We start from the raw sequence: 72,089 nt of genomic DNA, 5'->3' as shown, positions 1-72,089 counted from the left end.
GGGATTTTCCTAAGAATGTTAATAAAACGGGATGAGGCTGATACACTTGGCTGTAGCCGGATTTGTGGCTGTAATTTGGTCGAATTCAGTGCGTGCTGAAATTGATGAACCGCTGGATGAAAACAGGCGGACAGAGAACCCAGCTCGGCCTCCCCCAACCCCACCCCCACCCCCACATTCCAGTCTAAATGTCAACTGGATGGTGGGTAGTTACAGCAGCTTAGTCTAAAAAAAAAAGGCCAAAGCAGGGCTGTCGTATTGTTCCTAGTCTGAAAGACAGCAAATTGAAAAACAAAAATAATACTCCACAGTCAACATTCTGATGTATAATCACAACATGGCAGCATTACAGGCTTAATGCCAGGCTCGTCCATTTCTTAAATCTAGGTTAAGGATTGTCATTATATCGGTGTAATGGCACGAGAAACAAAGCAGGTCGTTCAAACTCTTTTGCTCAAAATTTGTTATTGATTGCTTCAGTGGGAAACTTACTATTACATCACACAAAATCTCCTGCAAAGGGAGTCCTTATTTCGCCGTGTTACATAACCCTGCTGATCCAGTGGTGCAAATCACTGGTCAGATTGCAGATTAGACTCATAAAACCATTCAGACTGTTTATTTAGAGAAACGAGGAAACCTACACACCGAGTTCAGAACAACGAGCTTTGTTTCTTCGCAGGGGAGAACAGACGACTACAACACGAGGCCCTGGCTGAATACGGTTTATGTTTGTCAAACAGAATGTACCTGCACATTTGACTCCCTGGGCCATTAATCCCCACATGAAGTTGGCGCAGTGTTCACACCAGTGGGGTCCCCGAAAGGTGTGGACCTGGAAACGGAGAAAGTGTCAAAGAGAGATATCAGCCGAAACAAAGAGAAAGAAAAATAACCCCGTGCTTATTCCCACCTTCCCTCCGAGCTGAAGATGCTCGCGTCTTCAAATGAGGCTGATTTGGGGCTCAATGTGAGATTATCTCTCGCATTGAGGAGGATTACGGACTAAACAACCTCTCAAGACGGATAATAATTGGGCCGGGGGCATCGATAGCGCAGCGTCTCTGTGGCGGTGGCACCTTTAGCATCACACCAGTTGTCATGGAAATGAGCTATAGAGATGGTGCAGGGCCGCCTTGCTCACACAGGAAGGGAAATAAACATCGGCAGGTAACAACAGCGCAGCCAATCAGGAGGGCCCAAACTAGACATATGGGGACGGGAATGAGCCTTCCCCCTAATATGTGTTTCCCCACCACACAGCCGTGGCAGGCGTTATAAATTGGTTTAGGATTACTGGGGGAATATTTTATTATTTTGGCGCCACCGTTGATGTGTACACACATAATGGATTTCTCATACAATCTCACCAGCTGTCTTTTGTTTTTGTTGATCTAACGATTGTACTTCTGTCTTATATCCAAGCTAATATGATGTGACCGAGTTCACGGTATCTCTTGAAATCTGTTTTTGTTGTTAGAGATTAGTATCTCTTTAGTTAGTTCCTTCGTTTCTTAATATCTCTATATGTCTCTATATATTGATATATAATCTCTTACTCATGATCAATTAAGGAGGCTGAGAAATGCCAAGATGGCATTCTTTTTTAGAGATTCCAGCAGTACTCTAATTTCTAAATGTCAACGATAAAAAGTCATATTCATATCACTGGGCTACAAAATGAAATATTAAATACTGAATGAAATAATTTCATCAGTTGTGTAGTCTTAGCATGGGTATAGGCAAAGGAAAGGAAATAAAGCAAAGGAAATAAATATAAACCTTCCCTCAACTCATCATGGAACGATGACATCAGTCACACTGTTTATACACTGCATTTATACTAATTATAATGCTTATACATCGTAACATACATAGTTTGCGATCAAATGAGAGAAGCTTTCCATAAAAGAAGAAAATACTTTAAACCTCATCAAGATGCTCTATGCTGCTCTGTGCTGGAGGCTACTGCTGTGCCGTATTGTGGTCACTGGGGATTTAGCATCTTCCATACCCTTAGATTTCACATGCTTTAGTTATAATTTGACTTGACATGACGGTTGTAGGAACTTGACATGGAAAACCAGGAGCTACCGTAGATGCAAATCACAATCTAACAAACGCAGCATTCAGCAGTTTGGCAGAACAAGGAAGCAGGAAGATACTGATCAGCGGTTTTGAAGGGATTCAAGGGAATGATTCTGTCCCTGATCTCCATTCTATGAACGAACCAAACAGGAGAGCTCGGGGGTAAGTGTGCTGACAAGAGTGAGATACACTCCTCCACTGCTTTCCCTTCCATCGGCTTAATCTGCCCATCTGCTGCATTGGAAACAACAGCAGTGCTCCACAGACCATCCAACAGATTTTCTTTGGATAAAAACAGACCAAAAACAGCTTTGCAGCTTATCCTTTCACCCACTCAGCGCCACCCCACAAAAAAGGCTGGTGAAAGCCCTCTGGTTACAGTATGGTGAAGATATGGCAGCCGCTGACAGATTGTAAGCTGAGGAAGATCTTTGGAGTCTCACCTTGAAGTTGTGGACTTTCTCGGACTTGGGCGCCCGGTCGCCCTCTTTCAGCGTCGCTCTGCGGACCAGCGAGGTGAGCTGCGAATAGGCAAACAGCTTGAGCGGCTGCCAAATAGTGGCTGGGGGTTTCTGTGGCCCCATCCTCATCCCCAGTGCCGCCGCTAAAATATCCTCCTGGTTGGCCTCTCTCTTGGCCTTTTGCACCAGAGACTTCTCTCCTTTGAGAACTTCGTAGGGCTCCCTGGATGGCATTCTGGTGCCACAGGCCAACGGACGGAACAAACTGCCCAAGAAGTTTAGAGGGTCCCCGCTACTAAGATGAAGATTCCTTGAGATCCCTGGGTCTCTAAAATGCTTAGAGCTGGCCTCCACCAATGTTACTTACATCTTCTCCAGTTAAAATATATATCTCAGAGCCCACAAAAAATGATTTACAGTATGAACTCAATGGAAAGAATTATCCAAAAGTCGAAAAAAAACTGTCCTTGGTTAAATCCTCTCAGATCAGTGACATCAGTGAATGTTCCTTCACTGATAGCAGTGTCAGGTCTGATGTGTAGATGCTACAGCACAGCCCTGGGTGTTGATACACTTCCCTGGGAACATATATGCAGATGAGCTGCGTGAAGGATGCTCTAATCCTATCTTCCCTGAGCAAAGCAGATATTCTCTCTGGAGCAGAGGCAGCACACTGTGTCTGGATGCTGGCAGGCTGCTGGGCTGAGGGGGAGGAGAACCGGGGCGGGCTCTGTAGTATTCACCAGCGGATTAAATGGGAGCACACCGGCCAATCACAACACTGCCACACACACACACACACACACGCTCTATAGCTGCCGTCACCCCGCCCCCGCCCACCCTACCACCTCCTTCATCAGATAGCAAGGAAGGGATGGCAACGGACCCTCGGTTGGATGGAAGGGGAGTGGGCTAGTAATGAGCAATGAATGAGTCATGCACCGAGAGTGGGCTGCTGTCTACAGGACTCACAACACCAGTAGGCCGTTACAGAAGGGGGCGACTTTCAAATTCCCGTTGCCACAGAAACAGCTTGCGTCTGGAACTAAACAAATAAAAAAAGCTAAATCCTCTGAGGACTACCTATAAAATAACAGATCGCTGTGCTAATGTTCAAACACAGATTTAAATTTACATTATATTTCATATTTATATTGATTGGAGGAGACGTAAAGAAAATAATGAATACATTAATGAATAAATGAATAAATAGATGAATAAAATGTTTTTGGGTAAAATTATTTAGTTTGTGTTTCTTAAGAATGAGAATATAGACATAGACCTCTTAAGGTCAATCAAATATTATAGCGATAACAGATTAATAACAAAAAGACTAAAGTTGGACATAGTTGTCAAAACTGGTCTAATTTTAACAACCCAAAATATTTCTATCGTATGTGATCTAAACAAAGAACTGAAAAGGAGATGGAGGAGTACAATGTGTATAATTCTGAAATCAAAATCAACCGGATATAACTTTTGTTACAGTTGTATTCATTTATACACTAAGTATTTTGTGTAATAGCTGTATCGTTTCTACTGATATAATATAATGTTATTTCTTCTAATTTGCGTGTGCTTCTTGGGTGTAAGCCTCTTCATTTTTGGGTGGCAGTGGAGTCTTTGTTTGAACCTTTTTAATTGCTTCAGGCATACTGATGCAAGTGTTGTGAAAATGCAAATTAAGCATCAAATATAGCACGGTGGTAGCACAGTGGGAAATGGAAGATGCAAACCGCCTTCATTTACACCCCGAGTCAAATGCAATCATCCTCCACCATCTCCCAGACTAATTCAGTCTTCAGCGAAAGCCTAAAAAAAGCTGTATCTTCGCAGCTCTGAGAGCAGATAAAAGGCAGAATGGAGGAGGAGGATGGGTGAATGAACAGATATCAGGGCTCCCCCGTCCAAAATCAATGAGGACTGTCCTCCTATTGACAACTGCCATTCCCCTGCTAAGAGAGAGGAAAGCAAAAAGTGAGGGTCTGGACTGCAGCGGGGAACAAACGGCGGCTTTGAAGATCAATGTCGGCGCTTACAATGGAACCCCAAACTGTGGCGTGTGGAACTGACAGCAACTCAAGCTCCATATGAAAGATTTGGAAACCAGGGGCTGACTCTTCCCTCCCATGCTCAGGGAAGCCCTCTCCTTGGGAGAGGTACCTGAGAGTGGTAGATAAAAAAAACATGAAAGGTGCCTTTATATCCACCACTTCAATGCTCCCAAAAGCCGAGCACTTTCGAAGGCTTTGCAGCGTAATTGCATTGCCTGCTGTTAAGTGTAGGATGAGCATCTGACTACCAGGATGTGGCTCGCTTTGAACGCCGCTCTAATTGACACTGATTGATTTCCTTGTTTTCACCAACGTGTCCCAAGTCGGTGCTCCTGAGAAAGGGATGCGGGGAGAGTAGATAGAGTGATTCCTCCAGCTTCTCTGTCACCCAAAACGACCGCTTGCAACCGGCTTAGACGGTCCAATGGTTCCAATTGAACCATTGGATTACAAATAAAGATTACAAAACTTTTCAAATAGGCTACAAATAATGACTCTTTGGGTTCTTTTTGGGTTTGGACACTCTTCCATTTTCTACCCACAGAACGACTGCGGCCCATTAGAGCTGCAGTAGAAGTTATGGTGCTGGTTTGTACTGGGGGAAGAGAAGTTGTTACGTAAGGAAATGTTCTTTTAATGCGTTGCTGACCCAGCATCCGTTTAACATCCCATTAAGTTGAAAGGAACATCCACTCTGATGATCCGGTGTTAAACTCTGAATGTGAACTGTATAAAAGATTAGGTAGATAGATAGATAGATAGATAGACAGACAGACAGACAGACAGACAGACAGACAGACAGACAGACAGACAGACAGACAGACAGACAGACAGACAGATATATAGATAGATAGATAGATAGATAGATAGATAGATAGATAGATAGATAGATTCCAGCGTGCGTCATCAAGAGTTAAGTGCAGACCCTTTCAGAAGCATTGAGAGAAAACTGATTGAGTGCCTTGGCCGAGCGCAGAATCGAGGATTAGAAGTTACATAATATTATATAACCTGCAGTACACAACCATCTATCACATGAATAGGAACTAGAATTTTATAATGAAAGACTGGGAAGACGGAGCGCTGACCCCAGAACTGGGGCACCGTGCACTGCCAAGGACACTGCGGGCTCTGAACGCAGCTCAATGGCCTCCCACCATTTGAAGGAACCAGAACGGATTTTAAATCTGCCCTGAATGCGAGGTCTTCACGGAGACCGCGAGGAGTGGGCTTAGCTACACTCTGAGATGCACTTGAATAAATCTGAACAGAGTAGCTACGTTGAGTGACATAACAGCCCTGAAATAAATATATAATGGTAAAAAAATAATGAAAATAAAAATAACAGTAATATAAATCTGCAAAATACAGAATATGTAAGGACAATATGTACTGTGTACAGTATGTGTGTGTGATCATAATTTGATTTTGGGGAAGGCAGTAATTCAACCTCATTTACACACAGTAAGGTTATGTTCACAGCAGTAAAGTTAGGGTAAAACCTTGCCTGGCAAAACCTCATAAACCATAACCGCGGAAAACAGTTAATAAACTGCATTTTTTTTTTGCTGGTCTTGCAAGAAACCAGAGCAAATTACACCATGTTTTACAGGGACAAATAGATTACCTGGCTGCGGCAGCCACTGTCTGCGCAGTGACAGTGATGTATGGCGCAGCCGCTATCACGCTTTGCGATCCAGCGAGCAAGGTAGCAACACACACTGCTTAGAATGCTGGGCTACACACTCTAGTGAATAGTGTGTGTGTGAATAATGTTTTGGGGTTTATTGTGTCAGCAACCAGAGAAATGTATCTGTTCACAAGATCATTTGTAGAAACGTTCTAGCACCCTATTATTATTTCTTTGTGTGTTTTCAATTTTCTTTTAAATTATTATATATTTTTTTTAATAATTAGAATTAGGCTTCCTCACTGACATTGAATAAAGAGGAAAAAAAAAAACAGATACACAAGGAGGCAGCGTGCTCGAAGAGGACTGATTGGTTTCAGCCTGAGTGAATTGAAAAGCACTTTACATACTTACATAAAAGACTTACATGTTTATATATATATATAGATATATATATATTCCCCCCTTCTCACAACTAAACCTATAAAGTCTTGAGTGTGTGGCTCGGTGATGCTGCTCATGTGATGACATCACAATGGTCAGGGCCACCGCGTTCGCGGCTCCTTCCCAGAGGACTGTTATGCAACGGCACCATCCACTCCCACGCTTCACAGGGAAGACGAGGGAGAAAGGTTTCCTGAAGTGGCTCCAAGGCAGAGAAGTTTCATAACTGATAAACAATCACATTTTCACCCCCTCCCTCCATCAATCTCTCGCTCTCCTGCTCAAATCCCCTGCCAAACACAACACAACGCAACACACACACACACACACACACGCACGCACACACACTTGCATATCCATGTGCGTCCATAATCAACTCATTTTGATAATATTAGAGCAAAGTTGGTGCCAAAAGTACAACAAAATAGGGAAACAAATCGTTGTAATTACAGGGTTTGTGCTTGTCCTGAATAAGATTGTGGTCCATCGACTCACATTAAAGACCTTTCCTTTACTCTTGTCAAACAGCAGTCATAAAATAAGTTTTTAAAATACGCACACGGAGCAGTAATATCTAATATTATCAGCAATCAGCAGTTTTTGAATTGTTTGGACATCATGGAATCAGAAGACCCGGATGTTGAGATACACCAGTGAGAATTGAAGTACACAGAACTGTGTTGTAAACTGTCACACTATTCTGGAGAACTACCCAGACATGTTGATATCATTTAGATTTCACTAATGGCAGGGTTGATTTTGATAGAGCCATCGTTTTTCAGGCTCTGGCTTAAAGAAAGACAAACCTGTGGCTTATCATCAGCCATATTATTTTATCACATGTTGTTGAGTTGTACTTAGACAGCATCTGTCACAGGGTGCTGGGCTCCCAGGGGACCAGAGCTGGTGTTTCTAATAAGTGGCTCTCCTTCCCACTCCACATCGGTAGCTATCCTAATTGCCAAATAAGCTGATAAGTCCCCCAAGGAGGAGACATTAACAGGCATTCCATAGCCGCTGATGTATGAAACATTCAATTAGTTTGTGATAAATGTTACGCTGAACAGACCATGTTTAAGTCCATCTAAAGCGGAATACCACCGTTATGCTCTCCTGTGACCAGAGACACATACAATGTTCCATGTTCTATTGTTTTCAAAGGGGCAAAAGGGGAGGATGTATGGAAACTCAAGCCCCCTGTGACTCCGTTAAGTAAAGATCTTCATAACTGTGTAAACTCAACAAACCAACGTACGCTTCATGTTTTGACATCACAGCCCAGTTGTTCAGAGCTTTATTGGAGACCGATCTGGGCTCACATTATTCCATGATTACAAGGGTCCTATGCCATAAATTAGAACGTGTGAAGCCATATGTTCAGCTGTATTCATTTACTTGTATGTTATTTGTATTTCATGGAAACGTAACTTATTGAAAATGTAATCCAAGGAAAGATGTAAACAAATTACCTCAATTCAACTGCTATCGTAAATTTATGTGAATACGTCATAATTGACGTATACAAGATACAACGTCACCTACCGTCACTGAGACTCCAGATTGACCTACATACAAAAACGTTAAATTATTACAATGATAATATTTTGTTTAAAGTAAAAAATAAACAACTTTTCTTTAATAAACTTCATGTGTAAACATTTTCCTGCACCTCAACTTAACAAACTTTGATGAAAAGGCAGTAAGTGTTTGTAGTACTGATAAATTCTTCCATAATAATGCTAATGAGAAATTAATGTTAAAGTTTCTATGAATCTTGTCTGCATTACAATATAGACAAGTAATCTATTAAACAGAATTTTCCAATTGTAGATTATTAACAGAAAAAATACAATAAAGTAGTAATTACAACTGACATGTATTTACATATTTCTAAAATGTTTTTTTCTTATTGTTATGAAAAGTAATTATCATAACAATACTCAGCTACTGAGAACTGTTATTTAGAACTTACCTATCTCATACAACGCTTATGTCACATTACAACTTCAAATCAGTGGTTGACGTCTGGTTGAAATGGAAATGCTACATACATAATGCCATGAAATAACTACATGATGTTCAGTAGACTGGTTGCATTACACAAAAAAAACAGAAATTGAAACACGTGCCTAAAACAAAGAACTGTGAATAACCATGCATTGCTACCTGCAGCTGTATTTATTATTATTTTGGTATATTATATATTGGTATATGGTATATTATATATTAGTATATATTGGTATATTTCGGGCTAAAAGTGTCTGGAACGTGACAATCGCCGAACCCACGGACATGGTTGTGGTCTCACTGGAACTGGGACATTTCAGACATCTTGTGGTGCAAGTTTTATCCACATCGATCTATATTTGTAGCAGGAATTAGTGAAAAACCGTTGCAAATATACAGGAAGTTGAAGAATGTTGGCACACCTTGATTAGTTTGTGGAGCGGGGCACTTTGTGACATCCTCATCCGATGTTATAGAAGTCCAGGCTTCACCTCTGGGTGCTCGTTCGTATTCGGGGGGCAGGACAGGGCTGAATCCCTATTGTTGTTATACAAGCAAACTCCATGTGTGAGGCCACACACACTGAATATGTTTGACTGTTTTCGAGACTCCTAAAGTTTGTGTGGACTTTAGTCTGGACCAATCAACGTGCACTTACGACACTGCATGTTGCCCCTCTAGCGTTCAGTTTAAATATCCCTGAAGAACGGTCTTTTAAGAATTACAATCGTTCCTGGATGACGCAGTGCGGACATAAAAGAAAAGGTTGGCTCCTCCATTGGTTCTTAGAACTTCCTGCGGAGTGAAAACATCTTCTTTGAACGATTATAGTCTCCGGGGGGTTTTGTAAAACGCAGCACGTGTCATGGCTAGAGGGGAATGAGTTCCGAAAGACGAAGCTTGGATTTACATAACTTCAGATGATGATATGACAAAGCGGCCTGCTCCTGAAACTAATGAAATTACAACAGTTTTTCCACTTATTTACGCTCCAAATGCAGATCGATGTTGATCAAACTCGAATGACAAGACGTCTGTAACGTCCCCGTTCTAACGAGACCGTAGCACCGCGTACTGCCGTTGTCGTGTTTAAGGTACTTTGAGCTTGAAAAACGCAGAGAATAAATAAATAAATAAACAAATAAATAAATGCAGAGCAATAACAATAGGCCTGCTGGCTGGACCCCTAATAACAACAACAACAACAACAACAACAACAACAACAACAACAACACCACACCCAGTCCATGCAGTCCAGCTTATAAAATCATTAAGATATAACCATTCCAAAACAAAGTGGTAAAACAAGCCACATGTACAGCCTTGAATTGGTCTGTGAGCTGCTGCATTTTACTGCAGCGTGGGTTCTAAAATAATTAGATTTACAAATCAGGGATATTTATATCAGGAGGAAAGCACTCCAAGACAACCACCAACCAAAAGTCACTGGTTTAAACTGCAGATTGAACTCTAACTGGATCGAAAAATGACTTTGATCATGTTCATCTTCTAAAATCATGTAAATGAACCAAGCCAAGCCAAGGTAAGTTTATTGAGAAGCACATTTTATACTCCAGGGCAATTCAAAGTTATTTATATGAGACATAAAAGGCATCATATAAAAACAAAGGGGAAGAATAAAATCTTAGAAACAGAAGGTCAAAGTACAATTTAAAGCAGGCTGGTTATTCACTGAGAAGCAGTGGAAAATACAAACATTTCGAGCCTGGATTTAAAAGTAGTAAGTGTTGGAGCAATAACATCGTCACTTCTTCAAAGTTCATTCCAACAACGTGTAACATAATAATTTGACCCTGCTGTTAATAGACCGATCCCAGATGACCGGGAAAAAAAATCTCATACCATGAGAGCAAATCAGAGATGCATTTTGGCCCTCGGCTATTGAGAGATTTATAAAAGAGCAGAAGCATCTTGAAAACAATCCTGTGACTCTGGAAGCCAGTGCAGAGACCTGAGAATAGTTGCGATGCGTTCAGTTCATCGCTTTTGTTTCTAATTCAAGCAGCGGCGTTCTGATTGGGCAGCTGTCTAAATGCAATGTTGGAGTTAAAAGACCATTACAGTAGTCCAACCTACTGGAAATAAAGGCCTCATTAAAGAAGCACTGTGTGAGACACTCTAGTGTTGAGCCTCTAGCTGTTGGTGAACAAATTGACGGTGATTTAAGAACCGCAAATTGCAATAAATTGATCAATGTACCCTCCCCTGCATGAGGCTAACCCTCTAACGTGGTTGCCTAGAAGATCTGTGGGGCCATATCGCTCATGGAGGGAGAGATGAGTGTCATCGGCATAACATAAGGACATTATGGACATTACGTAGGACATTTTCTTATTTTGCGTTTAACGGGTGCATGCAAAGGATGAACACCAGAGGCCCAAGGATTGAACCTTGGGGGACTCCACACGTGATGTTAGTTTGCTTAGATACAGCACATAAATGCCAAGAGTGACCGTGCCTGAAATTCAAACTAAATTTTTCAGCCCGTCTAGTAGAATTGTTTGTCTGATTTTGTCAAATGCAGCACAAATATCCAGTAACACTAGGATTTAAGAAGTCAGTGTTTCGACGAATGTCATCAAGACCCTTAATGTGAGCTGTCTCAGTGCTGCGATACGGCCTTAATTCAGAATTCTGGTCTCACACTCTGAGGTGCAGACATATCGCGGCAATCTGAGACAGCTGCTCCGGTTATTTGGTTTGGGGCAATGCTCGAATCAGCATCAGGCAACAGGCCATGAATATTAAATCATTCAGATTTACAAATAACAGGGCGGCTGGTGGACATCTGGTGAACCAAAGTCCAGGGATCATTTTCTCTATATGTTGCCTGCTTATTATCACATCAAAGACAAAAAATGCATCTACATTAATTGAAAGAAATGGAAAAATTACTGTCAAAAGACAAATTGAGTCTGAGGTTATTGAATTAATAGTCTGATTTTGGGTGATTCAATTCCATATCAATATCCTCACAGACCCTTAGTTTAGTAATTTTTTGCTTAATCTACTTGGGTCATTAAGTGCACATCAAGCTGAGCATGTTTAGTGATTGAGCTGAACCATGCAAGGCCTAAACACACTGGCTCTTTGTTTTAAACTGCTGCACTAATGTTGCACCCACCCCAAACCCCTGCCCCCGCCAACTCCACTTTTAACATTGTTTATGGGTTCTCTGAAATGCAAGAGAGCACAATACGCTGGGGGGGAAAAAGGAGAGGTTGCTGTAGGAATCGTCCTGATCCAGCCCTCCTTGCGCTTAGAAGCATTGTGTAATTGGTAGTAACGACGTAATCCCTTCTTGCCCTGTTAAACAAAGACAATCTCTCTCTCTCTCTGTGTGGAAACTTTTCCTCTTCTTGCCTCTAGTGGGCGGTCCATTCTCACAGGATTCAGATCGCCGTCCAATTTCGCTCTGGTAGCTCAATTGGAAGCATTTGTGTCCAACAGATAATAAACACGTTGCATTCATGATTGGTCTGGGAATCTTCTGCCCTATTTTCCTGGCCCAAGTTGGATATTCTGAAAAAATAAAAGCCTTAATGGATTTACTAAGTGGACGCAAATAGGCTTTTTTTGTTTTGCCTTCTCACATATTTCAGTATGGTAACTCTTTTACTTAAATAACAGCTTTCTGTACTAAACATTACATTTTTTAGTCTCCCTTCTGTAATGTGTTCCAATACAGAGGCAAAGAAAAAAAATAATACTTTAAATAATTAATGTCCGTTTTTTTTTTTTACAAATGGGTGCAACCAGACAGGAAGCCACAAAGGGCAGCATCATTATCTACATTTATTACCTTATTCCACAGTCTGACACACAGCAACGTGAGTCCTAATGGCCTTTAATATAAGAGATGGCATCAAATCAGTATCACTGGTGAGAATTTCCCACATACACACACACAGCATCCCAAAAAAACACAGACTCAAGCTTTTATATATACTGTAGTTTGTCTCCACCTAGATGAAGTATTACAGCATAAAATCATAATATTATGTTCCAAAAGTGGAAAGGTGTAGAATCAGCACCTTCTCTACTGCCGTGTCTATTGTATTTCATAATTTCCAAGGGAAACTATTGCAATTCTGTCATCAAAATAAATATCCTGCTCGTCAAGTCAAGCACAGGGGGCTCACTGGAAGCTACAATATTTGACACACGTTGTAAAGTGGATAGAACGAATGTCGATGAAATCAACCCAATCCTCTATTATTGCTTTTCTCACCGGGGGATACGAGAGGGTTTAGCGGCTTTGAAAAGGCTGGTTTGTGTGCACACAGACATCCATGTAATAAAAGAGTGACGACAGTATCAACATCGGCCTGGACCAATCAATACAGGTCACGGCTTACCGACAACCACCGAGAGCTGATCCTTCACACGGGGACACTAATGGAAAAATAGATTGCAATAGTTGCTCGGAAATTAAATAAAGCCGTCATGTCAGTCGGCGCCAAATATACTATTACAAGATTAACAATGAAAACAAGAACTGTTATGAGTAGCATAGCAATAGTCAAAAAAAGGTCCAAAAATAGCTGCTGACAAATAGCTGGCTGATAATAACAGCCACTAGTTTCATCTGATTCATTTAGTTTAAGATGATAGATGGCATCATTTGTAGGTTTAGACCAAAAAGAAAAAAGTATCATATAGACCTATTGTTCAAGTGTTTATGGATAAGGTAAATTATATAAGAAACTGGTAATTTTTTTACATAATCACATTAAAAATGGCCATTTTCTAGTACTTTCTAGCATTTTCTATCTCTTACATGAAGATAAAACAATTAAATATAAACCTTTAAACAGTGAATATCTCAAATATTTATTCAAGACAAATGACACTCAAGAATTAAAGATAATATGAGGACTAAAAAAAAAAGTAATAAACGCTTCCACACACTTTTCAATTCTGAATATACTTTTAGAAATACAAAACATTCAAAACAAGCAAACACCAAACAAATCTGAATAAATCTAGAAAGCCCGAGAAATTATCTCACAACACAAACACTAATTATCCGACACTTTATCTAATGGAGGCGTATTAAAACAGTGATTAGTTTGTCTTTGTTGTCCTGATTAATTCATTTGCCGTGTACATCCAGCAGCTGCACGCTTTCTAATCAGCAGCAACAATCAGCTCCACTCTGCAATCTTCTCTAGTGACGGATGTGGAGGAAAAGACGAGCCCAGAGGTCGTCGCCCGGGGCCGAGGGGACAAAAAACATGTCAGGAACATGTCCAATCTTGAAATTTGAGTATTACTTGAAATGAGAAACTTCTGATTCAATATGTTCCTTTTGGTATGCAAATAGTGGCGGCGGTCTCATTGAAGCATATGATTATAATCACTTTAAATGTTGGGATTCTGCCACGGGTTGCAGTGCGCTGATAGATATATATTCCATTTTGCAGCAGGAACATCTGCAGCCAAGTATAACAATCATCTACAACATCTAACTTTTCACTTTTCTACAGTGAAGAAGGGGAGAAAGCTGAATAAAAACAGTAAAGAGACCTCCCCCCCCAGCGTTGTGCTTTGTAAGTTATATCACTGTTTAAACCCCGATCAGTGCTGACTCGGAATCAGCCAAAGGATGTTATCTGTTTGGCGTGGCAAAAAAAAAAAAGGCCTTTCTCATCGTTTTGTTGCCACTGCGAAAGAAAGAATCAAAGACAGACAGACAGACACTCACATTTATCTTGGCTTGTCACATCCCGTCCTGAGTTTTTTCGGAGAGCATGTTAACGTTTCCATGTTTCATTTTTAGCATGCAATATATTCCCTACCCTACTTCCCCACAAAGCAGTGCGTTCCACACTTCCACTGGTTGGAGACAGATTTACCTTCATGAAAACACGCTGGTTCCCCAGTGAAGCTTCATTTCAAAGTCTTGAAAATCGGTTTGTATTGACAAACCGATTTTTAAATTACTGGTTAGGGTTAGGGTTAGGGTTTTTATTACGCTTTTAGAATGTAGAGACAGTTCCTTCAAGGACCAGGTTTATTGTACATTATTACTACAGGGCTGCTATATACTATATAATATGTATACTATGTACCATATGCTATACACCATACACTATATACTTTATACTATACACTTGAAACTATATAGCATATACCATACACTATACACTTTACAGTATACCATATACTATATCCAATATATAGTACTATATACCATACATTTTATACTATATACCATATACTATATACCATACACTATAAATGATATATCATATACTACAGTATATACATACTATATACTGTATACCATATACTTTATAATATATACCATATACTTTATACCATATATACCACAATATACTATGTACTATATACATATACAATATACCAAATACTATATACCATATACCATATAGTATATACACCATATACTATATACTTTATACCATATAGTATATACCATATTCTACATGCCACATACTATACACTATATACTCTACTACCTGTATGTACCCACATTGGGCTAACTAGTTAGCATAGTACTACTCTGATAACGTGTGCATGTGTACAATGGGTACATACTGTATGGTATTATGATAAAAAACATTTTTATTGGATCTTACTTCTCATCCTATTCTTGAATAGTTCTTTTGCTGCTGTGACACCTTCATTTCCCAATTAAAAAGGATTTCATAATTACTAAAATCTTCTCTTACCTTATAAATGCAGCATTGGTCTGAAGTAAAACTTAGGTCTGCTTTGCTCCAAGCCAAAAAAAAGGAGGCAACAAATTATTTTTGTAAAATAAAACATTTAGCTGGTTACATCAATATTTTGTTGATACATATAAATATATGATTATATGAATATATGAATGAATATATGAAGGCAGAGGCAGGAATGCTCCAGTAATGATCAATAACAGTATTGATATATAATTTAAAGTGAATATTATTTGATTCCATTAAATATTCACTCTTTTTTTGAGAATTCTCAACACCGGGTGTAATGTCACCAATAACATGACAGCGAGCTTTGATTGGAGTTACGACCCTGCCTCTCACGGCTCCGGTTGCCACTTCACAGCCACATTACACAACCAGCACCGCGTTGCCGGGCAGTTTATGTCCTTAATGCAGGCCTGTCAGACGGGTTTTATGGATCCACGTTTGACCTCAATAATACGCTTTAAGAGCATGGGATGCATAAACCAGACTTTAATGCAGACAATAAAAAGCCGAGGCCTCGCAGTCCCTGGTGTCACCTTATTGAACACAGGAGTCACGCTCCCCTACAGGGACCCACGGCTGCTCTTAAACATTTGATGCTGAAATTGTGGGTTAGCGCTCTTTTCTTCTAATCCCATTAACTTCACCGGGCTTAATTCAGACTTAATTGTAAAAGAAATTGGGTGTGGGACCGGGGAGCTCACTGAGACAGAACCAAATGTCGGCAAAGTGTTGGCACTGCGCACAAAACTCTCCAAATACACATTTGGATTTCTTCGAACCCAGGGCCGCTTTAAAATCCAATTAGGAGATACGCGAAAATCCCATTAAAATCTGACAGACTTGAGTCAATGGCGTAAAAATTGAAGAATCAGGATTTTAAAGCTGCAAAAATGATCGCGTAATTCCTCAGACAAGGGTGAAAAACACACTGTAGTACAACAATAAGACAATATGAAACGGCAGATCCTCTCATTATTTCCCTGTTTATACACCTCAGATTACTCGTAATAATATTTTCTAAACTTCTATCCATAAAGATCAACATAACCCTTTTATTCATTGACTTTATGGGCCGAGTGCTTTTGAATGCGCAAAATGCACCTTCCTTATAATGTGTCTTATAAGGAAGTGGCTTATTTACATATTTCCTCTGAGCCGAGCGACAAATTAAAGCGTGACGAGTGTGTGAGTGGACTCTTCAAAACCCTGATAACCGGCTTATACAGCGTCCCGGTAACCTCCAGCACCGTCTGTCATTTCGGGTATTTAGAGGTAACGGATCCAAACATCCTTGAAAAGTCAGTCGATTGAAAATATGAACAATAATCCCTAAAAACCAAACCAAGAGTTGATTATCTAGCACAGAGGCCCAGAACTGGAAATAAACGAAGGTCCTTAAAAAAAAGAAATTCAAAAAATGCTTTCATTTGTAAAACCTATCTATGTTTAGGTTCTGGAACTTTAAATTCACACCTCATTTTCTCAAATGTAAATGCGTCCAGGCTTAGACAAGGTTTAACAATTCGAGATTTTTTTTTTTTTTGTTGGAGCTGATCCAATGACTCCAATCCAATATATTATAATGTTTTCATTGCCTTTCAGAATGGGGATCATTGCATTTAACCTTGAATGGGCGCACAGTGTGCGACGGCTGATAATGACTAAACAAATGAATAGAGAGCAGAAGCTGCGACGTTGGGTCATTTGCAGATGCACTGGAAGCTGCTTACTGTGCACATCACATCACGGGACCCGAAAAAGAACACCCCTCCCCCGCCCCGGTCCATACAATGCCTGAATGCAGCGACGGGTGAATATTGAGCAGGATTTGTTGGAAAATTCATAGATGAGGCCGAAGAGCATCCGCAGCGGAATATGTCCCCAACAATGAGGACGAACCCTTCTTAACAAAGGCCTGAAATCCAGCACAGTTACTCCATATTCACAGCGTTCTCGTTAATTAGAACAGATAGAAAAACCTATACATTGAAACACTCAATCAAAAGTGGAATCAGCATATTCATTCACTAGTTAAGTTCCGAAAAAAAGGGGGGAATAAAAATATACAATATGAGGAAAAATATCAAGAAAAAGAAAAATGGTTAAAAAAAAATAATAATAATAAAAAGCCACCTCAATAAAACTCAATGTACAATATGGCACACAGTGGAATGATGGACGGGGTAATGAAGAAGCTAATGAGGGGAATCAAGAGTGCTGCAGAGCCAATAAATCAACACAACTGCGCCCACAATGATATAGGAGCAATCAGCGGCAGCGGTCGGAGCCCAGGGAATGGAGGGATGAGGGAGGGATGGAGGGATAGATGGAGGGAGGGATGGAGGGAGGGATGGAGGGAGTGGGGGAAGGAGGGTCGACCCTGCAACGCAAGTCAATGTCAAGAGCACATTAGCGCTGTTCTTTACGGCATTTCCCAGAGCCTTATTTAACAGGGGAGAATATTCAATCAAGAGTATTTAATAAAATTGATAATAAAATAATGATATAAAGACTGAATAAAAAGGAAGTGAATTGTTTTAACTCAAGCGTAGTCGCAGAAGCAGGAGCAATTCCAGGAGAGACAACCCCAGAGACACAAGATCAGTTCCTCACGCGGGCTCCCGCTAAGGTGGATGTAAATCGAAACGCCATGGCCGCCGTGACCGGCGGGTTATTGATGGTTTCACCCACAGGTGAAGACGAAGAGCAACGTGCACTGTAGATACAACAGAGGCGTCTCAACCACACATTTTTAAATCCCACAGAAAAGAAAATAGGATTAATTGAGGAAGAAGTAGGTCAGATAATCAACAAATAATCAAACATCTGAGAGACACCCAGACGCCCCCCATCACCCAGAGCTTCGACAAAGAGAATGAAGCAGCTTTCCCGCTCAGATCCGGTCCCCTCTTGCCCTCCTCTACCCATTGGGGATCGGCACAAACCAAAACAATAGCTGGTAAACAACCCGTCCCGTCGTCTCTTCCGATGCGGCCGCGCTACGGACGGAATCACATCACGCGACAGACGGGTCAGGGAGAGTCGGCGCCCGGGGGGAGCCATGGTTTCAGACTGTGCCCTCTGAAGGATTACCTCCAACACCACCACCACCACCACCACCACCACCTCCACCAGTCTGAACCGAGGCTGCGCTGCTTCACTCTCGATTATACAATTAGCGCGATTCCCGTCCTGCAGGGCCAGGGAGCCAGATGCCGGGCAAAAATTGCGTTACAATTAAGATTGAAAGCAAACACCGTCAGAGGAGGCGGCGAGGAGCTGCTTATCACACAAAAAAAGAAAAAAAACCCTCTCCCATCATTAATGCATGCACCAATTATGACGGCGGAACCGGATTCTCTCACATTTGAATGACAATGGAGGCCCGTGTTGCGGGGGCGCTGCATTGTGTCCTACATCGCGGACGATTTGGTTTGGGGACCCAACCCGCAAATTTACATAAACTGAATTAAATGTAAATCGGGCCGTTTCATCTCTCTCCCTCTCCCCATAAAAGGTGTTAAAGATGACCCTCACCACCAAAGAAAAAGCCCATTGTGCAAAAAAAAAAAAAGAACACCTCAAGCTTGAGGCCTTGAGCATCTTTTGATGCCCCCTCCAGCAAGGTGGCAGCCAGTTTGTATTTGCAACACAATTCACGTAAATGAGGCCGTTTGGCCTTAATCCTGGCCTAATTAGCCGAGCCAATCTGCTGAGGCAGAGCGCTCCCGGCCAAGGAGAAATACCTGTCAGATGATGTGAACAGCGGGAGGCGGCAGCAGCCTCCAGTCAGCAGATCAGCCTGCCGCCGCCGCCGCCGCCGCCGCCACCCCCACCCCCCCTCTGGTAATGTGCTTCGCCATATTTCTGCCGCCATTTGATTTTAATTATGCTACGCGATGTGCGACGGTTCAACATTCAGGTGTGTTTGAGCGTTTTCCGCCGCCTGGGGGTTGGGGGATCGTGTCTAGAAAATTCTACTCCCTGTGTTTCATTTGATTTTCCTTTATTTGTTTTGTTTTTTAAATCAGCCTCTCCGCCGCCACTGTCTCCTCCGTTGAGCGGTTCCCCACCAAAACACTGGGCATTAGCCAGGGACCATCTGAAATACAGACAATTTTACATTTCACACCTTTTTCCAATTCAATTCAAAAATGTATGTGGCGCATTTTGTCTGTGCTGGCTTACCGCGTCATCCATTTTTTTCCTCAATACGTAGAAATTAACATATGACATATGACAAATAATATTAATTAAAAGTCAAAAGTGTGGCACCGGGGGGGGAGAAGAGACGGTGTGAGTGTTGGATATAAATGTTGTGATTGGAGGAAGTGGCATGAAAGTGTTTGTTCACAGGGGATGCGTGACCTACATTTAAACATTAACAATTCCACCCGCTGTGATCATAAGCTAATAGAGGCTGGCCTAGTTTGGCAACACACACACACACACACACACACACACACACACACACACACACACACACACACACACACACACACACACACACACACACACACACACACACACACACACAGACAGCGCGAGTTTATTCTGATAGTAATGACCATCATATATCCTGCTTACTTTGTGGTACTTCCATCACTGCCTCTGCTGTTGAAATCAGTCACGTTGTGTCGTTTCCTTCTGAAACCGTGAGACCAAGAACGAGAAAATTTAGAAACAATCAGAATTTTTTATTTTTTATTTTTTTTTAAACGAAATCAAACAAAAGCTGTTCGTATGTGTCGTGGGAATTAATAGCAATTCCCTACCACGTGTTTGTTTGTTTTTTTTTGTTTACTCAAGGAAGAAAATGGCCGCAGCGTTCACAATTGGAGGCTGGGTTCGAAGTGTGGATGCAGCGCCCCCCGGTGGACGTGTGGAGGTGGTACGGCAAAGCGGAGGGGCTCCGTGGCGTGGAGCGCTTCGTTTTACGTTTGTTTTGTTTGCGATGGGACAGTAAACAAACAGACGTGACTAATCTTAAGGAAACGCCAGTAAAATCATTTACTACAAACTAGAATAAAACATAGGAAATAATAAAAGAGTGCTGCACGGATGCATGGGGGGAGGCCACGCAAAGCACAGATTTATTTCAAAAACACTACAAACACTCAACTAAAATGTGCTTTAACGACCAAACAAACACGTAATGCCCAGATAAAAGGCACAGATGACACATTGTTGTCCCCGAGGGACGATCGCCCGAGATAATCTTTATAGTGCCTTTATAATCAATGTATTTATACATCAACTAATACTTACGCATGCTTTAACCTATGAGCAATACATAATTAAACAATAAAAGCTGCGCACATAATCCTCCTCCGAAGAAGAGTATACACAGAGAACCTTGTGGGATTTATTGATCCTCGGCCGATCCTCGACCTCGCCAGGGGTCCTCACTGGGCCACACACATAGGCTCCACTACCTCACTGTACTGTATGTAGCGTACTGCACCGCATACTGTGTCACTGTTCTGGGTTGTTCGGTGTGACCGTATTGCTGCGCCGTACTGTTGTATACTGTGCTGTATTATCCCACAAACGCTACCTCACTCTATTCACATGCCACTTTAATGCACACGTCTGTATATACATAATTGCCTATTCCATATACATAAGCATATTCCCTCTATCTACTCCATTTTATTTCATTTTATTTTATTGTATTTTATTCAATAAGTATTCGACTTACTGTATTACGTTTTACGTTTCTATTTACAAGATATTTCCCTTTTCCCGCTGTGTCTGGAGTGTTGGCAAACATTCAGGATTGTACATCGTTTCTGTGTCCTTTTTGTAATGTTTGGATGTTCATTTGTTTTTTGTTTTTTTCTTGAAGGGCTTATGCATATGAGGAAAAAAAAAAAGTATCTATTTCAATCTTTATTTCATTTTTGCTATGATCGAAAATGACGAGGAGAGGGGAGGAAAAAAAAAAACGTGGAAAACAAGGAGTTTATTTTAGTTGGTAAGTTGGTCTATTAGAAATACGTTTTTCCTCGGACATATTGTGTGTTATCACCGGGTGCGTTGCATTACATTTCACTGTATATATGTATAAAAGTATGTGACGAATAAACCCCTGGAATCGGGAACGAGGGACTGCGGCCGGAGGACTCTGAACGGACCCGGGTTTCACAACGGTCACGTCCGAAGAGACCACCAGGTGGCGCGACTCACCGCGGGACGCAAGAGAGACGCTCGCCCGAACAGGGACTTGAACCCTGGACCCTCAGATTAAAAGTCTGATGCTCTACCGACTGAGCTATCCGGGCTCTGAGCGGCGCCGGGACCGTAAAATAATTCGGATTTTTTTTTTTTTTTACGAGAAACCACGTCAGAACAATTGATTTGACTCCACGTGCACTGACGTGTGCGGAGAACGTCATGGTGGTGACTCTGTCTGCACATGATTAGCGTTTTAAAAAGCTTGGCAGTCTGAGAAAAAAAAAGAAAATGAAACAAACAAATAATATAGATAATACAGAACAAAATAGAATAAATAAAGAAATATATAATAGCCGACAAGTGCAAAACAGAAATAGTCAAATATATTTAAATAATTTCAAAAAGGCACGAGGAGAAAAGATGCTCCTTTTCTGATATCCATATTAATTTTATTGTTAAGAATTTGCTGAATGTCGTCTTCCATTGTTTTTTTTGTTTGTTTTTTTTACCCATCGTTTCTTATCAACTGTTTCTTAAATGTCTGAGATAAAAACCAAGCAATCAGTCAAAGCGCTGTTTAAACTGACACAGCGTGTAAGGGATATTGTTGCAATTTCACCCCTTTTTCTTTTTGCGCATCAGGAGCGGTCCATGGAGTCTATGATTCCGGCCATGCCCTCTCTTGACAGCTAATAACGAGGTTCCTGGGCTGCCCCCGGTGGGGCCCGCGCTCCGGTTTCATCCTACTCTCTCTTCACATGGAATGAAGTGGGATTCGAGACTCAGAGGATGGGCAAACCAGGTCTCGAGGAGACGCTGGCCCGTCCCCTTGTCCCGGCCTCGTTGGGTTGTTGTACACCAAGACACCACTGCTGCCGTCGGCGAAGAAGTCCTGGCAACCCAGGCTGCGGTGACATCAAACGTGGCCAAGAGGCAGAGGAAGTGCTTCCACCGCCATTCTCCACCTCTCCCAGGCACAGCCTGCATGCGAGGCCTGTGTCTCTGGCTGTCACAAACCACCATGCGAAAGTCAGAGAGAGTGGCACTGACTTACGCGCGCAACTCGGAGACGGGGATGTTCAGGGGGCACCTCCCTCTGAGACCGCCGGGCGCCTCAGAGGGAGCGAGGAGGACAGGAGACGGCTCTCCCTACACCTGCCAGGAAAGCAGGAAAGAGTATGGCTCCCTGTCCCACGCACCACACCAACCGCCAGAACAAGAGTTACAGCCATAGCTGCTGTCTCGCGTCCACGATGCCCTGGGCGTACAACAGAGTGAGTGGCTACAGCCCTCCCACACACACAGAGTTCTGGGCCTTCCTCGGCTCTATGCCTTTACAATAAGCGTAAATTGAAGCAAGCGGCTTCTCGCCCTCTCACGTAGGACCGTCAAGCCCTTCTTTAATTAAAAGGTTATAAAGATTTATCACCTCCCACATCTCTGCCACGACACTCACTCTGAGCATGCGCGGCGGAGGTTTATAGAGCGGTGCGCTCTGCGCCGCCCGCCGCAAAGCGGGACCTTCAGCCCCCTCCCACATGAGGAGGCAATAGAACTGGAGGCTGTTGGCTGGCATGTGTCGTGTCCAAGCAGGATTCCCACAGCTGTGCCCCTTGTGGGACACTCTGCCTCCAGGCCAAGACCGGGGGCCAGGGGCGTTCACACACTGTATCTCTCGGCTGGGCACGTGCGATTTCTGTGCAAGCATTGACCAGAAGGACGCCTACTTCCACGCTCTGTTAGTGGTGAGACACTTTAGATTCCTCCATTTCGCCTTTCAGGGGGGGAGCCTAGGAGTACACGTAGTATCCAATGATGGTTTGGAGGGCTACAGTTGAACCCGACGCACGTTGTGTTGTGCCACAATCCCTCAACAGGGACCTAGCCTACTGGAAAGATCCTCAGACCCTCGCACAGGGTGTGCCTCCGGTTCCAATCTCCTTTTACGCACAGGTTTTCACAAACACCTCCTTGATGGGATGGGGCGGGACTTGCCGTGGGCAGGCATGTGGCCCCCTTCCACACGCCACATGAACCTCCTGGAACGGGAGACTGTGTTACTGGTCCTGAAGCACTTCGTACCCCTGATACAGGGCCGGGATGTGTAGATCAGGTCGGACAACTGGGTAACAGTGGTTTACATCAACCGTCAGGGGGCTGAGATCACCAGTGCTCCATTACACAGCCAAGAGGCTGTGGAGATGGGTGCTACTACAGCTCCACTCTGTCGACAAGCCACATCCCAGGCCATTCGAACGTGAGGCTGGACTGCTCAGTGTCCACTGTGGTTCTCCCTCCACGCGAAAGACGACCCCCCTCTGTGGGTGGATGCGTGCACCACCCGTGGCCGAGGGGTCTCCTTTAAGCATTGCCCCCGTTAGGGTTAGCCAGATCAACCCCATGCCTCAGTCTCGTTCCTGTTTTGGAATTCCTGCAATCTCTCATGGATGAGCATCGTGCTGCGTCCACCATCACGGTGTACGCGATGGCGATTTCGGCTTGTTGTGAGGATCTCCCGCACCTCTGCAACGCGTGTCAGGGATCTGTGCGCTCTGTCTGCGCAACCTGCCTGCATGGCCATTAATGGGGAGCTCAGCAGCGCAGTATTGTGTGTCACCCTGGCTACCCTCAGGCCCCTTTTTCCTCCACCTCCCCGGAGTGTGCGGGAGGAACGGCTTCACTGTATGTGTCCCGTGCGCGCTTTGGTGTGCTACGTCGACCGCACAGCTACAATTCGGTTGTCACGACAACTGTTTGTGTGCTATGGGGCGACTGCGCCTGGCCATGAGCTCTCTGCACAGTGCCGATCTCGCTAGCTTTGCCAATGTGTCGCGATGGTCGCTAAGTTTGCGTCCCATTGGCCCTTCAGTGTGGCATGATGTACTGCCAGGGTCGCAGTATGCGTAGATTACATTCACTGCTGGCTTTGGCTGCTTCAGCCTGCACCCTCGACCGTTACACACTTGGGGTTAAGCAGGCAGTAGAGTATTGGCGGTCTCCGTTCCTAGTATACCAATAGGAGCGTAGCCCCTAAAGGGCCGAGCCTCCTGACATAGAACGAGAGTGACTGTAGCTTAGTGACTACAGTTCTATGGAGGCGTGGCCCTTAGGGTTTTGGACCCCACTGGACCCCCATCAGTCTTGGTTGATTGGTTTCACGGGACAAAGGGGGACACTTCCGGGGTTTATAATGGCTAATGCTGCTCCATCCCGATTGGCTGAAGCAAGTGGATGAATCTCCCTCATAGAACTGGTGCCACAGTAACCCTCGATTCCTCTGGTTCCTAGGCTAGTATAATATTAATGATAAAATCAGGACAATTCCTGAAGAGGCCGATCTTCATGACTGAATGATTCTTAATGCCAATATTTAATTGTTAAAAAAAACAAAAACAAATAAATAAAACAAGGATTCAGCTATACATTCCAAACTATTCTATAAAAAAACAATGTACATAACACCTCGAAATATCAGATACAATGTTTGTTCAATGATGTCATTTACAATGTTTTCTACAACTGTAATATCGAAACTTGCAGTCGAGGGAAAAACAGCGACACATCGCTCTAATGTTCCGTGTTGGACACCAAAGAGCGGTCACTATAGCAGAGATGGTATCGAAAAGCGAGATATCTTCTCTATCAATACATTGTGTACACAGGACCCTTGATATGAAGTTGTAAAAAACATTAATGGCACGGAATCAAGTCAGCATCAACATGACGGAGTAATGAAAAAACGTACTGCAACATTTGGTGCTTGAAGAACAATCAGACGACGATGGAATGTTGATGAAACAAGGCGACGTCCTCACGCCTAGTACAAGCAAAGGCAACCTCCAACATTCAAACCACATGATGCAACTACAGTACAGCAGATGGAGTGGGTAACTAATGAAAAGTATTTTATCTAACAATTTACATTTGTGCGTATTCAAATCTACCCCTAGAAGCTGCCGGTACTGAACATGTGAACAGTCAAACTCTAAAAGGCTCAAATCTGTCCTCGCTCAAATTGTGCAAAATGGACAAAGCAAATGACTGATTCGATGTTTTCAATATTAAGATAGTGCTTTTAAACGGTCATTATTAAGGAAAATAAACAAGCAAAACACTCCCAAAAAAAGAATTACTCAAATGAGGTGCAACATACTTTGGCAAAATCTCACAAGCAATTTACTTATAAAATCTGTCTGCGACCGCGGTTGTTTAAATGAGAGAGAAAGTACGAAATAAATACAAATTAATTAGTCGTACGAAGAAAACAATAACCAGTTGCTACACCTAAAGTGCCTTTTCTTCTAATGTCATCATCAAAAAAAGTTACGTTTTTTTTCCAAGAACATCACCTTCAAGAAAACAAAAACGGGGTCAAACATAAGCAGAAGGAAAACAAATTGATCACATATATGGCGAGAGAGTTGCGGCAATCTCCATGGCAACGCCGCAGCCATTAGCTTCCTGAGGACTGGGCGGCGGCAGTGGCGGCGGCGCCCTCCGGTGGCGGGCTCATATCAGTGCTCTGCTCTGAGGGGGCGACGGAGACGGCTGGGGCAGGGGCAGGGGCAGGGGCAGGGGCAGGGGTAGGGGCAGGGGCAGGGGCAGGGGCAGGGGCGGGGGCGGTCGCTGAGGAGGAGCTGACCCCGTTGGAGGTGGAGACGGAGCTGTGCTGGATGGCCTCGCTCTGTGGGCTGCTGGGCACGGACATCTCCTCGCAGCTCTCCTCCTTCTCCCCGACTGCAGACGCACGGGAAACAGTTCAGACCCGCGCACACGCACGCACACACACACACACACACACACACACACACACAATCTTTGAAGCAAGTTTTATTTACTGTTTGTTGTTTATCTTTATATTATTTTTTCTGGCTAATTATTCATTTTATTTATTTTGTTAGTGTTCATTTTTTTTTTTAATGTTTCTATCTTCTAGTTTGTGCGTTCGTTCGTAGTTAGTGCGTAGGATCATCACAAATGACCACATTTTTTTCTTGTAACATTTTTGTGGTCATCATTTCTTTTTGTTACTTGTTGTTATTATTTGTCATTAGGGTAATTGTACATTGCCATTATTTTTATTGTTTACCATTTTTACCATACCATACATGTCTTTGGTTGTATTGTTTACCATTAACAGTTGACTATCTATCAGTACTTCGGCTGCTTCACTACCGATGTCATATGGACCATTTTAAGAAGTACGCATGCACCACGTGCCCACGCATGACTAATTGGATGTAAAACAGCTATTTGCGTGGTGTGTATGCAACCGATGGATTAATCCCCATAATGCTATACCTACCCCCCACCTACACCCCCCTATCCCTCCTTTAATTAAAGTTCCAATGTCAATTTAAACCCACATCATAAGGGTACATTACAGTCTGGGGCATGTGGCAGTGTTTCCCATCCCTAACTGCGTTCTCATTTGTTTTTTTGTTACCTTGCCAACTACTGCAGCGACAGATGATTACAGCACCTGATTTTAATGATGCTCACACTGGAGAGTCGGGAAGACTTGGAGTCAAAATGCCACCAGCTGTTATGCAGTTGCATTAAATTAATTGGTTCCTGATGAAAAAAGCCTCCGCTCTCATGCTCCGTCTCGTACAGGAATAAGGAGCGCAACGATAATTAATATTGCTAATGATAAGAAGTCAGCTGAAATGGCGCCTGGTAATTGATGACCGCCATTGGTGTGTGAGGATGAGGAATGCAGATTTTGTAACAGCCATTCTGATAAAAGTGATAAAAGAAATGCCGTCGCACGTGGATGTCCGTCCTGCCCTCCTGTTGCCTGAATCCTGACCGTGTGATTTAGTGCTGGTTAATGTCACACGACCATAAACTTCTTTGCCATTTCTCAAGATTCCACCCCCGCAGAAAAATGTGAAATGTGTAAAGCGTGCGTATAAATCAGTTCAGGGTTTGGTTCTGTGTTCAAGTGCATATTATTACTCCTAATGGCATTAAAGGCTGGTCGGTCGGCAACATTTCCCACTCCCTTAACGGCCAAATCTCGGCTCAGCTCTTGATTTCTGATGTGGGCTTCTCCACAAACAGATGGACGGTTCGGGCTGCCAAGTCGGAGCCTGTGCTGGCTTGTTTGCGGGGCAGACTGGGTAATTTCCTTCCACCTGCCATCACTGCGCCTGGTCAGGACGATGAAGGGTATTACCGGCCGGGTCTGGGGGCACGGGAGCCTCAGGGAAGTGTGTGATGCTTAAAAACTGAAGGTCTGAAGAGCACTTTACATGGATAAGGGCCATGATGCAGTGGGCAGGACATAATACACCACACCGCTAGATAGAATACCTTTCCGTCCACATATTATGAGTTAGTTGGCTGTCGATCTGGGCCCCTCAAAAATATTCTTTGCTTGTCAACAGTGTGCAAAACGTAACAACCAGTGTCGCTGGATAAGGCTTTATTTTCCTGACAGGGTAAAAAAAAAAAAAGAGAAAGATGCCAAATGCCATCTTTCACAAAGGTCTTGAAAGGGAGCACAGGCATCCGCTGCAAATTTCTGAAAGGAATGACCCAATTCATCAGATGATTCTCCTTAAAAGAAATTCCGACAACCCCAAATGAGCTGGCCGGGCTGTGACAGCTCGCTCCAGCCTGGAAGCCATCAGTCCTGTAATATACGCGACGCATGTCAGTGGGATTGTTAGCAGTAGGGGATGCATAATGAGCTGCCTGGCTCGTGGTCACCCCGCAGTAAGAATGCACTGCAGTCTTGTCAGGCGTTGGGCTTTAATGGACTCATTTTGGAGGCAATCATTGTCAATACAATGGCGCGGTGGCATCGTCAGCACAGCAGAGATGTGGTTTTGAGAGGACCCGCTCTGCATACCAGTTAATCTCAGCGTTATAGTGAGGTATGAACAGGAAAACCAGGCCGACAGAACCAGAACCCAGCATTGGAACCGGGAAAAACATAGGTGGCAGGACGGGATGCTCGTCCCTAGCAGTGAAAATAGAGTTGTGACTAACAGTGGAAAACACAAAGCGACTGGCAGAAAACTGGTAGGAATTAAAGTAACTCCAGACCTGTTTGTGTTTTTGGTACAAGCATCAGTGTGTGGTTTCCTAATTTGATCAGAGAAAATTCAAACAAAGAGCTTACATATGGGTGATTGTCAAGGTTCATGCACACATTTCTAAACATATAATTTCATATAAGCTGAAGGCATGAACCCCTCAATGCAGGAAAAAATAGGCTATGGAGGTCGTCTGCTTTTCTGATCCTCACATTGGAGGGATGGGATGTAAAATACATCAAAACCTTTATTTTTTACTTAGAATTTATGACAGGACTATGGCAAATTTGTGAAAAAAAACCACCTGTGGTCTTTTTCAATAGATCATATTCAATCCCAAAAACAACTATTTGCCTCTGACGACAGACTGCCACTAATAAATCCCCCAAAAAAAGAGTATTTTCCATCGGGAACTTTCTTAATGTGTCAATATCTCTTTCGGGTCGGCTGTAAGTGAGAAGTGTCCTTCTGGCGCTGAGATGGTGGCTCAGTTTGGAAGTATTACTCTGGCAGCTTCGAGCTCAGAATACAGAAGCATTACTCACTGTGATAGCCGGATTTCTTCTGCATGGTGGTTACAGGGCAATCTTTATGAGCCAGAAGAAGCTGCTTCAGTTGAGCCACTTCATTCCTCAGGACGGTGACTTCATTCTTTCACAGAAGGAATAGGACGTTCAAACACAATGGAATGAAATAGTCACTTTGGAAAACCTGTTTAGATTATAAAACAAACTTGCAATGCATGTGTAAATACTGACAAATTCAGGCATATTGGCATCCTGTTCCAATACGTACCCGCCAGTTTGTAATCTGATTTAATACATTTGTTTTTTGAACCAAAAACTTTGATATTGACCATGTTCTAAAATCCCTATAGACATAAATAATTCTCCTAAGACTATTTGGACATTTGGACTCACAATCACATGTGGACACAATGTGTGACTCAATTCCAATTCTCTCTAGTTGCATATTTTGTCAATGGAAAGATTTGAATGGGAAGTACAGTATGGGGGGTGGGGCTCTTCAACCCTCCTTTCTGCAAGAAGCTTAAATTAAGCTACAGAAGCTCTAGTGAATCAATAGAAAGTTCATGTAGATGTGTAACAGAACATTGGATGGACACACAAAAATCGGAGAAGCATCTTTTCCAATGTGTTTCTGTACAAAGTTTTTGCCTCGACTGGCCTTGGATCAGCATGTTGTCAGAGGTGAGCTCCCCCGTTTGTCAGCACAACTTGGATGCCCCCAAGATTTACATTGTGGTGCTGCTACGGCTCCTGGGGGAGTCAGATTTCTGCATGTCGTAAAGAGAGCCGCATTACGCTGAAGGTGACTTTAACTGGATTTAGAGCAGCTAGGGGGCCGCTCAACACCCCATGGCTGATTTAAGCCGTATCGCTTCTCCTTCAGAAAGGACTACGCACGGCTTAATCTATTAGTCTAAAAGCAGCCAATTTATTTGATTCCATCTGTTTAGTCTTACAATTGTTGGCAGGGCCGAGCTGTTAGGAGACAGATTTAAACGCAGCTGGAAGGACTCTACGTAACACGTGTTGAGGACATTCCATATTTGCTGCCTTTCAGTAATAGTTAATGCTCCTGCTGAGCACCGCCAACATAAGCAGATAGATGTTCCTATCACATATGAACCACAAGGACAGGTTCCAACATGAGGATCCACGGACCGAACCTCCTCAATTAGTCATTTTGTTCAGTTGGGTTCATAATCCCATAACAAGTGTATTCAAGTTTAAAAACATGAAGAGTGGAGTAGAAAATACTTTTTAGTTTAGCATAAGAGTTTTAGAGAGGTTTAGCTACCAACCTACCAAGCCATGACATAAATGATGGGTGTCTCCAAGGCAAATTTGGAGTGTTGTGTATGCTGTGTGTGTGAGCTAAGTGAAGGCGCCCCTGACACCTCATTAAAAAGCCAGTTAAGGATAATGTTAAAATGATTGTGTATTAGCTGATCATAGAGGCAGCTCGGATGATCAGCGTGTGAGTAAACCGCAACGCGATTAAAACCTTCAAGGGCGATATTGATAAAATTAAATACCACCATATTTTTGGATGGATAATTTGACAATATTTTGGGGATGACTATTAATTTGAAATGCACCGCATCCACTGTTTTTCAGTTCCCATCTGATGCCGATACATATGTGCCAATACCGATACCAGACCTCCTTTTTCTTATTATTGTTGTTAATGGCTGCAGATATTCCTCTATAATCCTATTCAAATTTGTGTGCTTTATTATTTTTAATATTCAAATTTTTAATGCTCAAATTTCATACTGGGGGCGGGTGCACGGTTCTGCAGCTCTGCAGCTCCGATCAGAACAGAATGATGCCACCCTGTTACACCTCATACGGGCGTCTCTCCCGGTTTGACCCACGTGCATCTCCTCCCATGTATCCAGCTGCTCCTCCGATGACAAACAGCGCTAGCTTGATTTGAACCAGATATTAACGACATGAGCCCCCGTTCCCTTCATTCACCCCCCTCCTCCCCCTCTCCCTCTCAGCACCTCCTCTCTTCACATCTTACTCCACTTCCATAGACAAATAAGACAGCGAGCAAATAAACACCACATCTCATTTAATTGTCTGGAACACCGATGTGCCGCACCCTGGCTCACACTTATCAACAGAGACAGCGGCTACATGAACTGTTTCGAACTTGTCAGCATCAGTTCCTAATTGCTTCCTGCGAGATGAGGGTTCAAAAAGACACCTTTCCCTGGGAGATTTTCGAGGCCATTCAGTAAACTGCCGAGACAGAAGCGGAGACACGCTCGCGTGCGACTGACATCTGGAGGATACAACTTTATTGACAGGGATGCATCGACGTAAAGGGCTCGCAAACCGGCACTGTCAGAGGCAGCTCTTCTTAATCGGCTTTAATGACTTTATCACCGCGGAAGGCAGACGCACGTGTGTGTGTGTGTGTGTGTGTGTGGGTGAGCACACACACACGTGCGATAAACACAGACATAAACATTTTCAGTCAAACCTGGCGGGCTCATGACACCCGCGCGCCTATCACTGCGTTCACATGCAACACTAAACTTTAGATTTATTACAAATAAGGCAATATTTTGAATATTACAACTGTCATGGAAACCCTGTATTCTGAATATCTGATCCCAGTGGAAAATAATACATGATAAATAATAATGAATAAAGCCCGGAGCATATTCAGGTTCACAGGCCAAGATTATTAGATCATGCTCCACTTAACTGTAGCTTGTAAACCCCTGAATCGTACTGCTTCTGTCATGTTCATTTAGCACAAAAACCGAAATGGTGACATTTTCAGGAAAGTCTTGGCTTAAATGTGCGTTGCAAAGAGTGCCCGCGTTGCCTCCTCTGCTCCCAGTCTCATTGAATATTATATATCGACTGAGGAATGAGCCCTGTGAACTCGGTTGATTGAAGGAATCGAAATAATGCGTAACCACCTTATTCAGATAATCCTCTTGTTATTCACCTTATTCTGATTAACGTCTACATGTCTGTCGAGCACACAGGAGACATTTTGGTGTTTCTCTAAACAGTAGGATGAGTGGAAGTACCTGTAGTTGTCCATTCATGCTGTTGAGGTCCTCTGCTTTCTTCTCCAGGGACTGGACCCACACCTTCCTCTTCTGCCGGCAGCGAGAAGCCGCCGCCCGATTCCGCTCCAGGAACTTGCGTCGTTTCTCATCGGGATCTTCACTCGTGGCTCTGCGCCGCCGGCCGCCCGTGCTCGGGGTGTGCTGGGAGGGGGGCGCTGGAGAGGCCTGGCACACAACGGATATCATGGTTTCTCTATTTATTTAAACCAAGGAGTGACTAGAGCTCTGCTAAGTGAATCTTCAGATCAATGGGTTTGTACAGTATGTTTGTTTTAATTTGACACCACTCAGAGTCTGAAGTTAGGTCATCATATAAACATTGAAACTTCAGTTGAATCATTTTATTTCCAACAGAAAACTTCTAATTATTAGTTGCATGTAATGAAACCCACCAATTCATGTATGTTACATGCACTTTACTGCACATATCTGTATGTACAAATAGCCTATCCAATATACATACTGCCTTCTATTTTGTACCCCCACTTTGTATTATCTTTTTGAGTCTTATTTTATTTTTATATTAAATACATTTCAAGTTCAAGTTCAAGTTCAAGAGATTATTTGTCACATACATATACATACGGTCATACATATATGCAGTGAAATGTCATGACACCTGGTGATTACGCACAATAAGCTCTATAAGCTCTAAAAATACTAAAACATACCAAAATGTTTATGATTCTATTCACTAACTGCATTACATTTAAGATATCAGTTAGTTATTAGTTATTACAGTTAGTTGCTAAGTAAGAATTAGGTTAGCTATTATGTTCGATTTAGTAACTATTGTGCATAATTTCCGGGTGCGTTGCAGAGACATTTCACTGCATATTTATGAAAGTTTGTATATGTATGTAAAAATAAACCTCTTGAATCTTGAATCTTGGAATCTTATATCCATGTTATAGTGGTAAAATACACCTTTTGTCAAGGTCTTAGTACTTACAGGCGTCTCTGTGGTGGAGGTGGCTGGCTGCTGTAAGGACTGGGGGCAGGGTTCCTCAGGTGGGGCCAGGGGAGGACCAGGAGTTGGGGTCGGGATTGGGCTTGGCACTGGGACCGGACTCGGGGCCGATGTCGGGGCCAGCGTTAGGACAGAGGGAGAATTTGGCGCAGCGGTGTGGGTCACAGTGCTGCTCTGCACATCGGCAGCATCCCCGTTGGTTACCTGAGAAAGCTGCTGGAATAATGTTTCTTTTAACTTCTGGAGAGAAAAAACCAGGGCAGAAAAACAGTTGTAGAATTTGATGCAGTAATGGCGAATCGACACATATTCTGAAAAAAATACTATTCTGCTGCTGGGAAATAATTTGAAAACAAGATTTTTTTTTAAATCTGGACTTCAGCATTTCATTGGGGGGAATGACTCTATGTGACTACTACTTACTACTTGTCATTTACAAAATATCTAAATCAAATAAATGCACAATGTATGAATAAACCAAACCCCTTTTGTTATTAAAATCTGTAAGTATGCAGTTATCCTGAGCTGCACATAAAATATATAGAACACTTGTGTTTGGCATTAAGAGTCCAAAGCAAAACAACACTAAATGCAAAACCCAAACAAATACTTAAACCTGAGCTACCTAAAACGCACACACTACATTTGCAGAGATCGCAGCCGTAATTTACAGGCCAAAACCTTGAGAATCAAATAGTGAATAAACAAGCTGCAAGTGAATGAGCCTTCTCAACCAATAACAAAGTGAGGAGGAATACATTTATATGAGAAAACAGAGGGGCACATTATTCTAACAACTACCTTTGCCAGACCAATCTATCTACCAAATTAGTTTATCGTGTAATACCCTTCCAGAAGCTCCTCTGGCAGAAACAAGATATTATTCTCCTGGAACGGCCCATAGAAGGAGGGAAAAGCCAGTCAGATTCATATTTCACTTCTGCCATAGAAACCTCATCACTGTAATAACCCTCCATCTCATGGGTGTTATTCAACCATCTGCTACTATATTACTTATCTTTATTTTGCAACTAATTAACAGCATAATCTTCTAAATTCAGCAAGTTAATTATCATTATTGTGGTCTTTGCAGCATCATCAGTCCTTGTAAAATGCCGTCTCTGCACCCCAAGAGAGCTAGTTGGGGGTGGAGCGCCGGGCAGGTTCGGCGGGGGTGTTTTCTTGACGTGGGCTCATTAGGTGTTTGCTGATGAGCCGAGTACAGTGGGATGCACCGGGAGTGGGGAGGGGGGCGTACAGGTCATGCAGGATTCTGCTGAACAAAAGGTTCCATGCAGGGTGAGGCCGACTTAATGTGCTTGGCTGAGCGTGTGCCAGGACGCCCCCAGCTGGCTTTCGGAGGAAGCCCCCGCACCCCCGCCCCCACGTTGGCCCTGGTGACGGCATGCTGAGCACATCGCTGTCTCTGCGTTTGTCATCTCGGCAACCCTCCATCCCCCTCCCTCTACAGTTTACCTGTTAATTTCCAGAGGGGCGGCTTGCTCTGAACACTTACAGGTTCTGTGATCCACACTTCCTCACATGATCATTGATCTACACAACTAAGCATAGTTTCCTGGCTTTTCAAATATCACTTCTCACGCCGAGAAGCCTCTACTACGAATTCATATTCTGAATATTCGCAAGCTCTAGTCACAATTTCAAAACATTCTCATTAAACCCTGCATAGATGTTCATTGGCTTAGGCCCGAAAAGCCAGATTCAAAATAAGAATATGTGAATGGTTAAAGGAAAGAAATCCATAATTACTACGGTACTGAATAATCTTTGAATAGAGCCCTGAACTGTTCAAACAGGCAACTGCTTACTTTTTACCATGTTTCCCCATTTTCTGGAAGTTGTAACACCTCTCTGAGACAGCAAATTGAAATCCGATTTTGGAGTATACATTTGATACATTAAAAGACAAAAAATAAATGAAAATACAAATTACCGGCTTGGCTTCTGATTGGATGGGTTGTGGCGAGGGTGGTCCTGGGATTCCAGGGAGGTTAGGCACTACGGTGACAGGTCTGACAAGCTGACAACACAAACACAGGGGCAAAGTGGAACAGAGAGAATAAGTCTTCCCAACTGATGTGATGGGATGGGATGGGGTGGGGTGGGAGCCCCCCCCCAACATGCTGCACACAGACCACTGGCTCTCCCAGCTTCCTCATATCTCAGCCTCATTAGGTTGGATAGCCTGTTATTTGTGGAAGCAGCACCACATGGAGATGCAGCATGCACGCTAATGAACCTCTGCCTGCCCGTGTGCGAGCATATGGCTGAGAGGCTGAGGAGACGCAAGCTGGAAGTCCAGAGCCAGACCTGCTCTCATAGCTCCTGATGGAGAGGCGGGAGGCGCTGGTGGCGGAGAGAAGGGGGGAAAGATAACAACAAGGTCCCAGTGGTGGTCTCCATCTCCTTCCTCTCCCCTCTGCTTGTCAGTGGCTTCCCCCGATCCCCACAGACTAGGAAGACACAAGTGTTTTTCTTCCCTTTTCCCCTGCTGTGCTGCTATCAGGAGATAATCATCTGCTGCTCAGTGTTCCACAAAGACGACCAGGACTGGAAGAAACACCGAAACATGCTCCCACACGGGGAGAGGAGCCAGAGAAAACTGAGAAGGCCTTCAATACCATGCTTTAGCGTTATCAGGGACAGCAGTTGTTATTGGGCTGAACGAACTATCAGGGTTATGTTATTTCCGCTCAGCAACAAACATAATTTCTAATTGCACAAGGACAAATAGCAGCACGGTATCTTGGACTGGGCCCAAACGCTAGTGTCTTTGTTGCAGTGACACACAGCTGTACTCTTTAAAAGTCAATTAGTTCACTCTTGCGCTTTCCAATAGGAATGCCAAAGGCTGCAGTGCCAAAGTCATAAATATTCAGTCCGTCCAAGTGGAGCAAGAAAGATAAGTGGCATTAATACATCACTAGAGAAGGGGGATAGTGTGAATTGGAATGGATTACATTCCGGGGAGACTTCAATCTTATTGGTTCTTATTCGTTCAATATCCAAGGGGTGATGTGTACTATTCCTAGTTGGTATCATTTATATTTTGAATTTGTCTTCAAAAATCCACTAGGATTTCTCACAGCAGCAACTTTGACAGAAGGCTAAATATAAATATATAATTCACTCAAATTTTTTCTCTCAAAGAAAGAAAAATCATAGAATACACACACTGCATAACAATATTGGCACGCTGAAAGTCAGTCAACAATAAATGCAATGGACACTCACAGGGATTGTAGTTGGAATATGTACACTTGAGCTTGTAATAGATGCAGGGATAGCAATTGGCATGGTCTGCCCATTGGGGAGCTGTAATAGCACAGGAAAGGTGGACACTGGACTGAAGGACAGAAGAAGGTAAACACTGGTCAGAGATATACAAATCCAACATTACAATAACACAAAACTCACATTGGCCGACTGATTGATGACAATTTGTCTATAACATTCCACTACTGATGAAATAATGCAACTGAACTAGCAAAATCCATAATTTAACACTAAATAGCTTGTACCCAAAGAAAAGTCTACATATCAATAATTTGTTCATGCAAAGTGCAGCGGAAACCTCTTACAGTGATCACATCTGTTCGGGTCAATTATATCGCTATAAGCGGATGATTATTATAACCACATCTTTTTTCTTTTTCTTTATTTTTCATGCAGATTACCATTGAATGGTATCATGGGCAACGAAGCAGAGATCGCTCTCTCTCCATTAAGCATTTACGTCACTGCTCTACAACTGCCCGTTTTACGAATTATCAGTCTTAAATACATTTTTCACTTAAAATAATTGTCAGACAGGATTTAAAGTAAAAGTATATTGAAAGAGTTAAGTTAAAAAAATTGGAATAACCGTAGTTTTACATTTTTTTCCGAATGTTGTCACGTATAAAAATACCCAAAATGAACACTGTAAGTGGACTACTTGATTACCATAAGCAAATTATTTAAACAGCATTTGTATAGGAATGACTGTGTCCCAAACTTTTTGATCCATATAAGCGGTTTCCACTGTAGACAAATTATTTAAAATGGTCACACAATGCAAACAATAAATAAAAGTAAATCAGGTGCAAACAAACAACAATTATAAAACACAATGGTATGTCTCATGATATAAAGATCACCAAAACAAAACTGCACAAAAATAATTTTGAAAAAGGAAACCAAAAAATAAATAAAAAATGAGTTGATAATGTTTTATGAAGTTTAAAAGTAACACTGTGAGTTACTTACACTATAGGCCTATTAGTAGATGGGACTTGGGTAATAACAGAGCTAGAAGTTGGCGATGGGAGCGCTTGCTGTATTACAACATTAGTCTCTGTTGTTGCTAGTAGTACATTGGGAACTTGGAGGGATGCAGGACGGACTATTGTGGATGTTGGCAGTGAGGTTGGCTGCAAAGATAAGTCCTGAAAACACCACACGATTCCTTAGCTGTATTAGGTATTAAGTAAAAAAAAAAAACATTATCTAAGATTACTTGGTTTATTCAAAACTAACATAAATGATTTGTACTTCTTGTGACAGAATGTGAGTGTCGGCTGCATCTTTTATTTCAATATGTTAAAAGCATGACCAAATGAAAATAAGCTGGTCATTCAACCATCCAATTACAAATATACTGTGCGATTTCTTTTTTGAATAATCATTTTGTGCAGCACTGTTTATACATACATATATATTTATCTATATATCTATATATCTATATCTATATCTATATATATATTTATATATATATATATATATATATTTATTTATTTTTTTTACATTTATTTGACAAGCAGGGGATCAAAATAAAAGTAGTACACTTTTTCCCACTGCATGTTATATGTAATACTGCAACACACAGGCCATATTGTTACGGTATAATTTGAAGTATTTGCCGTAATAATCAAACCAGTCAAAGGATTTATCTCTTTATTTACTAAAAGCATATGTACTAGTTCTGGCATTTACCTTATCATCACTAGTGGTAGATTCAGGATGAGGCAATGGACTATCTCGATGCGCCTCCATAGCTGTGTGTTCCTCGATTTTGCCACGCATTATTGGTGTTGCAAGGGGTGACAAATCCAACGGCAACTACATAAAATTTGAAATAATCAATTCAACACAATTGAAAAGAGACTAAACATACTGGAACGGACGTGAAGTGTTCAGCTGGAAGGGCTCACTGTAATAGTTGTGACATAAACCTTTTTAATGTCATCATCGCTGACTTTTTTGAAGTCATGCTCAAAAGGGCTTGTAAGTTCATTGAAGAGCCCGACTTCCTCGCAGTTCTTCAAAAAGCGAGTAGGTGTCGGCGTTTGGTCTGGAAAAGAGTAAAATGCTCATCATGGTAAAGGGTTATCAAGCGCAAAATACAAAAATCAAAAACCCTTGTCTTCAAGAGTGCCTACCAGCGACCACGACACTGTCATTCCTCGCGGGACCAAATTTCAGTGTCATCTCATGTTTGTGTTTGTGGACGGCCAAGTGGTCTTCATTTGTAAATCTCTGTAGGAGGGTAAAAAAAAAGTTCTCAGGCTTTATATTTTATGTAGAAATAATAATAACAATAATAATAATAATAATAAACTACAAGATTGATAATGTTGGGAGGTTGCCTACCTGACCACACCCGGGAGCAGTACATAGGAAAGGTTTATCATCACTCATATTAAGGGAGTTCCCGTTCAAACACCCTTGAATAAAACAGGTGTTTGTCTATAATACAGGCTGAGTGTTTTCAAAGCAGGTGCTGGAGAGACAACCACCAATTTGACATTAGTAAATTCGAGTAAATAAACATGGGTGGCAGACCATCTAACAAAATGAACAACATAACATGATAGTAATGACTCCAGTAAGTGTATCCTGGTAAGTTACTATAACGCACCTAAACATAAGAAATTAAAAAGCAGAAAATAATACTATGCAAAACTGTATGTTATATTGTTCGAACCACCCTCTTACTAGTGTTGATAGTGTGTGAGTTGTTGATACGGAGGTTTGTTGTTTTCTGTTTGTTGTTCAATTTTTGATTGTATTTTTCCTTTTTTTGGCTTTGTTAATTTTCAGGTTTCTGTGTGTGCATGTCTGTCTACCTATCACGGGTGCTCGCTTTGTTTTGGTTGTTTACCTCGAAAACGCCGCAAATTGTCGCTCCATTTGTGTTGTACAGGCGCGTAACATAATAGTATTTGGCGGAAGACGCTCAAAACGAATCGCCCATAAATCCACCGGGTTATGTTGACAATGCGACAGTTATAAATGAAAAAAATAACAACTTATGGAGCCTCTAGCAATGCGGTTCCAGGGAATAGTCAGAGTCCCGCAATAGTAACATACACGCGTCGCCATATTTGCTGTAAATATTACAGTAAACTAATTAATGCGAGTATTGGCTCCGAGGCAAATACTCACAATGCAAAATGAATTTTCAAGGAGCGTAATAAATACACATTTTCTTCTTGACAATAGCTTCTAGTTGAATAGCTGTCAGTTTATGGACACTTACCTCACAGGCACAACCCTTGATGACCAGATCTCGCGTCTGTGACAATGTCTCGCGTGAACAAGAGGGATTTCCGCATACGTCACGGTGTGGGATCGTGCAGGTTGTAACTCCATTCATAGCTGGCCCGGGACACATTACGCTCCTGGTATTATACATATCAGTTGTTTTTATTCATGTAAGCGTTGTGTTTAAGAATACGAAACTTCATTGCGTTTGTCAAGTCTAAAAACGCGATATGCTTGTATAAATGAGGAGTAGATAAACAGTACATATAATTGCTGAGCCAACAATTAAATGTAAATTTTACATCAGGGCATAAGATATCTTCGGAAATCATCCGGGGTGGTCACGTCCTTCTCTAACTTTCCCATTAATATAAAATACACCATTCTATAATTTGAATTATATTAACTTCCATCTTTTTGCAACGGCATTGCAGTGAATTATATTAACATTTTTTGAGTACTGCAGTGTTAATTCTGACAAACCCGTAGAAACTATATTTCAAACACTCGAGAATAAAGACTTGAAACAATTCTTAGCACCATCAAATTGTTCTCTAGGTTTATTTGCCATTTACAAAAGCCAGCACTTACTGCCAACTTACAGTACTACTTTTTATCTGTTGTTAAGCCAAAGAATGCATTAATGTGGACCCCAAAAAGCTTGCACGTGATGCGTTAAGGGAATGGTAACTGCACCGGGTGGATTCACAAGTCAATTTTTTGCAGAATTGGTGACATTCGTGTTAGAACAAATTGCAAAAATTGCCTTCACTTGTGTTTGCATGATATTCTAGACACAGAAAAATGTACATCCATTTGTTAAATAGTCAAACACATGCATTTTAATAGAGTAAAATTCTTTTTTTACATCTTTACAATACATGTTTTGATTATTTTGACGGCATCCAACAGACTTGGAAAATGTACATGTCCATGACACCAACACAGAACAATTTTGGTTGCCACAATAAAATATGTAGTCACATCTGTAATTAAAGTGTTCTATGACAGTTTTACATCGCAAACAGAATAAGGAAAGCAACCATCAAACAGAAGAGACCCATGGCTTCAGACAGAGCGAATCCCAGGATGGCATAGGAAAACAGCTGCTGCTTCAGAGAGGGGTTTCTACAAACACAAAAGGCACAATCAGACCAACTCGCTTCACAAAATCAACATATTAAGCTCCAGGGAAAGCCTCATTGAGAAGATGTTTACACAACACCTAAAGGTTTTGAGGAGGAGAGTAACCCACCTAGCGTAGCCGATGATCAGACTGCCGAATACGGTTCCAATTCCGGCCCCAGATCCAGCCACTCCAACTGTGGCGGCTCCAGCCCCAATGAACTTAGCAGCAGTGTCGATGTCCCTGCTCACAGCGCTCGTCTGGAAGCTTCTCATTGCAACCTGGGCAAGAGGGCTTTGTGGCAGAAGGGCAACATTGCTCTACAAAGGTCGGGGGAGAAAAAAGTAAATAAGTAACCCATTCCTTTACCACATCTGTTTCATAATGTAAGCATCTTTTATACTGTGGTAGTCATGTCCAGTTATGAGGAATAAAAGACGACATTATAAGGCATATTTCATACCTCTGATTTGACCTCTGGCCTGGAGAGCACAGAGGCAGAGAGGGGTCTGTAAAGAGCCCGGGAACCAGCACGGACCTGCATTAAAAACACGGAGAAAAAGAAATTACCTTAAACCTGTCGAACAACCATGTCCATGTAGACAAAAGGCCAAGCGTGGTGGCTTCACATGGCAGCAGGTTTGAAGGCACCTTGCATATCACTTGTCATTGAACAGTTTGAATGACATTCACGGTTAAGTGTAGCTGCAATGGAAACATCAAGAGTAAAAAGATCGCATCATGAGACTGCTGCTTAATAGGTTGCCGTGTCTTAGGACAGAGTCAAAGTCGTGGCTGGGTATGATGGGCTAATATGCTTATTGGCCTATTGAATTTCAATTAGACTTAATACAAAGCTAGAAAAGATTACATACTACCAAAGTATATTAGATGGGCCACGACTTAAGTGTTCAGGCATATGCCAAAAACTATAGGTATTAAACAAAAAAAGCATATTCTTATACATTTGATTGTTCTCAGAAAGTTTTGACATCTGATCCCCAAAGAGACTCCCACGGCAACATTTAATATTCAACCTGTATTAAATCTGCATATTGATAATAACTATTTGACAACTGCTTGGTATACGTCAGTTCTAAAACTCCCAACACCAATCATTAAGAGCAATACAGATTGAAAATGATTTGACTGAGGAATGCCGGTGATCCTTCAAGGTCTAAACCATGACCCAAAACTAAAATTGAGTATTACACTTATGCATTTTTATAAACCGATTTCTCATTTGCCTTTCAACTGGTCCTATTTGATTGCCTTCTGTCAATGTGAAGCACTTTGAATGCTGTATATGAACGCTGCTATGAAAATAAAGGTTATTGATATAATTATTATTTTCAGCACTCACTAATGAAAATTCCCAACGCGCTGCTTGGAGTGAAAGCAGTGTAAACGTTGTTATCCGGGTGAACCTCGTTGCATTAGACAATGAAAACCTCCTATGACCTTAGCTAACGAGAACAGCTATCAATTACAAGCTAATGCTATACACTAGCCTAATTGGGGGGGGGGACAATATCAATGCATCTATTCAAGCACCAGCATCCCTCAAACGTTGTCATGGAACACACACCACGTCTTACATCCATAACCCCCGGGGGCTAGCGTAACCGGCTAGCCGCCGGCCTAGTCTGCAGATACCCTTGTCAGTCTGCGAGACTCAAGTTCAACCACAGGGCCCTCGCAGCGATTCGAAGGGAGTACCGTAGCGAAACGGAACGCGGGGAAAACTCACCAGAGCCGGCGTGGAGACGAACTTTGCACAGGCGTACATGTTGAAGGGGAGATAGTTTAACCTGCTCGGTCAAATCTGAACGAAGCCCGGGTCTCTCTGAGAGGGGTGGGGGGGTGGGGGGGGGTGGGGGAGAGCAGACACAAGTAAGGTCAAACGGGTGTGAAAAGGCTCCAGGGACGAAATAAACACAGCCGGCGTCGTATCTCTATGCTGTCCGCGCGTCGATGTCAGTCGCACGGCGCAACACGCGACACGGAGGAAGGATGAGTGAGGATTCGCTAACGTTGGCTTCTCACCGAAACTGCCATGACACACTTACCGACTGCAGAGGACGAACCACAGTGACCGAGTGCGCAGGCGCGAAGGGACGTCTATAGATACCCGGATGACGACACCGAGAGGTCATTCGTAATAACTTTATTAGACAGAGCGGACGGAGCAGTACACAATAGCTTGTTTTACATGCATTTTACGGTCTTTGTGAATTGTGATTGCCTTTTATTATTTTTATTATTATTATTATTCTGCTACCTTGCACAAACCAAATTTTACAAAAAAGAAAAACTATTGACTTGCATTTCATTGAGATATTATACGATACATTCTTGAGCCATTTATTATTTGTGTTATCACGTGCTTTATTGCTTACTATATTTTCTTTACTCTTGGACTGATTCATGTATGTATGTATTGTGAGTTTAATGTACATTCTTTTCTGTTACATTACTTGATGCTTTCCCATTGGGCTGCTGCAACGCCTGCGTCTTCCCCTCGAGTATCAATAAAGTACTATCTTGTATTACGATCTTGGGTCCATTTCGCAGGGAATTCTTTGGATTTTTATTATTGATATTCTCCGCTGCATTTTTCAGGTTAAAGGTGTCTGGCCCATGACAACCACTGAACCCACAAACATTGTTGAGGTCTCGTTAGAGCCAGGACGTCACAGACATATTGCGGTTCAAGTTTAATCCATATTGATCAATATTCTGAGCAGTAATTAGTGAAAATGGGTGTAATTTGACCGCAAGTAGCCAAACGTTCGTGCATCGCCGACCCAAGGTTCTAAAACTTCCAGTTGGGTGGTGGAGCGAGATGAGTTTGATGAGTAGGATGCTTTGTGACATCATCAAACAATTTGTTATATATGTGCAGGTTATCGTTCTGAGCGTCCATGCACGTTGTTTGAGGTGCGTAGTGTCAATTCCATCGCTCTGTAGTGGTTACAAACACTGCGTGTGTTCAAGTTAAAGAGATTATTTGTCACATACATACACATACGGTCATACATATATGCAGTGAAATGTCATGACACCCGGCGATTACACACAATAAGCTCTATAGGTTCTAAATATACAAAAATGTACGTAAATGCCTTTGTATCATCTTACCTGCTTGACGTCAGCAGGGCTTTTCGATTGATATTTTATGACTTTGGTGTTTTTGTAGATGAAGGCATTCTGTTCGTATCTAACTCAGTGTTAGACGCGGCGTTGTGTCCCTCCTTATTTTGCGGGATTCAAGGAAGCCATGTACTCGGAACGAATCCGAAAACTTGTATCATGAAAATCATAAATAATCACAGAAAGATGTCAACCCTTTTCGGATTTCATGGAATAAAAACCCGGAAGCCATCGGAAAACTTGGACAAGAACAAAATATAATCCACACAAAGTAATCACCACATCGCGTCGAGTCCCCCACACACTGTGCGAGTGCATGATGCGTTTTATGTGCTCGGATCGGGAAACTAGTACCCCAAACTTATAAATACAGTAATCACGGAAAGACGTCAACCCTTTCTGGGTTTCAGTGAATCGTAACTCGGGTCAGAATCAGGCTGAATTTGTATAGTTTGATCCCGGATTACGAAAAATCTGAAAAATGTGAATTGATATTTTATCTCTTTGGTCCCATTACTTTGCCGGATTAATGAAAAATACGAAAAACAGTAGTCCACAAAAACACAAATATGTCCAGTTGAATCCACTCAAATGTACGACTGAGTGATGCGTTCAAGATCCAGCGAAAAATTTAAGCCATGATATGATACTCACAGAAATACCACAATGTTTGTTGTTTTTTGTGGAAACATAACTTATTGAAAATGTAATCCAAGGAAAAAAGTCACCACAAAACTAATGTAAGTTCAAAGACTATCTTAAATCTCCGTAAATATGTAAACCTGCATAAATACATCATATTTGACATGCACGAGACCCACCTGCGGTCACTGAGACTGCACATGTACTTACACATAACAAGGTAAGTTAGAAAAATGAAAAGGTTTGGTTCAAAGTCAAAACTAAATGGTTGTTTTGAAGAAACTTCATATATAAACAGTTTCCTACAGCTAAATGTAGCAGATTTAAATGAAAAGGCAAAAGTTGCCAAGTATTTACATATTCTTCCATAATAATTCTAATGCCAAATTAATATTAAATGTCCATAAATGTTGTCGGCATTACAATATAGACAAATAATCCATAAAAATAAATTTTCCAATTGTAGATTATTAACAGAAAAAATACAGTGTAGTAGTAATTAAAACTTACATCTATTTATTATGTTTATAAATTAAAATTTTGCCAAAAGCCAAAAGTATAAGACAATTAAGAAGCAATTGTCCTATGTCCAACAAAAACAGTCCTGGAGGTCAAGTCCATGTTTGTAACTTTTGTAACTTGTCATGCGTTTCACAGAAACCAAAAAACTGCATTACATACCTAAAACAAACAAACTGGACCCTGTGTATTGCTGCCTGAAGCTAAATTTATTATTGTTATTATTTCGGCTAGGGGGTGGGGAGGGGCACCACAGTGCAGAAGTGGTAAATTACAAATATATATACATTCCAACATACATACATACATACATACATACTGTACATTTTATTTTCCTACAGAAAACAGGCCATACACTTGTGGTAATAGTTTGGCTGTAATTCTGCCGCAAAACAGTTCATCTAATCGCTGTACGAGGGGGGGCTATTGCTCTTTCCATGTTGTGTGGGTCCATAAAGTTTACTGGCTAAGTATGGATATTAAAGCATGCTGGTTTTCCAGATTGTCCATTATTTGTGATTTGCGATATAATTATTGAGAACACAGATAACTTTTATTTGAATAGCTTTGCCAAAGAAATCAACGACAATTATTATTTTAAAGATAAATGTCGGTCGTACAAACTGCAAGATATTGAATACTAAAAAGTATTGTAAATAGATAAAAGGTCAAATAGAATCGTAAAATATTGAGGATAGGCTCTTAGGCCCTCAGGCAATTGTGCTCTTGAGTTCCATAATCATTTTATTTACTGAACTGTGGCTTTTTGCAGGACTTGGCCCCAGAATTGCCCCTTCTTGTCTGAACATTGGTTCAGCACACAGATAGACAAATAAATAGAAACCTCCAATTGCTCTCTTTAACAACAGCGCCCTGAATATGTTGTGAGTTCACAGATAAAGACACAAAATACATTACATTTTAAGAAAAACATCTACATTTGCGTGATAACATGTTCTCCAATAACAACTTAAAACACTTAACACTTACAAATTGATCCATAGAATATCCGACTGAGTTCAGTGCACACATTTAGGATCCAGGGAGGCTTGGGGAGTGTCCTGTGAGATTTTGAGGGTTATGTTACAGTCATCATTTGGTCGTAGCTTTAAGTATAACATAACAATACAAACACACACAACCCTCCACAAGCTAGATGATTTGTAAAACAAGTTTTCTTCAATGTGGTGAAGCAGACGTCTCCTTGTCTGTAGGAATGGACCCATTCTACTTTCAACTACCAATATCAGTTCTGTATCCTGAGTCAGCCAGTATTGTTATTTGGGTGTCAACGGAACATAATAAATGATGTGTAATCCATTTAGTTTACAATTTCAATAAAATCAAGTCACTTACTTTTAAAAAATATCAGGCATGTGTGATATGGTTGTGTGTATGTATTGAATTTATTCTCTGACCCAGATTTTTAACCTATATCGGACAGATTTGGTTGGTTGGGGTCCACCCCTCCCACTCTGCAATGTTAAATAAATATACAATGTTTTTGGAAAAAGCATCAGAATTACATGTGGAATGTGTTTTCGAAGAGAACATTAACAAACACGTGAATTGAATTAGTCCATTTTAATATTTGCTACAGCAACAATCGACACTCTTAGCAGTGATTTTAATCCTCCTTTCATCAGCGTGATGTGTATTGGTGTGAAATTGAGACTCCATATTCAAGATTCAAGAGGTTATTTGTCGCATACATATTAATACAGTCATACATATATGCAGTGGAATTTCATGAGACTCGGTGATTCAAATAGGACTCAATGTTTCTGCGTTAATCTCAGGCTGAAAGTGGAGTTGTGAGTCACACCTACATGTACACCGGTGGAAATGGTAATCTTAGTGCGTTACTCTGCAGCATCTGGCCCGTGATGGAGACGTAATGAGTGCGGGGAATCTTGTCTGGCTGCAAAAATCTACCACCGACTGCTTCAGCAGCATGTTGACGGTAACGTGACGATGGATCATAAATATCTCATACGTGGTCCGAACTCGGTGAACGATCATATGCGTCACCAGGGCTGTGGGCTTGGGTCGTGTGTTACTGTATCGCGTTCTGTTCTGTTATTCGGTCATTTGTGTCGGGCCTTTTCGACTGAATGTAGTCATGTCACAAAGCTTATTCCGTACTCTATAAGGGAACGATAGTGATTTAAAAACCCTTGCATTGTATTTGAAAGCATCATTTTAAGAAAACATCAACACGGTTGTTGGTTTTATTACTTGTAGCTGCCGTTTCAAGACAAAAACACACTGATGATCTCAAAAATCCAGCAGAGGGTGCAATTGGGCCTAAAGTATTAGTAGTCTAAGCATAGTCTGAGCTATACATTATGTAAAGAATTTTTGAGAAGCCAAATCACTATTTTTTCAACACTTCTTTGTTATAAATATAATTATAATTATATATATATATGCATAACTTTATATGTGTATATGTGTGGAAATGTTGAAAGAACATTCCTTGTGAATAACAACATACTTTTCATTCCATTCCATTTGTCTTGAAAATGACTTGCATGAGATATATCGATCTTTAATTGACCACTGATGCCATTCAATGTCAATACGTATCCAAAATATAAGAAAATCCAAACTGGAACTGAGCCTTGTCGTAACATGCAGAGCTGACTATCACATTACATCAGGGTAACAACGTATTAATTGCCGGACAGCACATATCAAAATGCTCTTTTACTACTTGAGGTCGGTGTCACAGTGTCTAATTAACAGGGCAGCGGTTGTGTGGTCCTACATGCCTGTGAAAGGTGGAGAGCAGCACGGCTCACACACACACACGCACGCACGCACGCACGCACGCACGCACGCACGCACGCACGCACGCACACACACGCATGCACGCTCCTCTGCTTCCACACTGAGACGTGCATGCCCTGGCTGTCTGATTTCTCGCACAGAACACTGAGACATTCCATTTGCATGCCTGCCCCATCAAGCTGGATGCACTCAGACTCGTAATAAAAGGCATTGACCCCCTTAACCTTTATGAATTACAATTTGTGCCTGCAGCACGTCCTGTCAGAGGCCTCAGAGAAGCAGGCACCGCAGTCGGGGTGTGTGCGTGTTGTTTTGCAGTTGTTAAGGAGGGGGAAAAGGTTTTTACAGCTCCTCGTCGGCGCTGCTGACAACCTGGGGGGGAGGCGGTCTGACAGCGGGAGCGGGATCGGGAGGGACTGCAGAGCTGATGGCTCCATGCTAATCTCAAAGCCAGCATGCAGCACAAAACTACCTCCACCGCTGGGCCACCTTTGTTTATATTTATTCTCAGAGGAGTTATTGAGGAACCCCTCGCTTTATATGGAAAACATGCGCTTCTGTTTTACCCTACCTCCACTACTCTCCTGTACGTCATTTGATCGATCTCATCTGATCGGATCTTATCTTAAGATGTTTCAACGTGATAAGAACTGAACCAGAGCACAAACCCCACGTTGTACATATTATAACTGTTGGCGAGCTAACATAGCCCCTCCACCGCCAAAATAAATGCTTCTTAAACCTAAATGCCCGAAGGCAATTTTCAACACAGCTCCTCTAATAACCATAGTCTTCAGGCAGTTCCCTGATACGCCTAGAAATATCCCTCTAATAATCCCTTCTTTAGCTCTGAAAGATTTATTGATCACTAATATTTTGAAAAAATAAAAATAAAAATTGGGAGTGGGTTCAAAATACTTTGAAATTTGTGTTGCCGGTGAACTTACCTCAAGTCAGGTAAGTAATGTTGAGGCTCATTCTTCATCTTGACTTTCAACCCCCCCAACCCTCCTCCCATCCCCTATACTGTAGTTCAGTAGTGTTTTGAATACATATTATAGCATTATTATTTGTATCTATATAACTATATGAGGGGACATGAGGTGATGAAGCAACTCATTACAGCAACTGATGTTACTGCAAATTAGAGTATTTTTCTATTTTCTCTGTACCTTCAAAAAATATGGAACTTCTTCTAATTCTACTCATACTAAAGAATGCATAATGTGATGTCACTTATGCAACTTTAGAAAGTATTCTTTAATCAATATTTCCTTCCGACCAATCGGACTAGCGGATTTCGAGCTGACTTCTTCTATTGATTTTATTCCCTTTGAATATTGCCATTTGATAATTCTGGTGATTAACATTGAGCTGTTACTCAAACCTTAAATATAAGAAATTATGTATTTGATTTCAAGCGTGACTGTTTCTGGAGGAAGAATCATAGGTTATTTTAAAGTAGAATCGTTTTTGAGCACAGAACCTATTAATCATACCTGAGTTATTAGTTTGTGCAGTGGTTTTACTAGGGACAATATTTGGCAAGTAATGCTGCTTTATTTTTAAAGAAATTGTCACATTTTTCCTCCTGTGATAGATAATAAAAAGGACCATCAGGAGCCATCTTCTTTCTGCCCGGGCAGCAGCAGAGCGGGAGCTTGCGATGATTGGTTTACGGACGTCGGCTTCCTCTGGTGAGTTCAAGGTCACGGGGATTTACAATCAAATGGCTTATGACACTTTGATAAAAGCCACCTAAAAGCTAAAAAAAAACGAGCCGCCCACCATAATGGAATACGTTTGACCCTTTTTTCCCCCTCTCCATTTTTTTTTTTTTTCCCCCTTTCCCCCACTACGAGATGCAGTTCTCTCTTTGTATGGCATCCCGCACGTATGTGGACATAAAGTTTCCCAAACAGACAGACGGTTGTTAAGAAAGGCATATGGAGAAGCGCTTTGATAGACAGACAGAACGTGGCGCACACAGCAGAGGAGATTACAAGAATGATGCTGCTCAGGATCCTGCAGTCAAATTGTGTCATGGTCCAGCAGACAAAAAAGCAATTAAATGTGATATAAAGGCCGATTTATAATTGTAGTAGGATGCCTCCTGTCACTGTAAAATTTTCTTTGTTTACGAGGTGATTTATTGGATTCGGGGCATGCATTTTATTACATTACGCCATGGTCTGTGTGTGATTTGGGGTATGTTAAAGTTCATCTTGATATTTGGGATTTTGAGGCAGAAAAAAAACAACAAAGCATATGCTTAACTTGCGAAGCAAATTCTCAAATAACAAATGCGGACATACAGTACATATTGGAATTAGTGCGATGAGAATATCATTAAAGCTCATTTCAAGATGGTGCTTTGACACAGGTAAAAAAAAAAAAAAAAAAAAAAAAAAAAAAAATCAAATGTTAGTTAGTATTCATCCCACAGTCAATGTCATGTGAGTCTTGCTACACATACGCTGATGTTCGAGACATGTTTACTTAATACGCATTAGCACTCATATGGAACACTGTTGATTTTTATGGGGCGCATATGGTTGGACTTTATTGTGCTCGATTAAATTACTCTAAACTATGATTAAGTTTTGAAGGGACAATCCATTACCTCCTCCGCGATGCACGCTCTACAGCTGGCTGCAGCAAATGTCTCCTAAAGACTCTTCACAGATCAGGGTGTCAAATATTACGCTGTCAAAAGTATATTAAGTGAAAGAGCCCTTCCTGCTTTTAATAGCCTGACCTACATCCTAGTTCAGAGAGCTAATAAAGCAGTCTGATGTGGGTCCTGGAGCTGCACAACGTCAGTCGCAGATGCCAAACTCAACAAGTTCCGGAATGCTTTATTGGTCGCTTTTACTGCGCTCATTAATATGTATTAACTTTCTTTTCAATATACAAGTACAGGCAAAATGGCAACATGTCTGCTGTGTATTTTCATCTCATTTGATATTATTATAGCTTTTTTGCTTCAAGTTTGATGCCAATATACAGTATTAAAATTAAACACGTTTTAAAATACCATCCAACACCTACCTAAGCTGTTTTCAATTTCCTCGTGGATATAAAGTGCAATCTAATCTAATGAATTACAAAACAATTGGTGTAGTTACTGTTAAAAACATTTCTAAAAACCCCACAACCCCACAGAAACATGCATGCATGGATGAATGAGTGTGTACACATACAAATTAACAAAATATCGAAGAATGAAGATCAATTTATAATGCGGCTATAGTTTCCTTGCTGTCTAGATATTGAATCAAGAAAAAAGGGTATATGTACACACACACACACACACACACACATATATATATACAAACATATATATATACACACACACATATATATATATATACACACATATATATATACACACACACATATACACACATATATATATATATATATATATATATATATATATATATATATATACACACATATACACACATATACACACACACACACACACACACACATATACATACACACACCATTACCATAGAAAGAAACCTACACAATCTGGTACCACTCCTCCCACACAATAAACCAATCTGGCAGCGAGCAAGCCGAATCAATCATGGCACTTTATTATCCTGTCACTAGTCTGCTTCCTGCAAGTGTGTTTACCCCGTCCATGGCCCTCTGATTGTGGCTGTTCAGTGTACATTAAGACGGACATAATTGAGATTGTGGGCGGCTGAAAGTGCAGGGCTCAACCTATTGTCGTTAATCTGTCATATTGTCAAGAGTCACGGCGGCGCTGACCTATCGGGGCCCCACCTCGAAGGCCCCGCTGATGGTTCTTTGTTGTGCACGGCCGAAGGCCCCACCTGTTTTAACGTTATTGGCCGGGCCACCGGGAGAGAAACTCTCAATATGTGAACCACTCTCCTCGTGCAGTCCTCCTCCCCCTGCTGGGAACTTTATGATTAAGAGATTTTCTGAAAACTCATCACCTCTAAATTCCTCACTGGTGTTCATGATTTGACTAATTCAGCAAATAAGGCTTCCTATCTGAGAGGGTTATTATGAACAATGAGTTGTGTAACTAATAGGGACTGAACGGGATAATAAAAATTCTAAATTGCTCTTTGAGATTTAGAGAATTATGCATGCAATGCATTTGAACTAATTGGTAACCTTCAAATAGCTGCGATCCCTCTTCAGAATTAGATTAAGGATGGTGGTGTGAAAAAAATCCCTTCACATTGTATAAATTAAAGTTCTGGAAAAGCATTTACAAAATAACAAGATATAAATGAATGCATTCGTACTGTTGGAAAAGGTGTTCCTCACAACATATTGGACATAGTGGCTAAATCTCTCCTCAGTGGTCTGTTATTAATTACATGGCAAGTAGAACCTGTCCGTTCTGATATGGAGTCATTGTGGCGGCAAGTTCACCAAAAAGAGAATTTAATTGAAAGAATTGTCAGGATCATCTTTTCCGAGATACCAGAGTCATTAAACGTGAAATTATTTTGTGTGCGTGTAGCCCTTCATATTGCCCGTATTGCACTCGAACATAGTCGTTCATACAGGACTCCGTCAAACTACGACTTGATGTGTTTGCTGCGTACGTAAAAGTGCCGGATTGTTTCCACGCAACAGAATTTGATTACGTATTAGACAGTAGGAAGAAATGAAACTTCTTACCAAGATGAATCTGTTGCATTCTCAGCACATTGCTGCACTATGTGTTTACATCACGCTGATATTTGGACACCTGGGAGGTTAAAACTCACATTTTATGCCCTTTATCAAGATTTGATATTTCCATGGTAAAAATTCACAAAGCAATCACTTTAATCTTAAAGTGGATGTTAGGATGCTCTGCGTCTTTGGAATGTTGCTTCTTTTATAGCCGAGGGTTATATCGGTCCGGAGACTCATAAGTTACGAAATGTCAAGATCCTATGCATTCTAATTGAGTGCGGGGCAGTTAATGGCTCTGGAAATTCAGCCGCTTGATGCTTTATTCCCTCATGAGCTGTTTCACAGCCAAGCCCATGAGCCTCAATTAAATGGCTAAATGGGACCATTCTTGAAAATAACAACAATAAAAACACTATCCTACATGGCAATAATATCAGGTCTCACCTTGAATCAACAATGGTCGCAGCTTGCAAATGGCTGCGTTGAGACATGGCGACAAATGCAGAGACTGAACTCTGTGAGATGTTTTATAACAAGGGGAACGTGCTCATATATGAATACAATGCTTTCAAATAAAGCTGGAGTTCTCTGCATGTTCTCCAAAAAAAAAAGTAAAGTTCGCTGTTACGCTACAGAGTAAAACTTTAAAATCAATGAACAATAATGGCTATTGCATTTTCCATTTCCAGCGATGAAGCTGAAGGCTGGTGACCACAAATTTGTTTGCAATCTATAAATACACGTGGAGCATGTCCTATTAAATCCAGTATTATGGCGAGGGGCTAAATATTGAACCAATCCTGATTGGGGTAGTTTTTCCAACACCCTTCCCTTATTGTTTTTATGACTCCTAGACTTTTACCCTTTTACTGCTCCACTGATTTCATGCAAGAAACAATAGCTTTTCAATAATTCAATTTATAGCTGGGCATAAATGGAATTCAAAGGACAACGCTGTCGTGAATGAACAAGGGCGATGGTGTTTGCCAGAAAGCACAACGGCTGCGAGTGGAAAGAGAAAACATTTGTTTCACGGTTACCTCACAATCCCATTAAAATGAGGAAGCTGCGTTTTCAAGCATTTGCGAGTGTGTTGTATAAATGCAATATACGTGTTCATAGAGAAAGATGGTAAAATGAAACGCTTAAGTGGCAATATGGTGCAAATGTGTAATGTTTGCAACAATACAGCAGCAAAAAACTCATTCCAATACTGTATTGTGTTGATACACAATACAATTTATAGAAATATACATTCTGAGGTTTGTGACCCGCTGGATCAGACATGGTGTTTTCTAATGTTCTTGCATGGTCGTCGCGCGTGGGCATGTGTGCACGTGTGCGCGCGCGTGCGTGCATGCTTGTGTGTGTGTGTGTGTGTGTGTGTGTGTGTGTGTGTGTGTGTGTGTGTGTGTGTGTGTGTGCGTGTGTGTGTGTGTGTGTGTGTTGGAGGGGGGCAGCACGGCCCCATCATTTGCTGTTGATGCCAGACCTTGACAACGCTGAGAGGTAATATTTAGGTGGTATGCAGCAAACAAGGACAGCCAATAATACAAATAAACAACCTACATCTAGGCCCCTTGCTGTCAATCACCACAATAATCAGAGCTAACTCATTCAAATTTTGAGAAAATGAAGGATGTTTCCTCTCTAAATTTTCAATTTAGAAGTGGCAACTATGGCCATGATGAATGTCTGAATGGTCCATCTCTGCCCTAACCCTTCCTGACAGCTTAGATATTGCCTACCTGGTAATTTGCTCAACAATAATTGTTACTGTGAGATTTTCCCCACAGCGTTTAACAAGGATTCTTAACACCCTCTGTAGGTGACAAAATGCAATTACAAACATGAAGTGCCCCATTCTGACTGGTCATCAGCAGCTGCCACCCTAATTCCCAAACCCTAACCAGCTCCATTAATGGAAACACACACTCAGACAGATCCACCCAACATTTGCCGTGAATAAAACTTTAATTAAGAGATATGAAGCCGTTTTATGGATTAACAACATCAGTGATTTTTTTTTTTTTCCTTCTTCCTAGCTTGCTGTTTTGCTCCCCTAAGAGATCATTTATTGTTGCCCGGCCCTGTTTATTGATAAGTGTGTTTGATGAATGCAGATGCGCCTGTTTGCAAAGCGGGCGTGTTGATGGAGCGATCATATTGTGCGGAACACCAGACAAAGTCAGGAACAGCTGTTGCGGCTCCGTCCGCCGGGACGGCGCGTTTCACCACCACCCTGGGCGCGCACGCAGGCGCTCTGCAGTAAAGCTGCAACATACATATTCACGGCCAGAACAACTCTATGAATTTTATGACACGTTGCGAAAGCTCTCTGATCTCCGTCCGGCACTAAAACCTTAATTATTGGACTAATTGCTACAGCTATATTCATTTCCATGGTAATCCTTTGGTGATTATACTTTGTGTTCGTTCACAGGCTTATCCCTTAATTAAAAGGATTATTAACCTTTAAGATGGAGCCTTGTGGGATAAAACCTTCCAATGTCGGTGTCAAAAGCGCGCTTTAGAAAACAAGCGCAGACAGAGATAAAACAGGAGGCATTAATTCATTCAGAATCCAAGCACTGCGCCGGCCGTGCGGTTCATGGCTTTACGACAGGGTGGATATTCGAGAAGAAAGACGGCACTTTGTTATCATCCAAATATCTCCTCCCAATTAAGGCTGCAGAATGCTGACTGGCACAATCGCCGCGGTGAGGGAAATGGAACGACGGAGGCCTTAAGCGCAAAGGTTAGGGGTCCCGTGTCAATGGTGAAGATGTAATTATAGCAGGCTGCAAAACCTTTCCTACAACTGGCTTTCAAGGCCTTTCCACCTTTGCAACATGGGTTCAAAGTCAGCCAGAGTGGAGGGGCGACGGAAAATCATTGAGGGTCTCAAACAATAAGCGAGGGGAGCGACGGTGTCTCTGATCCATGTGCAGCCCAGGCATGAACACCCATTCACACTGGACTAATGAATACATCGATATCAAAGAAATAATATTGATATCTTTGATTATCCGGGCGACCATGTTCTTTACATACAATCGCTCAGCAAAGAAACGACAACTCAGCATTAACTTTAACTATGAATAAATACTGTATATATAAAGCAGTTGTTGAATGGTATTTAAACAGTGATTCCTCTGCAAAGGAACATTAAACACATTTAACAGATCAAGGACTCTCCACCAAGAATTCGCAGAAATTTGGGTCAGTTATGGGAAGATGCATTGTTTAAACACACAACTCCGGCCTGGCTATACGCAGAGAACTTGTGAGCTCATTAGAATTTGTATGTTAATGTCAGTAACTTTCCTATTAAGAGCAGAGGAGACCCAGGTTGGAGTTTCCCTTTAAGGGTTTTCGCCCGTGCTTAAGACGGCGCAGCATTATCCAGAGCAAGTCTTCATTTGAATGTCCTAATTAGTTAATTAGTTGGTGGTTAAGGACGAAGCGAGCACCTCATCAATCTCTCTATCTCTAAAAATAAACACCCTGCAATGGGTGCAGTGAGTCATTAGAATCTTGATGACTGTGGGAAGTGTGACTGCGGAGATGAAAGGTCTCGCTGTGACGCTTCGCTTTCTCAAGCTGCAGCAAGCGCCCGCGCCGAGCGCTTGCACGGATGGCAGGCCAAGCATTCAAGAAAAAGATTACACAAACTCTAAGCATCAATAAATATCAAGCTCAATTAATGTGCTTTCATGCATATCCTCCGGAATCCATTTACGGGCTTATCATCGACGGAGAACAAAGAAGATTAACCGGAATTATAAACAAGAAAAACAACAACAAAAAAACCCCCCCCAAAAAAACACGGAAGTTATTTAAAAGTTTACAGCCGCAATATGATCCAGGAGCGGACTTTTCAAAAGGCCCACAGTTGACCTTCACCCTTTTAACCCTAAAAAAAATCAGATGAATTTCATTGAAAAGCTAAACAATTTGGTCAAAGTAACTGCATGCGTACGCGGTGCTTGTGCTCTAATTTTCGTCGCAGGATGTGCCGAAGTGGGAGAAAGAGGAGAGGAGGGGAGAGCGGGACAGAGGACGGGATTAGGGTAAAAATAGTTAGTACATGGCAGGGCATGATTGAGTTTCCGGGGCTCTGAAAATTCTCTCTAATTATTCAACGGTATCCCTCTGTCATCCATCCCTATACGTTCCTTCACTTGGCAGTGCAAGTGACCGCAGCTAATATACATAATTCCGCGACTTAATTGGCACAGAACGGGTGAAAGTGGGCTAGGGAGGCTCCTTGGAGACTAATAGGGGCACATATCATTGGCTCCATCAGAACAGCAGTCCCATAGGTGACAGGAGTCAGCAAATATTTCATGAGCGGTACGAGGGAAGTACCTCACCTCTGGAGCCCCCCCGTCCACCGTCCCCGCTAAAGAACAGCTCTGAAACGCTTCTCTCGTCAGGTGTATATATAGCCAGGAAGGGAAGATGACGGATGCTAATGCCGCGGAAATTATGCAGCGCACGGCTGCTGTTGTAACGCGGTGTTGTACTTAAACAAGAAGGTTAACTAAACGAGTCACTTAAGTTATAAGTAGGCCGCTGGCATGTGTCAGCGTCTAAAGATGTCGATTAAGGCGAGTCCTGCTCCAACTCCAAATCACCTTCATAGGTGTCTCAAAACTGTGCTAGATTTCGAGTCAAAGTTTACTCATCATTTGAATAAAATGGTCGCGCCTCGTGCTGAATGAAAGACGTGACGGGGTGAGGCCAAGAAGGAAGGGAGAGGTCAGTCATGCGGTTGGTTATGTGGTTGTTTTTGTTTTACTCAATTGAGTCCTACATGTGCATAAATCACAATGACAACATTGTAATATAGCCACATGCAGTGCATTGATTTCCCTAATTGAAGCCCCGGATACAGCATGCAACGGAAGTCAAGCTTTCTTGAAATTGGGCGATCACATTTTGACGGGGACCAACATCTATAAAGATGAGGTGCGCTGAGGTGCTTCTAAAACAAAATTAACCCTGGGGGTACTGCATTGGTTAAATTATTATCCAAGAGTTTACGAGTTTACAAGATACAGTATATATATATATATATATATATACACACACACACACACACACACACAGTACAATAGGATCAACAATATCAAACTAAAAGGTGTTTTACATAATACCAATGTTGACTAAGGAAGTGAAATAGGCTTTAAGTTTTGAGTTGAACTGAATGCCGATGCAGGCAAACTGGGGGCACCCTACACAAACTTTCCAGCCTGACCGTCTGAGATCCGCAGAGTGGTCGTTCAGCAGCTCTAATCTTCACGTAATCATTATGGGCTGAGAGTGAAGGAAGGAAATCTCTCGTAAGATCAGTCTAAGGCAATGATTAAATCAATCATGTTGCACTTAATCTGGGCTTTCATCCCGCGGTGTGCGGTCGTCAAAGACTCCGATCGCAACGCTAAACCGGCGAAACCCAGTGTATGTAGGAGGAGGGAGGAGCGGGGCTGCGGTGGCGCTGCGACGGCTTTTACGTGAACATGGTCCGCTAACTGTGCTTATTGAAACAGGAACGCACAAAGTTTAAGTATATGGTTCTGGTAATATGTGGGTATAGGTGAGAGAGGGTTAAATCTAGCGTTGAAATAGTCAAAGTCAGGTGAATCTATGGGAGAAACTGCTTCAAAGACCAGAAGTCGAACGGAGCAATGACTTGTGGACCGTGGCTGACTGTAAGCTTCGTGGGCTTCATGTTTGTTTTGGCATTTAAACATTGCAGTAAAAACATTCCCTCACTTGCAGGATGAGCATATAGTGCGTCTGTTCTTCGTCTTTAGATTTGTGCTTCTCATAGACCGCGGGTTCTCAAACTATGCGTCGGTGCAGGAATTGCAGGGGGTCCGCAGAAAAATCATATTTTCTATAAAATATATAAACTCACCCTCACCAACGATAGGTGTATACATTTTATTACAGACACACAACAGTGTATTGTTATACAGTATATACAGTTGTTTACAGTATATTGTTATGTTACACACTTGTTATTCAAAAATGATTTTAAAGTGTCCCAGATATAATGAATGTGATTATTGTATGATTGTGATTTTAGGTATTTAGGTATTCCCACACAGCACCTAAACAGAGAACAAATCATGTTAAAAGCAAGTATGTGTTTTGTGAAGGCATTACAGCTAAAAAATAAAAATAAAAATCAAACTAACAAAAAAGCAATCAACTAATCAGCAACGAAACTATACCCATTGAAGGCCATGAGGTGTTGCAAGTTACAATAACTCACTGATAACAAATAGAAAACATAAATATCATACAGCGTTTTGATGCGTTACACACTGTGTTTACTTGAAGCTGCAGGAAATGCCTGCCAGGTCATGCAATGCACTACATTTCCACACAATAGTAAAGAATTTGCACCATGTCAAAACAAATTGTGGCAACTGAAGGAATCAATTTTTGACATTTCACCTCTATCAGCAGAGGGTTCGGTGACCCTGGCTATCAAATTTACAGCTGTGCACAGCCGCAATCAAAGTGTTTGTCAGCAGCACGTTTTGCTGAAAGTTTTAGTGTAACGCGTTGCAGATCATGACATGTGTATGGATTTAATGGGCCCTTGAGCCGCCCCTCAATATCTCATGTCATTCATACAGGATAGATAGCTTATTTCCTCTCAGCGTAATAACACCCGGGCGGAGGCGTGGTGGGGGATTTGTTGAACAAACCCAGATTTCTTATCTTAGCTCAATTAAAGTCCTTCTGAATGAATCATCAAAGCTATCAATGTCACTGCGGGCTTGTATGCTGAAACATAGCGTCAATAACAATATCTGGTTGTATTTGCAGGGTGACTGGCTACAAATTAAAACTTTTGAATTCAAATATTGCATATTGGATCATTTTCAACGATATTATACAGTGACTATGTCAGTGTTTGATCGAATTTGCGTTAATTTTAAGAACATTGAGAAACTGTATTTAATTACATAACACATAACACATAACATAATTACAGTAAAGCCTTATACATAAGAGGATTAGTTTACATCAGTGTCAATGATGACACCTATTGATACGTCTGTAGGGCATGCATTCAACAGCCAATCAAATTGCAGGCAAAGAGAAAAATAATCACCATGTTTCCATCTCCTTATTCCAGAGCACACCCAGCCCAGGGTTGGAGGTTTCATCTGAGCGAGAGAAGTGGAAGAGAGCTTCTGGAGCTGAGGACTCCCTCAAAGCAGCAGAGAGGACTACTGCCGCCGTGGTTGGAGGCGGTGGGGTTAGCCCGGGGAGAGGGATCATGAGTACAATATTGACTTCAAATTACACCAATAGTTGCTGCTCACGCCGTCTCAGAACCACGCTGCGGATCAAACGCGAAGATCAGGCCTGGATTAGAAGAAAGCCACTGACAAGCACTGAGCCTCGTCTCCGCTGCCTCGGAACACACGCTCGCACGGCACCTCCCAAATCTCACTAAGCTATCGCCCGCCTCAGCTACATGGAAAACACACACACACACCTTACAGCTGGCGCTTTAGGTATCAAAGCGAACATTGATTGCAAATCAAACAATCGAAGCTCAAGGGTGAAGAAAGCCGGTTGTGTGCGCGGGCGTGGCAGATCTATTCTGAGCGCTGGAAGGCGACAGTATTTCTCTTCCTGACGGTAACGATTCTCACACTTAGTCAGGATACAGCCGTTCTCCTCGCCATGCCTTGTAAATGGGGTTTATTTTCCTCTTCCTGGCAGTTAAACACAAATAACACCGTGAATGATGCGCTGGGATGCATTGTCTCAGCCCAGGGAGGAGAGCAGGATATGACTCGCGTGATAAATGATGGTGCCCGGCGCCTGGCGTGACAAAGGAACCGCAACGCAATCTGCATGTGCTCCGTCCTTTCACCATCATTAGGTGTAATTGGGACTCATGGCGAGGCGTGTTCTTTTTTCTGCCTCGGAAATATCGGGGAATAAGGCTGCGACTCCTAATGGGGGCAGGCTGCAAGAGGGAGACGTGTCCAGGCCATTGCTGAGGCCACTGCAGTTGCAATAATAGATTGTCCTGAAATGGCACGGTTATGTTACCCCAAATGAAAGCCTTGCCACATATTTGAATGTGTGATAGATTTAAACCCCATGCACTTATGTTAGATCCACACCATTGTCATGTCAAACTATCCATTTTGATATTGACCTTCACAAGGGCTGTTATTGGCAACTGTCTGAGGAACCAGGCGCATGTTCTATCACTCTAAACACAGTACTTACAGATTCAGCCAGAAAAAAAATCTCTCTCTCTCTCTCTCTCTCTCTCTCTCTCTCTCTCTCTCTCTCTCTCTCTCTCTCTCTCTCTCTCTCTCTCTCTCTCTCTCTCTCTCTCTCTCTCTCTCTCTCTCTCTCTCTCTCTCTCTCTCTCTCTCTCTCTCTCTCTCTCTCTCTCATTACAGCATTGCTCATTAGATATAATGGGGATGCATGTAGAATCTGTAGGGTGGTATAACAAGGTTAAAAACAGACTCATGGATCCCAGTCACCATATCAACCCTCTTTCAACAGTGATATTATTCATCATTAAGAAAAGACCATCCACAAAAACATACACTATATTAGCACGAAAAAAAATGTGTCAGGATTAAACCAGCAGTATAATAATAAACGAGGAGCAATAAACAAGTCAGCACCATCTCCCCGTTTGTAAAGCCAACATCCCGCCCCGCAGCCGCACTCCAACTATGGCAGTCTACCAGAGCTGAGGTGTACCAGGGGCTCGAACACAAGTCTTTGTTTCGTGACCTTAGTCTGTGTATCCTTTCCCCTTTCTTTGAATCAAAGTGCCCACACCATCTTTAGCATTTAGAATTAATTGCACAGTTATCCTCAAATTAATTCCTAACTGTTTTACAACACACAGAGAGAAAAGGGCAAACCAATTATTATTCTGTTTTCACCTTACGGAGGGGGATATTATGCAAATGATTCTCTGTACATGAGGAGAAAATGGGGCTTTATTTTCCTCGGCAGATGCTGCCTAGACAGTGTGGCGCTCTGTTCGGGGACAAGGAGTGGGAATGCTGGGAAGATCTGATCGCCCCACCTGGCTTCCTACCGACTCCATAACCGCACAATAATAGAAAACACACTGATGAATTATTTATTTCAAAGAATCATTTCTAGATATTTTGCAGCAGACAACCAAGGTTACAAGGAATGTTCCAAGCGCTGTCTGGAACTACTTTACAACTTCTGCACTTACGAGGTTGAGGTGTTTCGTGATGGAAGACAAAGTCCCTTTCGGCTCTCGCAGACCTGCCAGAGAAATGTTTTATTTGCTCCTTTCCCATGAACTGAGTATGTAAGTGCGAGCAGTGAGCCCGGGAGGAAGACAGCCGGGTCTGGGCTGACAGGAGGCTGATGGGCAAGGCTGGGCTTTAGAGGGGACATGGGGCATCTCACCTCCCTTAGCTCCGCTCTACTCCTTACCAAACGGAGTGTTTATTAATCTGAGACCTTGAGACCGTGAAGGTCTCGTATTTGCTAAATACGGGAGGGAAAAAAAGAAAAAAAAAGAAAGAAAAAGGAAAAAAACGAACGCAGGCACACAGCCCTCCATCATCATAATAAGCTGGGGAAAGTGTTTCAGCGGGCTGATGTGGAAAAGCAACTCCATAGGTGGAACAAACAAAAGCTTTAATGAGACATAATGATGATTTAAGGTCAAAGCACTTATCATCTTTACAAATCCAAAGGAGATGTGCTCATGGAAATTGTGTCCCAAGAGTGTCCATCATTACCTCAAAAAACTGCAAGCAATGGCACAGCTCCAGGTGCATCTAGCAAATTGGGCTTTCAATGTGGAATGGATCAAACACCGGCTCAATATTCATTATTCTTCCTGACTGTGATCTGCTGTAGTTCTCAGAGTGGGTGAGGGTAATTGTGTACCTCATTGTGTATGTGTTTGGACCCAACTTAATCATGATGTCAGCTTACTAATAAAAGGTTATTAGAGGAACAAAGATCCAGGTTTTACATATGTTAGGAAGCGGAGGTCTCGGGAACTCCCGTCTCTGAGGTAAACATGGACCTTCATGACAAATGATGTTCATGTTGAGATCAGATAGTTAACAAGAGATCTCCTTATTAACCAGGTCTGCATAGATAATTGGCACTTGAGCCTCACACTTTAAATCTGGCCTGGGCAGTGTCATTTATCAAGAGCCGGAGTATGCTGTCAAGGCTCTATAATAAGCCTCAGTAACTGATGAATCAAGATTAAGCGGATAAATTGAGAATGAAGGAGGAGAAAATGGGCCATGGCCACATTGCAGGGGGGGGCTTAGTTTCAAATTCACAACATTACCATGGCATTATTCCATACAGGCAGGGATCTATCTTGTCTAAGATGCCGTAGGTGCAAATACCTCTGATCTTATGCATTCTGATAAACAACTTTGCAGCAGCTTGCAGCGCTTATGCCTAAGGAAGAAGGACAATTTGTGAAACGGTTGCTTATTAGTACAATACGCCGCATAAATCCTTTTCAGCTAGTTTATTTGGAAAATTCAGAGCTTCCAAAATATATGATAATACATCATGAATAATGCACACAAGTCAACATTGCTTTTTCATTGGAAAAGCTTATACATGATTCATAAGATTCCTGTGTTTTACTTTGTCTCTCTATTTTGGGTATAGCATTAGCTATTGCTTGCCGTGTGGCTTTAATGTTCCTGTTTTAACAGACCAATCAATGATTTGCTTAAGCAAAATAATGTGTAGCGTTAACACATGCATATAAAATATATTAACATATTAACATATATCAGTGAAATCATAATTGGAGATGGGAGCACTCTATACACCAAATAACAGGGCAAGATTCAATATCCCTCAACATACTACCATGTGCATATGGAGACAAATGATTTCCATTAGTTGGTTGAATTGTTAATCCGATAGCACTTTTGTGAATGCAAAACAACCCTTTAACGTGTGTGTGCTTATATGAGGCACGGTGCTTGTCTGGGACCGACAGCCTCCTGTATTTCTCTGGCATATAAGTGTAGATAATTACAGATGATGGGCCAGTGATCAGCTGCAGGTATGGGAGCCACCTCGGGCCTCACCCAGCCTTCCACCTCCAGCATCGCCCTGCTCCATCAGGCATGTTTGGCAGCGTCTCCTTCCCTAAGTCTCCAGCTGTCCAGTGGGGTGCGCCAAGTCACAGCGGGAACGCCTGCCTCTCAATCTATGGCCCATCTCTTTCTAGAAGTGCAGGAGGGTTCTCTCTCTCTTTCTCTCTCTCTCTCTCTACCCTCTCTGTGTGCTTGCATTACTCACTAGCAGACGGAGCATGCTGCCAGCACCCAGCATGTCCGCCCACATGCCCCTGCCCCGCCGGTCAGACCTCACGGTTGGAGGAGATGATGGAGAGAATCTGGGATCCATGAGGGGGGTGGATCCAGAGGAATCTGAGCAGGAGAGAGAGACAGTGAGAAGCCCCGAAGCTTACCTTCCATTCCACAGGCCGATGCTTGGACAGCCCTCAATTACATGGTACTCCGAGACTCGCCTCACTTTGGGTTCTTTGGTTTTTTTGGGGAAAAACAGGAGCGGGATTTAACTGTAATGACAGTGAGATGCAAACTACTATATTTTGTTTCACCTTTCCCCATAGCTGCTATATTCAATGTCACAACTTTACAAAGATTAGGTGTTGATTGATTTGATTGTGCTTGTACAATTTTAATTCATAATTATCTGGGGAAAAAAAAAAAAAAAAAAAAAAAAAAAAAAAAGGTAATTTAGGAGATGACAAACAGATAGCACCTTATTAGAACTCAGCTTCACAAGCTGAACTTAAATGTAATTAAATTAAACAGAGTTATGTGCAATAATTATTTCTGCAAGTTTACAAATCATTACTACTATCTCAATTTTGAAGTATACGTGTTAAAATTGGTCAAATCAAATAATCTTCATAAATTAGGGATGCCAAATGGTCAGTCTAGTGTTACTGTATAATAAAGTATGCATAAACCTCCCAGAGGGGGGGGGGGATAGATTGGATAATATTCATCATTAACACTTAGCCAAATTATCAACAACACATCATTATTCTCTGGATACAATCATGCAAAACATAAATAAGCAGGTGCTAATTACTACAAACGATCAGTACCACTGCTTGCCGATAGGGGGCTCTAGTGCACCACAGATTCTACTGAACTGGACGCTGCTCTGCAAGGTGTTTCCAAAGATGTTGGTGGTGAGAACAGACCTTTTCAACAGCTTTAATAACAACTAATGATACAGAAACCAAAATATATAATTATATAAAACATTAAATATATAATTACAGTGAAATAACCAAAGAGATGAACAAAAACTAGGTGCACTATTCCCATAGAATTAGAGTACTGTTGCATCCAAGTGCTGCAAAAATCAACTCCTCTATTGGATCCTAGTGTGTTTTTTTTCCTGTCTGTATGAAATTCCAAGGTGGTGAACAGTACTTGATGAGCAAGCTCTGGAGACCTCTGAATTTTAATGATGTTGGAGATGATATTGTGTGTCCTTCAGCTTGTTATACTGACACCAGCACTCCATAAATCATCATACCTGGCTATCGTAAAATCAATAGCAAAGTGCTACCTCAGCGGTAACCCGTAATAAGTTTTCCAGCCGTCTAACAGCTTAAACTTTGCTGTGATGCCGTTTCGACCTGCAGGTTGAGATCAGAGCAGGCTTAATTTGTTTCGTAATCGAGACTTTCTAATGCCTAATGAAGCACCTATTAGTGAGGCTTTTTGTTGGCACATTGGTGATCAGTTGGTGGAACAGTCACTGCAATTAAGTTTGGATCTTTGTCCTGAAGCAAAAAAAAAAAAAAAAAAAAAAAAAAGACAGGAAAAAGGAAAAAGCTTAAACGGTCAATAAATGTTAATCCAGTCAGAAGTGGTCTGTGCCTTTGAACAGGACTCACACAGGGTTTTTTTTGTTTCATCCCATCCTAAGAGAGGCCATCCCTGAAGGATGCTGCCGCTAATCCTGACAGCAACGCACCCCACTAATAAGAGCCCATGTGTAAGTGATATTGTCCACATTTAACACATTATTAAGGGGCTTTGTGTAAAACACAACACATAGAAATATGCACCAAAAGGACCGCTTTTTTATTTGGGGTGGGTGGTGAAGTTTTCAAAGAAAAGTATGAGGGTATACGTACTAGTTAGGAAATGTATGACATTCGTAGACTAAATAAATTAACAGTATAGTTATAATATTTCATTTCAGGTTGAACGTTTTATAGAGAATTGTCATCCGCTCTTCAGGATCAGAATCAGGCTTTATTGGCCAAGTATGCTTACAGATACAAGGAATTTGACTGAGGTTGTCAGTGGCTCTCAATTTTCAAAGTAAATTAAAAAAAAAAAGGGAGAATAATTAAAACAAGGTTTAAGACCAAAATATACACACCAAGACCTATAATAAACAGTATTGACAAAGAGTGCAACGGTGCAAGCATATCCAATGAGGTAGAGTGTGCATGATTGGTGGCAGTGATAAATAGTAATGATAAATAAGTATTATAAGAATGTGTGTAGGATTAAATAAAACACACAACAAGAACTGAGTATAAAACGCTTAACGTAACCGTGTGTGTGTGTCTGTGTACTTTTACTTATTTTTTTGTATTCTTCAAGAATGATGGCTATAACTGGGGCAGCAATATCCAGACACACAACATATGTAAAAGCCTTTGCACCAGAGAGGAACTCTTGCTACAATTTCTGAAGCGTAAACAGCTTATGAAAGTCAAATGGATGTGTGGCATAATCTGACATGGCGAGTCGCGGCTTCAAAAACATCCTTAACAAACCACATTTCCAGACAAACAGTGACAATAGCTGCATGTTTTTCACCACTCCACAGGTGATCTCGATATGATATAATTTGGCCGTCGATAAATTAAGCAGACGCTTCACATGGTGGCACCCATGCAATTTTCTCAATGTCAGAAATTATTAGTAGAATTACGAGCACCTTTAGCTATAATTGTATTTAATTTTGTTTTGTTAATTATGTCAATTGTGGTACATTAGTTGTTAAAAAAAAAAAAAAAAGCTCAGCCTTGCATCGAGTACCAAATTTTGTGTCCCTATGACCATCCATTAAAGTGCTGTTACAATGCCATTAGTGTGTAACTTATGTTTCTATGCAGGGAACACCCACATGCCCGGGGTTTTTAGGTTGTGGTGTTAGCTGTGATTTATGCTTGGTAAGAGGTGGCGACCAATCGTCCGAGGTCTTGCAGGTTGACCCTGAAACATCTGTGTTTAGGGTCTGCTGGCTATTACACAGTGGAGCAGACAGGACAGTGGAGAAAATTACAAGCCTCCCAATGCTGCTGCTGCGATCAGTTTACAGGTATATAGAAGAAATATATTTAGCTAAATATATATAAAAAAAGTATCTGTTTTTTTTATAGTGTTGAGGCAAATTCAACTTTTAAAAAAATTAAAGGGATATCCTGGCATGAAAATGATTTTATTCTGGGTATCTCTGTAATCATAGTATTTCTTTTTGACTACAGAAATAATGATAGATTCTCATGTCTGAAGGTGAACTTCCCTTTCTTTCCATGTCAATACATCTTTTTCTGAACTGGATGTAATGTTATAAATCACTCAGCTGGCAGTGGGACAGTAACTTTCCCACCTGAATTACAGGAATGTCCTCAAAATAGTATTCTAATATACATTATTATATTTTTTTATTTTTATGGTACAATATACCCACATCTTTAAAAATGAAATATTAAGTTCAGCATACTATGTCACGTTGTAAATACAAATGCAATATTGCATTTGCATGAATAGAATACTGAAAATATAATTTAGGGAGTACGACAGAAAGTCATGTCTTCAGCTGTATTTTTAAATTGCTCAGTATGTAGTATTTACATGCAAATATTTGCAACAGTAAGTTTGATAAAGTAAAATTGCACAGCAATTTTACCATTGGTGATCCAGGTAATATCGTTTAAATGATAGGCCAGTTAATTTTCTAGCACAAGAAAAGTGGTTACCTTCCTTGTGGTAAATTGGCATAATGTATTATATATTACTATAATATAATACTTTAAAGTTATAAAATATTATAATTTATTACTGCAATAAAGGCAATTACAATTATATATATTTGATTATATTATATTGTTATGCTACTTGCAACATAAAAATAAGATTAAATTACATTATCTTAAATTTTGGATACAAATATTTTTGTCTGAATATTTTTTTTGTCCCCAAATATAAAAGTGATTCATCATGGATAATTTGATTTGAAATATATTTATCATGGAATTTTTCTCAGACAAGAGTAGCCAGACCGCAGTATTTTGCGTGTTCCTCTCTAGTTGTACATAAAATGCAGAGCGCATGTTCCCCCGATTTTTCCCTAAGATTGACTATGATAAGGAATCAATATTACAATGGGATGATGAACTATGTCCTTCGTTCAATGTACGCAAAGCAGGGTCTGTCATCACCTCTGGTGCGGCGTTCACCCATGCATGGCCCCGCGACAGTTATAAATCTATGGACCGTGTTCAGATGGAGAATTCACTGAAAATTCTTTTGTCTAAATACAGGGCCGTGTTTTGGCTCACTAATAAATTGCTTGTCCATCACGGACGTGGGCTCTGATTGGGCATCGCTGGGACGGTGTGTGAGCCAGGGAGCGAGGGGGAGGGGAGCGCTCCTCCTTTAGGCCTAAACTGACAATCGTCTGTGTGGGCGGTCAGGGTCATAGTCAGTTTGACCTGCCATCTCTGACTGAGCTTTGAAAAGTGCAATCTGATCCTAATGCTGAGCGCTCGTCCCTCTCTGTCGCTCCCACAGGCCGGTGACATCTGTAGAAATACTGCATACTGTAGTGCAAACCTTCTGTGAACATTGTGCAGTGTGTGTCAATTGCAAAGTGTTGAACTTTAGTCCAAGTGTAGAAAATCAACACAAATATAATTCAGGAGCAATGTAAATGGGTTTTTTTTATAAGCTGGACCCCATACTGGTATGAGCTGTGACTGTTTAATTGCTTACTGTGTATCTGAGCCACCCGCATTATATTGCAATACTATATATATTATAGTACTGTTTTTAAGAACATGCAACTGCCTTCTGGACAGGTCACCCTCAAAAAAGACGCAGTTAATTTTATGGTTAAATAAAGGTTAAATAAGTAAAAATAAATAAATCTTACTCAAAGACCATATTGTAAAACCCTATTGAATTAATTTGCAGCCATAACCACAGAAAAAAAATCCATAGCACAGCCTTTAAATTAACCCGACGCAACAGCAGCCACTGCTTTAGAACACACAGATGCAGTTTTTCACAATTGTGTCATGTGCCAAAAAGTCCAGTCTCGCCCTTTGTTGAGCATCCGGAGAGGAAGAAACACAGATAATAAAGGTCTCTATATGATGAGGCTCCTGCACACAGAGCCACAAAAACTTAAGAAAAAAAGATCCATCAGGAGGTGGGAATTACACTGCCCTGTGCCGGGGTGGGAAAAATGAAGCAGGCATTTCTGAGCTGGCTGGCAACATAACCTTCAGAAACATCCTATTTTTCATTAGAGCCATGTCAGGCGGCTATGCCTTTAATAACATTCATCCCCGCACCAAGGAGAGGATAACTCAAGCTTTAGGCACATAATGAATGAGAATAGACCCCGGCGCTGTTAAAAACAGGAGGGCTTGCCAAACAGGAGGAGCAGCACTCTCCCTGTACCAGCGCCATGCAAATGAACAGTCAGCCGCTTCCTGAGGTGGCTTCTCTAATGTGGCCCTGTTAATTACTGTCATTAGAGCCGAGGCGAGGAGAGGGAGGATAACAAGCCGCTGTCCTCATGATCTCGGCATTTGAAAGTCATCTTCAAAAGATAAAAACATGTCAGAAACCCCAGTAAGAAAATTGCAAATTGCCAGATTTGCTGACAGTGTGAAATTTCTTTCTGCTGACGGCGAACGGCCCGCCTAGTGATGGATGTATTCTTGACACAGTCTTGGTGTTTAGACTTAAGAAATAATGAGTATCAATGTCCCAGCCGCGGAATATACATAGATGAAAGAGCGCTGTATGGGTTTAATTAAGGGAGGCAGAGGCGGGGACTGCTTCCATACGGAGTGACCCGACATGATCGGCTTCTTATTGCTGTCATTTTTGAGCTGAATTATAGCCAGCGAGGTTACAAGCCTACAGTCCTCTAATAAGACCGACGTAATGTCATAACAAGTGAGCCCAAGGCAGTCGTGCACAGAAATTGTAGCCCAGGGATATTTTGAACAGCGCTTCTGGGTTTTTCCCAGCAACGTGGACTCGCATGTAGAACATAACAACATTTAAATAAGGCGAGAGCGTAGCAGTGAATCGGGACGTTTTTTTTTTGTTTTTTTTTTTTAGGAACGGTTGAATCAGCTCTCACTGCATCATTACGGCCACAGGAGGTGCGGGTACACAGTGGTTCCACACTCAAAGTGTAGGGTTTTGTTTTACAAATGTCCTCGGGCAGTTCACACTGCTTACAACTGAGAGAAAGGGGGAAAAAAAATATTCCAGAGAGCGCCCTAAAATATCTTATATTACATCCATGATGCATCAAATGTCTTCTGAGGCCTTGGGTGCAGTTTGGGGATGACACAGTCAATACATGTAACGCATGAGGTCAAGTCTAACATAATATACAGTGGATCATTTATCTTCCCTTTCTCTCTCTCTAAATCACTGATTTCACTCTTTCCCCCCTTTTTTACTTCTCTTCCCCCCATTTGTTCCATCTTTCTTTGTCTTCCCTCTTCTCAAATGGACAAATCAAAGGCTCTATTTTACTAATGTAACACCGTGCAGACTGTGAGGTGGCTGTGGGGATAATGAGGGACTGCGGAGATGTGAAACAGACAGAAATGGATAATTAGGACAGAAAGTTTCAGCGATGCCAGCGACAGTCAGAGAACAGGGACATTAACTTCTATTGGAAAGTTTTTTTTTTGTTCCTCATATGGATATATAATTGCTCACCCCTTTTCTTACACTCATCACAAGTGAGCCCCCCAGCACCTCTGTTTAACTTCAGATTCAACCCTGACCTCCGCTTAAAGAGAATGTCAGGGTGTAGTGAGTGTATATCTGTGCAAGTTCCTGTGAATCACTCCACATTTACATTTTGCATAATTACTGTTTTGATCTACATGCATACTTCATGTCCTTTGCAGCTTTGCCACCTTTTCCCAGTTTAGCACAGTAATAACCAGGATATATAGCACTCCTAAATAGAACATTGTAATATCAAATTATGGATACACAAGTATGGAGAGAGCGAGCTTATCCACTGTCAATACAATACGTGTGTGTGTGTGTGTGTGTGTGTGTGTGTGTGTGTGTGTGTGTGTGTGTGTGTGTGTGTGTATTGGGTGAGCATTTTAGACTTTATGAAAGGTATCTCTAAAGGGAGCTTTGATAATGAGCAGCACTCACACTTAAAAGGCATTTGAGGGAGATATCATGCCATGTTGCCTGGATGCTATAATGACTAGATTTCTCCTTGACAATATGAAAAGATCAAATCAATATCTACTGAGATTTTGATGATCCACATTCCACAACCCGATAACCAGTTCCTCCTCCCCGATCTTTATTGAGAGAGCATGATCCCGACATTACCGCAGCGCGGTGCATGAGGAGAAAATATCTAATGCCAGAGAGTGAAACCATTAGCAAACCATGCATTTTGCATTCTTTGTCACTGTTTGGGTCGTGCTGTCAGAGTTTATTCCCTTTCACTTTAAAGCCATTCAATTAGGAGTCATTAGGCCTCTGAGTGATTACCAGTAGCCTTTCGATAAAGACAAAGGACAAACTAATTAAAGGGCGTTTAAATCTTTCTCTGTGCGGAGTAATGGGAAGTAAGATAGCGTTTAAAATGCAGTTTGCAGGAAAATATCCTTGCACAGCAAATGACCGATATAACATGTTCACTTTGCCGTCTGCAAATTCCCTTTATAGGCACATATACAGGAATGGTTCCCCGAGGAATAGTAAATGTGGTCATACAACAGTCACCCAGAAGCTACCAGCCTGAGTAAATGGCTGGTAAACAGTCTGGGTTTATAGTAGTACACTTTTGAGAAGAATTTGAAAATATATTGGAAAAAACAGCTCTAAAGTGATGGCAGGTATTTACATGTTTGAAATTGAATATAAGTGTTCCACTAAAAACAGGACTGCATTATCTTTCATTTTTAATTGACTGTCACCACGGTGCATCTTTGTAGCCTTTCGATCAAAGATGGATTGGGAGTTTCGCTCTCTATCATGAAGTTA

The 72,089-nt window shown here is 41.6% G+C and overlaps 3 protein-coding genes across 4 annotated transcripts in view; all 3 read right to left on the bottom strand.

Annotated features, from left to right (window-relative positions):
- The window catches only part of chn1 (chimerin 1), a gene marked incomplete at its 5' end in the record, with an annotated part of 8,992 nt that extends 6,209 nt beyond the window's left edge, over positions 1-2,783 (bottom strand). Inside the window, 2 exons of the mRNA XM_080019098.1 lie at positions 751-835; positions 2,532-2,783. Of these exons, the coding sequence (XP_079875224.1) occupies positions 751-835; positions 2,532-2,783 (337 nt within the window). The remainder of the gene's footprint in view (positions 1-750; positions 836-2,531) is intronic.
- A 22,230-nt stretch (positions 2,784-25,013) lies between these two features.
- Positions 25,014-39,753, bottom strand: atf2 (activating transcription factor 2). 2 transcript variants are annotated; one of them, XM_080018773.1, is made up of 8 exons: positions 38,450-38,464; positions 38,232-38,357; positions 36,492-36,603; positions 35,191-35,277; positions 33,219-33,476; positions 32,225-32,431; positions 29,187-29,292; positions 25,014-26,332 (listed from the first exon to the last, which is right to left on the bottom strand). In XM_080018773.1, the coding sequence occupies exons 2-8, from the start codon at positions 38,237-38,239 to the stop codon at positions 26,049-26,051; spliced, it is 1,062 nt and encodes a 353-aa protein (XP_079874899.1). In that variant the 5' UTR covers positions 38,240-38,357; positions 38,450-38,464; the 3' UTR covers positions 25,014-26,048. The 2 variants fall into 2 exon arrangements, 1 of the variants encoding a protein (XP_079874899.1); XR_013844631.1 differs by lacking the exons at positions 25,014-26,332; positions 29,187-29,292; positions 32,225-32,431 and adding exons at positions 38,678-38,774; positions 38,889-39,018; positions 39,684-39,753 and having other exon boundaries at positions 33,352-33,476; positions 38,450-38,589.
- Positions 39,754-40,312: 559 nt separating this feature from the next.
- On the bottom strand, positions 40,313-43,038 carry atp5mc3a (ATP synthase membrane subunit c locus 3a). Its single transcript, XM_080019271.1, has 5 exons — positions 42,978-43,038; positions 42,659-42,754; positions 41,372-41,446; positions 41,038-41,228; positions 40,313-40,910 (listed from the first exon to the last, which is right to left on the bottom strand). The coding sequence occupies exons 2-5, from the start codon at positions 42,695-42,697 to the stop codon at positions 40,796-40,798; spliced, it is 420 nt and encodes a 139-aa protein (XP_079875397.1). The 5' UTR covers positions 42,698-42,754; positions 42,978-43,038; the 3' UTR covers positions 40,313-40,795.
- Positions 43,039-72,089: the final 29,051 nt, after the last annotated feature.

Source organism: Zeus faber (assembly GCF_960531495.2).
Source record: "Zeus faber genome assembly, chromosome: 18".
Classification (NCBI taxonomy): domain Eukaryota; kingdom Metazoa; phylum Chordata; class Actinopteri; order Zeiformes; family Zeidae; genus Zeus; species Zeus faber.
Note: the sequence above shows the minus strand (reverse complement) of the source record. Positions and strands in the feature narration are given on the sequence as shown.

What these genes read in the sequence shown, in the direction of transcription:
- atp5mc3a (XM_080019271.1), bottom strand. Translation starts at nt 42,697, where the DNA reads ATGTACGCCTGTGCAAAGTTCGTCTCCACGCCGGCTCTG. An exon ending in TCGTCTCCACGCCGGCTCTG is followed by an intron (nt 41,447 to 42,658) that starts GTGAGTTTTCCC and finishes TTTTTAATGCAG; the next exon opens with GTCCGTGCTGGTTCCCGGGC. An exon ending in GGCCAGAGGTCAAATCAGAG is followed by an intron (nt 41,229 to 41,371) that starts GTATGAAATATG and finishes CGACCTTTGTAG; the next exon opens with AGCAATGTTGCCCTTCTGCC.
- atf2 (XM_080018773.1), bottom strand. An exon ending in TCCAATCAGAAGCCAAGCCG is followed by an intron (nt 33,477 to 35,190) that starts GTAATTTGTATT and finishes TTTTCTCTCCAG; the next exon opens with AAGTTAAAAGAAACATTATT. An exon ending in GAAGAAATCCGGCTATCACA is followed by an intron (nt 26,333 to 29,186) that starts GTGAGTAATGCT and finishes GTGCGTCTGCAG; the next exon opens with TCGGGGAGAAGGAGGAGAGC.